The sequence below is a fragment of the Trachemys scripta genome, chromosome 7 (genome assembly GCF_013100865.1).
Source record: "Trachemys scripta elegans isolate TJP31775 chromosome 7, CAS_Tse_1.0, whole genome shotgun sequence".
Lineage (NCBI taxonomy): Eukaryota > Metazoa > Chordata > Testudines > Emydidae > Trachemys > Trachemys scripta.
Genome location: NC_048304.1, coordinates 82,901,134 through 82,973,222, shown reverse-complemented (window position 1 = coordinate 82,973,222; position 72,089 = coordinate 82,901,134). Strand labels below are relative to the sequence as shown.

Here is a 72,089-nt window from a genome sequence, read left to right as displayed (position 1 = left end):
ATTTAACTAATCTGTCAAGATAGGCCTTGTTCTCTGCCCACAGGTATTAGAGATCAAACAGATTCTATATGTGTTTTTCCTAAACCATTTCTCAAAGTTATAATTTTGAACAAAAAATACTGAAATTCATTTCTAATACATATCAAATAAAGACCACTGCTACTACCCGCTTAGCCAGTTATCTGGCTCTATTTGCTATCACCTTTCAGTCTAGCTCTACTGCAGGGGTCGGCAACCTACAGCACGTGTGCCAAACACAGCACGCGAGCAAATTTTGATTGGCACGCAGCTCCCTGCCGCGGTCCCAGCCTCTAGCCCCACTCAGCCCCCTCGCCCACCGCTCTCCCCTGCGGGGGCAGGAGGCAGAAGCTTGGTTCTGCAGCAGCCAAGCTTCCCCCCTCCTCCGCTTCTTCCCCCAGCGTGGTGCTTTCCGGCCCCTCCTCCTCTCCATCCTTGCGCCAATCAGCTGATGGCCCTAGCGAGCGGGAGGGGGAAGAGCGGCAGCGTTCACACAGCTCTGTAGAGGACGCAGAGAGAGGTAGGGACGGAGCCTGAGGGGAGGAGGTGGAACAGGGCATATCCCTTCCAGCCCCCTGCCATGAGCCACTCAGGGCAGGGGGCTGGGAGCACCCCCACGAGCCGAGCACCCCTGCCCTCTGCCCTGAACCCCCTCCACCACAACACATACCCAGCCTTCTGCCCTACACCTCCACAGCCCCAGCCCTCTGCCCTGACCCTTGAACCCCCACACACCTAGCCTTCTGCCCTGCACCTCCCACCCCCCCCAGCCCTCTGCTCTCTGCCCTGACCCTTGAACCCCCACACACCTAGCCTTCTGCCCTGAACCTCCCACACCCCCCAGCCCTCTGCCCTGAACCCCCCACACCCCAAGCCTTCTGCCCTGCAGCCCCAGCCCTGAACCCCCCCCCACACACACACTCAGCCTTCTGCCCTGCACCCCCATACCCCTAGCCCTCTGTCCAGGCTCCAGCTGCTATTCAAGGAGGAGTCTTCACACATCTCAGACTTAGGAAGGCACGATAGTTCAGGATTTCCACTTAACACTCTGTGTGGCAATAATCATGTTTTGTTTGGTTATTTATTTATTTACCAAGCCCATGCAGTCTCTTCCTGGAAAGTCTCCCCTAACCACTTAGCTTGCTATAAATTAATACCAAACAAGGTAAGATAAAGAAAGTATTTTTTCATACAACGTACAGTCAGTCTGGAACTCTTTGTCAGAGCATGTTGTGAAGACCAAGACTATAACAGGATTCAAAGAAGAACTAGATAAGTTCATGGAGAACAGGTCCATCAATGGCTATTAGCCAGGATGGGCAGGGATGGTGTCCCTACCCTCTGTTTGCCAGAAGCTGGGAATGGGTGACAGGGGATGGATCACTTGATAATTCCGTTTTGTTCGTTCCCTCTGGAGCACCTAGCATTGGTCACTGTCGGAAGACAGGATACTGAGCTAGATGGACCTTTGGTCTGACCCAGTATGGCTGCTCTTATGTTCTTATTATTTTGATATGTTTCCGACTTCCCACTGATATGTTTCACACAGACCATTTACTGTCTAAACTAACATTAGATTAGGACTACATCTAATAATCTAATGCATTATGTATCTAAAACTGTTTTCATTTAGATCCTACACTCTTTAGAGAACCAGTGTCATCTTCAGTTTTATATAGCACCAAGAGCTCAAGAAAATTGCCGTGTTTAGCAAGTCCTAAGGTTTTTATGGCATGTGTTGATAAAATAACATTGCTCCTGGGTGGAAGAGGAAAATATATTCGGAATTAATAAGTGAATGATTTAAAAAAAAAACTTTAAAAAGAAAAACTGAATTACACCTAGCATCTCAAAAAAAAGCTTTCAAGTTCCAGGGAAATATTGATCACATATTTGGGGACATGAAAAACAGAAAAGAAACAAAATGTTTGAAAGGGCACAAAGCATTTCCTATTTTGTTTTAATTTAAACTCCACATAAATTAAAAGATCATGCTAGATGACAAGAATTACAACTACTGTATATGACTTCTAAAATAAACTAGAGCAAGAGATTCTTTTCTTTTCTGCCAATGCCAGAGTTCAATATTCCATAATGCTCCTGCAACACTCAACAGCTTCAGTAGCACAGAGTGCATTAATGTGAATACAATTCCCTATAAGGGTTTAGTTGTTAATGATAAAAACAAGGAGTCCGGTGGCACCTTAAAGATTAACACATTTATTTGGGCATAAGCTATCGTGGGTAAAAAAACCTCACTTCTTCAGATGTATGATGTTAACCACTGAAACACACACAGAACCCTGCACTTATGTTCCAGCTAGAAAGTGTTTCTGCTCATCTTTAAAAATGGTCCAAAACCAAGACGACAAAATCTCAGTCTTTTACAAACAGCTATTAAAGAATATTATGGTTATCACAGATCTGATCAAGTTCCCCCTGCTGGACGCTCATCAGACTGCTGTGAGGGGAACCAAATGTTGACTCCCACATGCCCTTAGCTTCCTGGGATTGGTAAGAATTTAGGCACCATCCTGGCTTTGGCCCTCTAGGCATGCACAGACCCAGATCTGTGGGTAGGTCTACACTTACCTCCGGGTCGGCAGTAAACAATCGATCTTCTGGGATCAATTTATCGCGTCTTGTCTAGACGCGATAAATCGATCCCGGAAGTGCTCGCCGTCGACACCGGTACTCCAGCTCGGCGAGAGGAGTACGTGGCATCGATGGGGGAGCCTGCCTGCCTACGTTATTAACGTAGCTGAATTTGCGTACCTTAGTTCGAAATGGGGGGTTAGTGTGGACCAGGCCTTTGTCTCAAACTACTCTTGGCAGGGGACCCTGCAGACCAATTGTCTAGGCCCTAAAACTAGTGCCACCTCCCCAGCAGGTCTATCACATTCCCCAGAATCCCACCAAAGGTGTGAGCCTTCTGGTTTACAGGTTCTCTCTTCAAGGGTACATGACAGTGAAAGCAAACAGACAGACTTTGTACAGGATTCTAAACACAATTATTCTTTACTTAGTTAAAATGAGAAATACACAAATCTATACAAAATAATAAATACATCTATACGCATGCTTCAGATTCCTTCCTATTCTGAAGAATTCCTTTGACTTGGGCCTAGTTCTCTGCGCTGTCCAGGATCTTTCCCCTGCAGATCATGGTTTTTCTTCAGACTCCTGGAACCTTTCTATATGAGCTGATCATCTCTGACCTTGGCTGCTCACCCAGAACAGACCACCTGCCACAAAATCCTACCCATCTCTTCCTCTCTCCTGACAAAGCTTCCTATTTATCTGAGAGTCTCCTGAGTTTATCTATCCCCATACTAATACCTGGGCTCTTTGTTCTCTCCTTGGTGATTTTCCATTTCCCCCGCAGAGAAGATGGAGAAACTAGCTTCTTTGCTTAGACATCCTCCTTTGCATACCCATTGTCCCAAAATGATTCCACCTGAACAGGCGACCATTAACAATCTAATAAAGCAACAGAGGGTCCTGTGGCACCCTTGAGACTAACAGAAGTACTGGGAGCATAAGCTTTCGTGGGTCAGAACCTCAACTGCTAGCAGAGCACCTCACCCTCCCTGATTGAACTAACCTCGTTATCTCCACACTGATATATACCTGCCTCTGGAGATTTCCATTACTTGCATCTGAAGAAGTGAGGTTCTGACCCACGAAAGCTTATGCTCCCAGTACTTCTGTTAGTCTCAAAGGTGCCACAGGACCCTCTGTTGCTTTTTACAGATTCAGACTAACACGGCTACCCCTCTGATACTTAACAATCTAATAAACCACCACAGTATCTGGACTGGGATAGATGTGCTACAGTCCCTCTCAGCAAATGGTGAATTCACCATTCACAGAGGATACACTTGCCATAATACAATAATTAATAACAGCTTTGTAACACCAACCAGAATTCATATGTTGCACATAGACAGATTCCCCAAGTCATCACAATGGTGTCTGAAGATGATCCTCCAAGATACAGTGGTGTAAGTTTCTAACATAGCTGGGCATTTACTAGAAATGCTCATGAGCTGTATGTTTGATTTTGATCTGGAGAAAATTCAGACATCTGCAGCATTACCACCTGCCCATCACAAAGTGAAATTTGAGGAAACTAATATTTCAGATGCAGACTGATTAGGATTTGTGACAGTGAAGTTATGAAGCTACCACATATAAAAGTGACTGCCCACAAGATTTCAACCTAGCCAATGAAGTGCCCTCTATAGTAATACAACGTTTTCCCTAATAAGGGGCAAAGAAAACAAAATCACAGGTTCTTCCTCCAATTACAACACACCTTGTAGGCTTTTAACAAAATATGTTGCCAATCCTGACAAATTAAGATTTGTAGGTTCTTGGTTCCATTTTTCTTACCACTATGCTTAAGGAACAATCACCACATCTGAACAATTCAGAGGTCCTTGCCTCAGGTCTGTTAAAAGGAAATGAAACTGGTAAATAATTAAGTAATATACAAATAGATATGTCCTACGCTAATCATGAAGACACTGTAAAGGAGAATAGATTTCTTATACATTTCTGTTCTTGTAATACCACATTTCTCTACTGTTAAAATAAGACATTACAGTTCTCCATAAACAGATAATATTCAAAGAGCTACTTGCTACAGCATGACAGACGGACTTCTGCACCAGATAGGAGGTAAAGAGAGTTTAGCATAGACCTGAATTGTAACCATACCAAGAACCAGACTGACCCCTTCAGACACGCTGTCTTGACTATTTCCTAGTACTGTTACATTCAGGACTACGCCAAACACTGTTCACCTGCTACCTGACGCACGGTCCCTCCACGGCCCAGCACCACTTACTCTTGTTGAGCGGCTGGGTGAGCTCGGCCCCGATGTCCCCCTCCGGGCCCGGCCCCAGGGGCTGCACGTGCAGGGGCACGAACAAGGAGGTGTTCGGGGCCCTGACGCCGTTCCCCTCGGACGAGGAGGCGGCGGCCCGGCTCGGGGGCCGCAGGCCCCCCAAGCTCCGGAAGACAGGAAAAGCGGCGCCGGCATGGCGGGGCGAGGCTCCCGGGCGGGCCGGCAGCCGGGAGAGCAGCCGCACGCAGCGGTTCATAGACGCAACACGCTCCGCTCCACCGGCAACTGCGGCGCAGCCCTACTGCGTCATCACAGCGTGACACAGACCCTCGGTCAGGGCTGCCCGCCAGGTGCCTGACTGGGGAACATGTTACCAAAGCCGGCAGCAGCCCCGCCAGGCTTGCCGTGCATCCGCAGGGAGAGGACATGCTGAACCCGGCGGCGCCCCTTCGGCCGATACCCGGCCCGGCACCCTCCGTGGTCACTCACACTGGGACGGGCAGCACCGGCTGCCGCCGGCGATTAGCAATGACGAGCTTAGGGTGGAAGGGCCCAGGGCGGGGACTTGCCTGGGTGTCAACAGCGAGCCCCAGCGGCAGCGGGGCCAGACTTGCGGGCCGGGGGAGCGCGCCCAAGCAGGGGCGGCCTGGACCCCCGTAACTGCCGTGCTGGCTCGTGAGATGCCTGGTAGCTACGGGCTGGGGAGGAGGGGCCAGGAGCCGCTCCGGAGTGCCTGTGAGTCTCTAGGCACTAAATCTAGATCTCCAGGAGACTGCTGAGAAACCGGGGCCAGAACTCCTAGGGCACTCGGAAAATGAATAGTGAATGGTGAATCCGATTTATACAGTAGGCCCGCCGGGGTTTTAAATGCCATGGTAATGTGCATTTTTCTGCCCAACAGGTGCACTGTGCGTGCATTTCTTCATCTTGTGTGATTGTGTTTTGTCATGACGTAAAGTCTGTGCACCGTAACTGATATATGCACGCAGGCACGTTTGCATTGTCTGGTCTCTTTAGTCTACGCTCCACTGCCTCGCACTTTCAGAAAAAGAGAACAGAAATGGATGAGGGTGAGAGCTCCTCGAAACATAGCAGCTCTGAAGGTATCGTAAAAAAGAAAAAATACTATTGTTGTTACAATGACAACTGGTGTAAAGACCCAGACTATAAAAACTGGCTTCGCAAAGTCGATGAATTTACAGCAGAATGCATTTTGTGTCGTCAAACATTTTCCATTAAATATGAAGGGAGACGAGCTGTTAACATCCATGCAGAATGTACAAAACACAAGGAAGCTGTGAAAAATCAGAAACGAACACCTCAGATTGCATCCTTTTTCACAAAAAAGGACGCACCTCAAGTAAATCTAGTGACAGCAGCAGAAATCGGAGAAATTTACCATGGTGTGGTTCATCATTTAAGTTATGCTAGTCAGTGTGGTAACAATATGCTTCCAAGGTTTCTACCTGATTCAGAAATTGCAAGAAAAATGTCTTGTGGACGGACAAAAGCAACTAGTATTACTGAGAATGTTTTGGCACCAAAATCGCAAGAACTTTTGCTTAATGATCTTGAATTAGCAGGGTTTTTTTCAGTTGCATCGGACGCCTCTAATAAGGGAAATAGGAAGTTTTTCCCAATAACTGTTCGTTATTTTTCCAAGACAGAAGGGATTAAACATGGCTTGCTTGATTTTTACCATGATAATGACGAGACAAGTGAGGCCATTGCTGCACGCATTTCAAATATTATAGAAGAAAATGGCCTTAGTATAAACTGCGTATCATCTTATGTAGCTGATAATGCATCTGTTAATTTTGAGAAACAGAGGTCAGTTTATCAGAAGCTTAAACAATTGAATGACAGAATTATTGAGGTTGGATGCAAATGTCATGTAATTCATAACTGTATTAAAAATGGCATGAAAGCTTTGAGTTTTGACGTTGAAAGTCTTGTCCTGAAAGTATATAGCGAGTTCTCTTCCTCTGCTAAAAAGTCAGAATCTCTCAGTTCATTTTTTGAATTCGTCGAAATTGAGTATAAGGAAATTCTGCATCATGTACCAACTAGGTGGCTGTCCCTTCTGCCTGCAATAGAACAAGTCCTACAATGCTGGCCTGCGTTAAAGGCATATTTCATATCAGAGGGGGAAGAAGAATGTGTCAAGATTATATGGGAAGCATTCAGCGAGGATGAGCAGGAGTCTCTCCCTCTTTGTTATGTTTACTTTCTGCATAACCTGATGGGAGTATTTTATGAAGCGCTCAAAAAGCTAGAATGCAATAATGCCAACTGTACAGAATTAGATTGTGTCATGGAAAGTCTTCATTCTAAACTAAAGAGAAGGAAAGAGGACAACTTTTATGGAAGATCAGTTCAGGCTATTTTGTGCAATGTCTCTCCATCTAATAAGAGGAAATTTAAGGAAGAAGTGGATAAGGTGTTTTCAAGATGCATTGCATACCTTGAGAAATGGTATGATTTCAAGACATCTGTTTTCAAACAAATGTCGGTTCTCTCACTGGACAATGAAGTAAAATGGTCTGATCTTGAGAAGTTGGCTGAAGTTCTTCGCATTGAGATTGATTTTGACAAGCTGTTTGATGATTACTGCGTTTTACAGCAAATAAGAAGAGAAATCATTTCGAAGGAGCAAAAAATAGATCAAAGATGGGTAGAAGTTTTCAAACAAATTCCAGAAAGTGGAAACAGCCAAATGTTTAAACTTGTATCTTTCACACTTTCAATTCCAGTCTCAAATGCGTACTGTGAAAGGGTCTTCAGCTTAATGACTCAGCTTTGGAGCAAAGAAAGAAACAGACTGAGTGAAAATGTTGTAAAAGCAGAGTTACAGGTGCAACTGAATTATAGTATGTCGTGCGCTGACTTTTATGAATATGTCAAAAAGTCCCCAGAGTTGCTCAAAGCAGCAAAAAGCCAGCTGAAGTACAGATTTAAGAAGAAAAACTCTGAGCAAAGGCACTCTGCTACAGGAAACCCAACTTCTGTAATGTAAATACAATAATATTTGATTTTAAGTCAAATCAATTAATTTTTGCTGTATCTAATTTTCTAATGGTACAGTATTTTATTTTCTGTATTTTTAAATAATGGAATTAACTAACGCACATATACACACAAACATTTAAGCATGCATTAATAAGCAAAGTAACCTAAACCTAATCTTGCTATTTAAAAATAAGATTCACATTACAACTGGAGATTTTGTAAATTTTTTTTTATACAATATGTTTAAAATGTGAAATTGATTCATACGATGCTCCTTATTTCCACCGAAGGCAAAATGATGGCTCTGCAGTGAATGAGTTTTAGAGTACAGAAGTCAGTCGTTACTGCCATTACATCATGTGATGAAACCTTCTGGAATAGAGCCAAACAGAGCTGGCAACCCTATATCCACCCTGTGCCACATATATCCCAAGCTGGGTGTTTCTTCTCACCTTGACTTGCATCTCAGCAACTCAGGCTTTTCATTAATGAAAAACATAAGCCTGAGCCACAATAAATGCATTTTGTGGCCACAAAAATGTTTAGTTATGCCAGCTGCTGGCTATATTTCAGCCTGGACTGTTTCTAATAAACAGCCTTTCCTGCAGAAAATAACTCCATTTAAACACCACTCACTCACTGTGTAAAAAAACCGGAGGCAACCTTTTGAAACTCCTCCCTAGGTGAAAGACAAAACGTTCCTGTCCAAAGGCTGCCAATTTTATAGCCTTGTTTTCTCCTCCAGTCAGATTTCACACAACTTTCTTAACAACCATTTGCAAAAATGCAGTATCTGTGATCCACTTGGAAAAGCTTTGAGCTTGAAGGCCAACAATAGTAAAATCCATATCTCTTTTACGGGTTTTGTTATAAATAAATGGATTACACCCAAATTATAGGAGTTTTAAAATCTCAAATACTAAAGCATTTTTTGTATATGCAGCTGTAATCAACATTGTACAACATTAAGATTATCAAGTAAAAAGTGCTAATGAAAACTAGGCCTTATATCCCAGTAATTAATCAAATGCAGGCATGTGGATGATAAATTAGAGGTGAATTATAAATACAGATAGTGTGAAGTTTCTATGAGATTCTAGAATACATATTTTAATATTTCACATAAGTCAGAGTAGGAATGGAGCATGGTCAGCAAAATATTCAAGGACAAAGGATCGGGTTAGGATATGATTTAGGCTGCACTGCTAATCTGTTGGGCTTCAACTGAACTTTATTGAATGTTTATAGTTTTTTTGTTTTGTTTTGTTTGTTTTAAGCTTGCATCTACTACATGGAAGCAATTTCAGCTGACAGCTCACCACACAGCTGTTCCAAGGGGCAGACTGAATATACTAACACATGAAAGTATCAAGGCTTCTTGTATTGTTAATTCATATTTTTGACATGTAAGAGCAGTTGAGACTAGCTGTTAACAGATACAAGCTGTAGAATAAATATGAAATTAAAAAAAAATAGTTCTTAAGCTGGTTAAGGAATATGTGTTGTAAAGAAACACCCCAACTAGTAATTAGAAAGAAGGCTTTGAAAATAAGTTATAAATCCAGATGGAATAGAGATGGGAGGATAGTTGATTAAAAAAAATAATAAAGTGTCTTTAATAAGAAAAAAAGGCTTCTAAGCGATAGGGGGTGACTGGTTTTAAATACGTTAAAAAAAATCTCTTAAAAGGAGCCAACATGGATCTTCTCACCCCACATACCAGTGTTATCTTAACAGTAAACCTATGTGAACCCAGGTGCAACAGAAAAACTGTTGGTCAGCAAGAAGGAGAAAAAGAAAGGTCTTGGGGAGAAAGGAGGTTGTAAATTTTAACTGGATTAAGACTGGAAATAAGGGTGAACTGTCTTAGATTGGTTTTTAGCTGAAGTCAATAATTAGCAATGACATCACACATTTGTTAAAGGGTATATTGCTAATACCTGCTGACCAAGTTAGAGCTGACTAATATAGGTCTAAGCACTTCTGGTTTAGCCCATTTGTAAGTATCTTGGATCAAATGCTTCTAAATGTTGTGTTACAGTTTAGATGTAGTAAATTTCTTAGGCTTTTTAAGCGTGTGTAGAGCAATTGTATGAACACCAGTTGGCCTTTGGATTTAATAAAGGAATTTCTGGTTAAATTAGCATCATAGTAATACTTTGCACACACAATAATTCCAATATAAACCTTTAAAATTTAGGTTATGTTATAGGTACAAGGATTGCAGGTTTATTGGCAGTGCCCCACTTTAGGGCAACTGCACCTGTATTTCCCCAGTGTTCCAGCAAGGACACCTATGCTCAGGCTTCCAGCTCCCCAGCTGTTGCCTTTCTGGTTAGAATTTTCTCTGGCATTCTCTCCTTTCTGACTGGGATAGTCCCAGGCTGCACAGTTCCAGTCTTCATTCTGTATTTCCCAGCAAAGACAGTCGCCTAGGGGAACCTGCTTGCTTTCTCTTCAGAGACTAATAACAGAGATATTGCTATTGATACACAATTCTTTCTAAGCATGCCTACTTTATTCTTAAGGTAAAAAGCCTTATAGAGGAAATGTATTAAAAGCAATAAAAACTTGCATGCATCATCCCACCTAGAGGTGGTTTTTTTGTTGTTTTGTGGTAACAAGTTCATCAAAGCTTCAGCTTAGAATAACCAGTTTTGTGGGGCCTCAGTAGGCCAGATCCTTCCACTCCTCCCCTGAGGATTGGGGCCTATCCATTTGATGGATTAGGAAGGAGTCAGTTTAAACCCCAGGCTTTTCTCCAAAAGGCTTTTTTTTGTCTATTGGTCTCTGGAGAATCCACTTTGAAATAGCATATCTCTGCATGGGGGGTGGCTTCAGAGGCCAATAATGAAAGAAAATCATTAGCACCACCTCTCTCTATTAGGTATATTAGTTGACAAATGTGAGGAACCATCCCAGATTGAGATGGCAGTAGAGGAGGTCTGGAAACAAATTAATAAATTTAACAGTAATAAGTTACCAGGACCAGATGGTATTCATCGAGGAGTTCTGAAGGAACTCATATGAAATTGCAGAACTGCAGTATGTAACCTATCACTTCAATCAGCTTTTGTACCAGATGACTGGAGAATAGCTACTGTGATGCCAAATTTTTTAAAAAGGCTCCAGAGGCAAGCCTGGCAAGTACAGGCCAGTAAGCCTAACGCGAGTTCCAGGTAAATTTCAACTACAGTAGAACCTCAGAGCTATGACCAGACCAGTCAACCACACACCTCATTTGGAAGTACACAATCAGGCAGCAGCAGCGATTGGGGGCGGGAGGGAGGCAAATATAGTACAGTACTGTGTTAAACAAATTACTAAAAAAGGCATTTTTCTTCTGCATAGTAAAGTTTCAAAGCTGTATTACATCAATATTCAGTTGTAAACTTTTGAAAGTCATAACATTTTGTTTTGAGTTACGAACATTTCAATTATGAACTTCCATTCCTAAGATGTTCATAACGCTGAGGTTCTACTGTATAGTAAAGAATGAAATTACAGATACATATGTGAACATGATTTGTTGGGGAGGAGTCAACATGGCTTCTGTAAAGGGAAATCATGCCTCACCGATCGATTAGTATTCTTTGATGGGATCAACAAACATGTGGACAAGGGTGATCCAGTAAGATATAGTGTACTTGGATTTTCAGAAAGCCTTTGACAAGGCTCCCTCACCAAAGGCTCTTAAATAAAGTAAAGAATCATGGGACATGATGGTAGATCCTCTCATGGATCAGTAACTGGTTTAAAAAAAAAAAAAAAACACAGGAAACAAAGGAAGGAAAAAATGGTCAGTTTTCAGAAGGCAGAGAGGTAAATAGGAATGTTCCCCCAGGGATTTGTTCTGGGACCAGTGCTGTTCAACATATAAATTATCTGGAAAAAGGAGTAAACAATGAGGTGGCAAAGTTTGCAGGTGATACAAAATTATTTAAGATAGTTGAGTCCAAAGCAGATTGTGAAGAATTAAAAAAACATTTCACAAAACTGGCTGAACTAGGCAACAAGATGGCAGATGAAATTCAATGTTGATAAATGAAAAGTAGTACATTTTTGAAAACAATCCCAATTACACATACAAAATGATGGCATCTAAATTAGCTCTTACCACTCAAGAAAGAGATATTGGAGTCACTGTGGACTGTTCTCTGAAAACATCCACTCAATGTGCAATGGCAGTCAAAAAATAGCTAACAATGTTAGGAATCATTAGGAAGGGGATAGATGCTAGGACAGTAAATAGAATACCACTATATAAATCCATAGTATAACCACATCTTGAATACTGCATGCAGGTCTAGTCATCCCATCTCAATAAAAGATATATTGGAAAAGGAGGACAATAACAATGATTAAGGATATGGAACAGCTTCCATATGAGGAAAGATTAAAAAGACTGTTCACCTTAGAAAAGAGACAATTAAGGAAGAAATTATAGCAATCTATATAATCATGAACAAGGCTACATTTTAGTCACAGGTATTTTTAGTAAAAGTCATGGTTATGGGTAGTAAACAAATTCACGGCCCCGGACCTGTCCATGTCTTGTACTATATCCCTGACTAAATACTAGGAGTGCCGTGGGTGCTGGGGAGAGAGTGTAGCTCAGGGGGTGCTGTGAATGCTGGGGGTGGGCAGCAACCCAGGGGTGCCACAGGTGCACTACAGGTGCATGGGGGATGCTGGGGAGGCAGCTTGGGGGAAACGAGTGCTGGGGGGGCAGCCTGGGGGGTGCCGCAGATGCGTATGGGAAGGGTGCAAGTGCTGGAGGGGCGGTGCTGTGTGCACTCGGGGGCAGCCGGAGAGCACCATGAGTGCAGCCTGGGTCCCAAGCTGGTGCTGGGGGTAGGGGGTTTGGCAGATTCCTGGGAAGTGGACACACATCCCTCCCTTGGCTCCTAGCTCCGCTCACTGCCAACGGAGGCAGCGCATGGAGCTGAGGGAGGGACATGTTGTAGCTTCTGGGGAGCCCCCCCCAGGTAAGCATTGCCCCTCCTGTGCCCCAACCCCCAGCTCTGAGCCCCCCACCCAAGCAGCAGCCAGTGCAACTGGCCCGGGGCTATCTTAGCTGCTTGAGCAGCACCGGAGCCAGCTGCACCAGCCCCAGTATAAGTCGCAGAGGTCACAGCAAGTCATGGAATCCATGACTTCAGTGAAACTCACAGCTTGACAAACTCATGAAGCATGTGCAGAAAAAGTACTTACCCTTTCACATAAAAATTAGGGGGTCATCCAATGAAATAAATAAGCAGCTGGTTTAAAACAAACAGAAAGGAAGTACTTCTTCACACCATGCACAGTCAACCTGTGGAATTCATTGCCAGGGGATGTTGTGAAGGCCAAAAGCATAACAGCGTTCAAAAAATAATTAGATACATTCCTGGAGGATAGGTGCACCGATGGCTATTAGCCAATATGGTTAGGGATGCAACCCCATCCTCTGGATGGCCTTAAGCCTTTGCCCAATGCTGGGACCAGAGAACAGGGAATGGACCACTTGATAATTGCCTTGTTCTGTTCGTTCCCTTGGAAGCACTTGACGTAGGCCACTAGTAGAAGATAGGATATTGAGCTAGATGAACAGTTGGTCTTACCCAAAATGGCCATTCTTGTGTTATTTTCACATGTACATAATTGCATTTTTAATACAAGTACCTCAAAGATATTAACTCTCATGCAACAAGGTCTAACAATTCAGTAAAGTTTAAGTCTAATAAGGTTTGTTCAGAATATTGTCAGTTTGTCAGAGGCAGATGATGGCTGTAACCTGTTTCCCCCCCCCCCCCATTCCCTATATGGTTCCTGCTACTCCTCAGTCACTAGGCTTTGCCCAACTCAGCAAGCTAGCAGCACTTTTTGGCAACAGGCATATGCATAGCCTATAGCCAAGTACTTTAGCCAAATAAACTTTACCCCTCCCATCCTCTAAGATTTAGGAAGTTAATTCCTTTACTTTCCAAGATCAGTTGATAAACCAGTTATTGGGGTAACTTAAGTCCAAGATTTTAAAGAAAGCAATATTTAGAAACCAGATAAGTCTCGCACTCCTATTAATCAGTGTCTTGGTAACAGCCCCCCCGGGTAGCATAATCTTGTAATTACAGCACTCCAGCAAGTCTCTGCGTACGAGCACTTGTATCTGTTCCATTCCACTTTCCTAGAATATATTGCTACAAAGACACCCCTTGAACCTTGTTTGATAAAGACATACCTTTCTTACATACCACTTTATTCTAACAAAGCCTACCTGTATGCAGCTAGATATCTATGGTGGGCAACTGGGGGCAGGAGGTCCTGTCCTGATGATTAGGCAACAAATAAATTAGTTTAGTTAAAAAGTTGCTACTTATTCTAGGAAGAAAATATTGTATGTTCTCTTTTGAATGGTATCTAGTATACTTCAGAGAAATTAGTATTTAGCAAGAGTGGGTGGAAGATCAAGGCTCTACTAAATTGAACAATTTTTGTTGAGAGGTTAGAAATATAATAAATGAAACTGCTGATGTATAAAGACGGCATGTTAAGTAATAAGTTGGGCTTTGAATTATTTAGAAGAAAAGATAGGGGTTTCCAGCTTAAGAAAGGCACTGAAGACAGGATACATCAGTGATATTTATAAATCATACTAGGTACAAGGTTAAGAAGGATATGGTTACTGAGTTCTGTTCAGATTTTTAACCCTGAAAAAGCAAAGCAATCATTAAGAGTAACTAGATGGTTCTGTTATGCTAGTTTATACAGCATTCATTTGTCAAATGCCATGCAAATCTAAAGACAGGGCCCTTGCGCCAAAAAGATTTTATGATCCAAGACAAGACTTGGGACAGTAAACATTGGGAATATAGTCTGATCTAGCTTTGATTTTAACACAGGGCTCTAGCACCCTGGAACATAAGATAACTTCATGCTTCTAGACCAGTCTTGAGCTAATTTAATAAACTAAGTCTTCAACTTTAAATGTTTAAATCTTTAGTTAATCAATTTTCTTAATTTTGAACTTCATTTATTCCTTAAGCCCAAGAACTAAAAAAAAAAAAAAAAAAAAAAAAAAAAAAAAAAAAGTTTGACATCTTCATTCAGCTATTTGACTTATGCATGCACAGAATTTCTGACTGACATAAGGAAGAGTATATGTCACATACGCTTAACTCAATGTAACCAATTGTTTGGATGTATTAAGAAAAAAAACCCACCCACCCAAAAACCTGAAGTCTCAATAAAAATTGGAACCAGTACATCAGCTGTGTGAGCTTTCACATATTGCCCCAAAGTATGTCCAAAACCAGGCTGAGAAACTATTCTCGCCCCGAAGAGACCAATCATGCTGACGAAACTGTCACAATCCTTGGCTTCTCTGAAAAGCCTGCCAAAAGTAAACACACTATGAAGTGAACTTAAGCCTACTGGCTCATTTCATAAGTGACTCTGAATAAGTCTCAGGTGGGGGTGGATTTTCTCACCGACATGGAATGAATTGAGACTATTAACTATAATTACTTAAGATTCTATATACTATACAAATTTCCTAAGATATCTATTAACCCAGGTTTTTCCATCCTCAAAATACATTCATATCCATTGCAAATGTTATTTTCAGTACAATGTACATTCCAATTAAAGACAATCCACGTTTTAGTGAGAATACAGCTATTTTAATAACTCAAATAGAGGCTCAGTGCATTTCTTGTTTATTATACATGGTTGCACAATCTGAGGCTGGTTAAATACAATCTGTTTTCAAAGTCTCTTGGAATAGTTTCCAGATTACAACATGCAAGTGATCATGAAAATATTTGGCATATTTTTTAAAAAAATTCTGAACAGGCACTTACATGAGGGAGTTAAATTTGCACTCAGATATCCACATTTAAGAGAAATACCCCAGTATATAGTACATAGAATCTTTGTCTGCTTTATCAAAGTGCCGTAGTAGTAAAACATTTTACAGAAGTTTAATTCAATTATTTTGCTTACTCAAAGTAAGGTAAACCAAGGACGCCTGCACTGAAGTTTAGAAAGAGAGTGTCTTGTTTATAGTCCAAGTGAAATACAAGCGCAAGTAGCCTTTCACACAGCACAGTTCATTTTGTGTCCAATCCACACATATGTCTGATGACAGACTACATGATTAATTGTGAACAAATGGAGGCTAACTTGTTTAAGTAATTTGTTCAAAGACTCTAAACTCACACAAGAGAGGAGTAAGACAAAAGTATTCTGTTTTCCTAGACAAATTTCTCAACACTTTTCAAACTCAACTAGTTTAAAAAATATTTTTTTAAAAAAAAAGTTTGTCTCCCACCCAATTATAGGCCTAGATGGACAAGAATAAGTATGTTCTTCTGAGAGGCTGTCATTTTTCCTCCTCCCCCAGGATGGCAAGGGAGCAAGCTATAAAGAGGAGAGTAGGTTTGTGAATCCAAGAGGAGATGAGTAAATATTGTGCATGTAAAAAGTTGATTTCAAGAACAAACACTAGGTCTCAGTTTAATCATTATAGAGTCAGCTATGTTAAAACATTTCCATCCCCGTGAATCATCTCAGTTAAAGTAAAACAGCAATGGGTGGGAGAAGTGCGAGTTCTACAGTTACTAGAAAACATTAGACTTAAGTAAAAACAAATATGGTTAGAGTGAATTGTAAAGAGCCACCACACATCTAAAAGGATCATCTTGGGAACAAATTTGTTTGTGAATATTCTTGTGAAAAATACAAGATTCAAACCCTCTGAGAACCATGGTATGGTCTTAGAAGACTCCAAACAGGTACAGCAAGTTTGTGGTATGTATATGTATGTGGTTTATAAAGCGTTAAATATGCTTACACGTCTAGAATGAGACTTAATTATTCTTAAGACAAAAAGATCCACCATAAACCCTGATTTTTAGTGTATAGTATACTTATCTGTTGGTTTCAAAACCAGTGCAGATAAGCAGCACTGGAGGTATGCATGCGATAAATGACATGAAGGGGGAGAAATGCTTTAATCTACATATTATAGGTGATTAGCAAAAAAATAAATATACAAGCCTACGTGCATGGAAATATATAACTAGATTTAAGTTTTATGCATATCAAGTGCATAACATTATCAAATAAAAGTAAAATGTGCAGTATAAAATAGTAGCTTAAGAAAGTTCCAGTGTTTGAGAAAGCACTTTATTTTAAATGTATATACACACTTGAATGTTTACTTGACGAATGTTTTAGTAATATGGTAAATGCAACACTGTAAGACGAAGGAAGACAGTTGTAATGTGAGTTTTTGTCTTCTCTTTTCCTACAGGCTGCTGCCATCTTTAACCTCCTGAAGTGTCACAATACTTTTTTCACCTCCTATACTAGTTCACATTTCAGGTTGCTCAGCAGATGCTTGTGGTTCTGGAGATTCAAACCGCTGGTGAAAATTTGTTCGTGGTTTCCTCAGTTTCTCAGGAGCTTTTCTCCAAAGAATTATTTCCTATTTAGGGGAAGCAAATGCTCATTTAGTATAGTGTTATGTCTGGTCAACTATTAACCCTATAACGTCAAAATTAATCATAAGTTTCTATTGATGCAAGGTTTTCAAAATACTTTGCATGACTATTTCAGTTCTATAATAAGCTATATTTCTATAAGTCAGGTACAGATAGATTTGAGAACATGAGCAATTCAGTTTATAAATTAAAATTGTATATCCATGTGTCTTGTGCTCTCTCCTAGTTAGTCACTGCCTCTCTGGCTACTCCAATGCTCACTTTGCTCCCGTTCTGTGCTGTCAAACAAAAGAAAGATAAACAATATTTCTTGCCCAAAATCTGAATCAGGTCACTCCCTTCTTCTAATCCACCCGGCTTCCTCTTACTTTCTGCATTAAATTCAAGCTTCTTATTCATACTTTAAGGCCCTGTTTACATGTTTTCAGTTTTGTTCCTATCCATATTTCCTCTTATGGTAACAAAGTATCCACCCTGCCCTTTAGATCCTTTACATTTGTACTCTCTTATGCCAGGAACCAAATCAAATTCCTTCTGTTTCTTCATCCTGCATTAACCCACTCACGTAAAATAAAATAAAATTAAAAAAAAAAAAAACGTTCCAATAATTTCCTTTTTAGACACAGCAATTTCTATTAGTATTGTTTTGTCTGGCTCTTTAGATTTTAAGTTTCCTGGGGCATCAATCACTCCTTTCTTGCATTTTATATCACACTAATACCTCATCTTTGCTAAAATAGTGTTGATCATCCCCTTCTTCCTCCTCACTTGCAAATTAAGTTTTGTGCGCTTGCTATTCAATACAGCAAATGGGAGAAAAATAAGTCTTTCACATTTCTATTTGTAGCATAGAATTTACTTGTTCGGTTTCCAAATATGAAAAATTAAAAACAAAAAACCCACTGTTCACAACAAAAGCCATCCTGCCACAAGGCTCCAGCCTGTACAACACCATACCTGTTGTTTGAAGTACCGTCTGTCTTCTTCATCCACAAGCACTAGATTCAAAAAATATCTCACTGAAAATTTTTTGTTCACATCCCTCATTGTAGGAGTTGGATCATAGCCTGCTAAGAAAAGTCTTATAGGAATTGATTCACCTTGAAGAGGAAAGAAAAGTTAGAGTTAGTTTCATCTGAGAGAACTATAGTTAAAATACGTTCCACAAAATGGATGTCTTCTACCCAAGCACCCTTCAGATTCTAAAGGCACAGGCCCTCATCTGGGAAACACAACACAGGTCCTGTAGTTTACAAGAGCCTTTAAGTCAATGATGTGCCAGAAGATGGCATAGGTGAGAGGCTATTTCACCTAACCGGGTTCCAGACCATTCAGGGCTTTAAAGGACCAAGACCTTGAAGGCCAATTCTATAATTAAATAAGAAGTCAATGCCAAATATGAACGGTCACCTAGGATAACCCTTTCCTGGGACCTCTCATCGCTAAATTACTAAAATAATCTAAAACTTGTTGTCAGAGCTATTGTAGAAAATGCTAATACTAGCTCAAAGTCAATAAGAACACTATTTTCACTCAAAACCAGATCAGACCACTATTGATCAGTCACTGTTCTTCAGCCATGCCCAAATCAGACTGATTTGGATCTACAGGATCCAAATTCTAGTTGGAGTTTTTGCAACACAACCTTCAGATAGCTCTGTCACCAGAAAGGGTGATTTAATCTTGCTGTTCAGTCTTGTCTCAGGATACTAAAGTAGTTGCTCAAGGGAGTTCTGTCACCATTCAAATGTGACTGGAAGCTTGCATACCCGTACCTCCTCCTCACCACAAACCAGAACCCTCCCTGCCTACTTCCTTCTCTTTCTCCCACTGCTTTTTCTTAAGGAGCTTTAAGTCTTGTTATCCTTCTTTTCCTCTACCTTTATTTACCACATCCGTCCCTAAACTCTCCTCTGGAAGCAAGCTTGAGAGTCATTAGCAGCCAGCCTCTTCCTTTAGGACTGCTAATTGTTCCAGAATCTGCCCCACTGATGGGGTGAACCAAGTCTTGGAGTGCCTTCAAGGTATTTGCTACAATAGCTCAGAAGGGGAAAGGAACTTTCTAGGGGCTTGACTACACAAGCAAACTTACACCAGTTTAGTTAAATCCCTATGTGGGCACACTTCTAACCAGTTTTAAAAACAGATATATCAGCATAGCTTGCCCTTTAGGGGCAACCAGTTTTCAACAGATAAGTGTGTCCAAGTCTGTTTAACCTGACTTATTTTAGTTTGCCCAACAAAGCTGCACCAACTTTTAAACTTATTTTAGTTAAACTACACCATTACCTAAATTGGTGTAACTTTCATGTTTAGACCAGGCCTAAAGAATAATATCTTTTCCACCTAGTGAGTTATTGTAATTTAGAGGCACCCAAATATTCACAGCACAGTTGATATCCATGATCCCTTAGAGCAGTGGTTCTCAACCTTTCCAGACTACTGCATGTCTGATTTGTCTTGCGTACCCCAAGTTTCACCTCAACTAAAAGACTATTTACAAAATCAGACATTAAAATACAAAAAAATTGTCACAGCACCGTAATACTGAAAAATTACTTACTTTCTCATTTTTACTTTCTCATCTTATAAAATAAGTCAACTGGAATATAAATATAGTACTTACATTTCAGTACACAGTATATAGAGCAGTATAAACAAGTCATTGTATGAAATTTTAGTTTATACTGACTTCACTTCTGCTTATTATGTAGCCTGTTGTAAAACTAGGCTAATATCTAGGCGAGTTGATGTACCCCCCGGAAGACCTCTGTGTACCCCTGGTTGAGAACTGCTGCCTTAGAGCAGCTACGTGTCCTGACAGTAGGCACCAGATGGCTTGTGCTCAGAAGCTTGCTGAAGAGTCTGCTTCCAAAGAGGCAAATATGGTAGAGATCAGAGATGGAAGTACTTAAAAACACTAGTAAAGAAGGGGAACACATGGCAGCAAAATGAGAGAAAAGAAGGACTGTCATCCCACTTTTTAGGAAAAACATTCTTCACTTCCTCCTATATAGTGAGCTATTAATGTAGTAGAGATGGGCTTGAACTGGAATCCCAAATCAGATCACAGGTATTGGTGGGGGTGACTAGGATTAGTAAAGGATTCAACTTCAAACAAATTTCATAATTAGAACCCTATCTCTAGGTTAAGTAATCACTATTGCCACTTGCAGCTTTGGGCATTCTACCTTACTTACTTGTACCACTTTTACAACCCAAAGAAAAATTAGTGGGGTTTTTCAAGACAACCAATTCCTATCTATATAGAAGCAAACTAGTCTTAAAAAACAGTTATAATTTTTACACTAGAATGCTCTCTAAAGTTCAAGTGCAATTATTTACCTTTGACTGGTGCACCATCCATTATTTCATACTTAGCAATGGTTTCCGTCTCTGTTGTGGTACTGGGCCCTGGTTTAAAAAAAACCAAAAACAAAAGTGCAAGGTGTTGATGAATCGAGACATTTTGGAACATTTACTTGATATGCTTTTTCAGTGAAACTACAGGACTCCAAACAATAGTCTTATGGCAATTCCTGCCCAAGAACAGTGTTTTCACTTTAATTGACATAAACCCTTGAGTTTTTTTTCTTAATATACACAGTCTTTCTTAGAAGACATACAAAGGGAAACCAAACTTCCAACAGTGTTTATATTCATAAGTGACAAAAAAAATACTAGGTAGCGCTACATATAGTATGGGTAAACGCTTTGGAAGCTTTATCTGCAATCATCCACCTACTCCTGCTTCAAACCGCCTTTGAGTTAAAACTTATTGTACCAAATTGTATGCTGATTTTGTGAAATGGACATAGTACTAACAGTAATCTACTTGTTTATTTGAGGGATCGAGTAGCTCTGTAACAAGCCCATGAATCATGAGGTGTTTAGCGAAAGTGTGGCGCTTAAAGGTGTAAAGATTGACTTGTAAAGGAAAAGAAATGATTTGCACCCTCTCTGATGTATTAAAGCAGCTTAAGTTTTAAGGAAAAACTTTTCTGCTTCTTTTCCATGTTACAAATTCATGTCTTGTCTACCCTGGAAAACTGTAAGGTGACTGAAGAGCTTGTAAAATTCTGGCATCACAAAAACTGTTTTTAGTTTGCTTTTAATAACACTTATTTAATTCCAATGACTAATGGACACTCAAATATAGGATGTCTGTTAAAGATGCAGCATCACTACCTCCTCAGTTGAAGTATGAGCATTCAAACATCCCAGACCTCCAAATCATCGTTCAGCAAAAAACAGGAAAGACCAAACCTAACACTGATATTTGTAAAGTTAGGTCTTCCTTTGTTTTTATATAAAGCCTTCTAGTTCTTTTAAGACAATGTTTTCCATATATATCTCCTTTAATAAGGGGGGGGGGATGTAGATGATGGATAACATTTTCAAAAATGTCTAAGTAATGTAGGCTTGTAAGTTCCATTTTCAAGAGTTACTAGTGAACCCTAATGAAGTTAATGGGACTTAAGCATTTTTGAAATCTTTACTCTGTCTTCACAATTATCTGCTATTCAAAGAACATGACCACCCTCCTCAACTATTTAAAAATAAAAGTCCACTAATTTCAGATACTAAACTAAGTGAATAACCAAACAACTCATGCATATTTTTAGTTTGAGTATCAAGCGTTCTGTAAATAGCCTGTAAATTTAAAGTGATCTAGGATGAGCTCTCCAACCCAAAAGCAAGCTTTGAATCCTAAAGTATGAAGTAGAGGTCTACTACAAGATCTAGCTACTTTTATATTAGATATCAAATTTGATTCTGAACCCCAGATGAACAGAAACCCCCTTAAAATGTCTGATGAACCAAAATATATCTTTGACTAACTTCTTACTATTAGGTTTGCATCAACTCTATGATACACAGATTACTAGCTCATATTTGAATTCTTCCTTTTTTGCTCATCTTACCAATTCCAGTGATCTCCTTTTTGATCAGCTGCAACTCCATGTGCTGAATTTTTATTCTTACTAAGAGGAAATAAATTTTTCCAACAATCACATCCTTTAAGTGATACCTTTAGGAGAACAAACATGGCTTTCAGTTAAAGGCTTACCTAATACACATGATTTTAGCTAGAGTTTAAGAAAAAAAAAATATACAGGTACATCATTTTTATTGCTGAAACTGAACTGAACAGTGCCTTTCTGCTAAGGTGGGTTTCCCAACCACTCAAGTGAGGCTAGAACATCCCTACCATTACAGATTCCAACTGAGAATGCACTACAGTCATCCAAATAGTATGATTGCAGGAGCTAAATCAAAAAGTCACTAGCAAGTCTGCAGGAGACTGAACGTTAAGCACTGAAAATGGCACTTGGCAACTACTCTGAAAATTAAATCTTTGCCTTTATGATCAATCATTTCGTTTTCAAGCCTCTAGGATCTTTAAAAAAAGCTCATAATGCAAGAATCATTACGATAAACTCATTTTTAAGTCATCTATATTACATCAAAGGTTTCTCTCTTCTTGATCAGTCTGAGTCCTTCTATTTGTGTAGGTTTTGAGTCATACTTACTTCGACTTGTTATATTCAAATTCTATATGCAGGCAGTCTTCAATGCCTACTTCCATTTTAATAGAGTTGTTAACATCTGGGTATGTCGCAAGCTGGTGAACAATAAGATCATATTCTTTTACCAAATCTGACAGTCGTCTTACTATTGTCACTTTAAGAAAATACCTACGAAGTAAACAGTAAAGTTAACGAGACTCAGTTATGCAGATTATATTGTTTTTATGGATAAAGTTGCCAAGATAACACTAATTAAATAACTAAAAACCAAAATAATACTACAAGAGGGTAATTTTATATTCAGTAATTAGACATTTCTTTTTAAACCTAACATTCTACAGAATTTTATCCATTGTTTTACTTACTAGCTAGTCAAGTCAAAGCCTCGGCAACACATGCCTCCAGTCTCATTTCCTTTAGTCACACTGATACTAGAGTTGTCAAGCGATTAAAAAAATTAATCGCAATTAATCGCACTGCTAAACAATAACAGAATACCATTTTTTAAAATATTTTTGAATGTTTTCTACATTTTCAAATATATCAATTTCAACACAGAATACAGAGTGTACAATGCTCATTTTATATTTATTACAAATATTTTCACTGTAAAAAATAGTATATTTCAATTCACTTAATATAAATACTATAGTGCAATCTCTTTATCATGAAAGTTGAACTTAAAAATGTAGAATTATGTACAAGAAAATAACCGCATTCAAAAATAAAACAATGTAAAACTTTAGAGCCTACAAGTCCACTCAGTCCTACTTCAGCCACTCAGACAAATGAGTTTGTTTACATTTGCAGGAGATAATGCTGCCCACTTCTTGTTTACAGCGTCACCTGAAAGTGAAAACAGGTGTTTGCACAACACTGTTGTAACTGGCATTGCAAGATATTTATGTGCAAGATGCACTAAAGACTCATATGTCCTTTAATGCTTCAACCATCATTCCAGAGGACATGCTGATAACGGCTTCTGCTCGATAACAAACCTAAGCAGAGCGGACCGATGCATGTTCATTTCCATCATCTGATGGAGATGCCACCAGCAGAAGGTTGATTTTCTTTTTTTGGTGGTTTGGGTTCTGTAGTTTCCACATCAAAACGTTGCTCTTTTAAAACTACTTCTGAAAGCATGCTCCACTCCTCGTCCTTTGAAAAATCTGAAGTGCCTTCCAAAAACTGAAACCTTGGGTCGAGCGCCATAGCTATTTTTAGAAATCTCACATTGATACCTTCTTTGCATTTTGTTAAATCTGCAGTGACAGTGTTCGTAAATCAAACACCATGTGCTGGGTCATCATCCGAGACTGCTATAACATGAAATATATGGCAGAATGCGGGTGAAACAGAACAGAAGTCATACAATTCTCCCCCAAGGAGTTCAGTCACAAGTCTCATTAACACACTATTTTTTTTAAACAATCAGCAGCAGCATGGAAGCATGTCCTTGGGAATGGTGGCTGAGGCATGAAGGGGCATACGAATGTTTAGCAGATCTGGCATGTAAATACCTTGCAATGCCAGCTACAAAAGAGTGCCACGTGAACGCCTGTTCTCACTTTCAGGTGACACTGTAAACAAGAAGCAGGCAGCAGTATCTCCCGTAAGTGTAAACAAACTTGTTTCTCTTAGCGATTGCCTGAATAAGAAGTAGGACTGAGTGGACTTGTAGGCTCTAAAGTTTTACATTGTTACATAACTGCATTCAAAAACAAAAAAAAGCTACATTTGTAAATTACACTTTCACAATAGAGATTGCACTAAAGTACTGGTATGAGGTGAATTGAAAAATACTATCTTTTTACAGTGTAAATATTTGTAATAAAAACTACTAAGTCAGTACTGTACACTTTGTGTTGAGTTGTAATAGAAATCAATATATTTGAAAAATGTAGAAAAACATTCAAAAATATTTAATAAAATTTCAATTGGTAATCTATTATTTATCAGTGTAATTAATAGTGATTAATTTTTTAATTGCAGTTAATTGAATGAGTTAACTGCGATTAATCACCACCCTTAGTTGATACATATCAAGAATCAGAGTGCCATAAACAAAAATCCTCCTTGTTCTCAAATACAAGATTTCTTCATGGACATCAAGTCTACTATCTATCTTGGTGTTCTTCAAAGTAGCATGTCAAATGTTATTTTCTTACCTTATGCTCTTTGTTAACACGAAATAATCAAAACACTGTGCTTGAGGAAAGTGTATTTTATTCATAAGTTAACTTTCAATTTTAAAAAGGGGACATACAGCATCTTGACAGCCCCTCCAACAGAGAACTGGGTTTATATGACAAAACTGAAGATATTTTTGAATTCACAGGAAGCTTTGGTATCAGAGACTTGGGAGACCAGCACATGTCTTGAGTGGTCTTTGGGATAAACCTCCATGTGATCCTGATGCTTCCAAAGAGATAAGAGCCAGCTACCAGAATTATCCCCTTAAGTCCTCTGAAAAAGCATATCACTTCCTGTGTTCTACTGGAATCAGTCAGCACTTGAGAAAATGTCACCTTACAGAAGGGCTGGCCTTCACAAACAGATGAAATGAATGAAATACCAACCCATTTTCTAGGTGGGAGTCTCACTGTCCATCTAGAAAAGAGTGCCATTGTGAGTGTGAGCACAGTAATATCCTTAAATTCCATGTACAGAGTTTTGGAGAAAGATACAAATTTTAGTTCTGCAATACAGTGTTAATTTTATGTTTACAATTTAATGGGAAACAGACTTGACAGAATTACTATTTTGTTGAATGCACATTCAGCCTGTTTTACATATAACCTAACAGGATATCTGATTCTAGTATCAAATTTCATAGGATCTGCCCATTTAAATGCATATTTTCATACCTCAATCTGACATTGGCACCAATGTAGGATTCGTATGGCTTCTCAACTTGCATAAACTCAAAGTCATAACTTCTGCTTTGTGTCAGTTCTCCTGGTAAGGCTAGTTCTTTCACTAGGTTTACAAATTCATGAGTATTGCTCTTATCATTGAAGAGTTCTGAAATTGAGAAGCAAAAAGTCAGAGTTCATTAAAAATAAAAAAAAAATAAAAAAAATAAAAAAATACAAATGTTGAAGCAAACATCATTTGAAACTTCTTTTTCTAGTTCTACTGACTGGTGGGAGTGAGGCGTGTGAAGGGGAGAAGACAGTAATTCAATTCACCTCCAGATCAGTGGAATTTAAAACGCCTTCAGCAAACAACTAGACCAGAAAGGTAAATGATGAGAAGAAAATGCCTCAATTATCAGAGATCGTTAAAAACAAGAAAGAATTGTGTGTGTTGAACCAGTAATGACCCAAACCCGTTTTTAGCTAAGTTGGCAACAGGCAATGACATCACTGGTTTGTTAAAGGGTATAAAAAGACAAGCTCTTAGATGGTTCACTGCTAATACCTGCCTGAAGTTGGAGCCAACCAATATGGATCTAAGCACTCCTGAATTTACCCTGTACATATTTTGATCAAATGTTGTTATTGTTCAGATGCAGTAGACTAATTATTTAGAGCAATTGTACAAAGACCATTAGGCCTCTGGATTTAATAAAGAAATTTCTGGTTAAATGAGTTACATAAATAAACTAACTCCAACATTCTGTAATAAAAAGTCTCCATGTCCACTTAGTCTCTGGTAGTTACAGTAGAAAGGCTAAAAGAAGACAATTAGCAACATCTGGAACAGGACTGCCACGACCAATTAATCTACAAGTTACAAAAAAATTGTTAGAAGGTACATCGTCATTACTACCAACTTAAGTAAGTTCAAACCAGTCACTTAGGTCCAAGTTCTGTCATGCTGTAAACAGGCACACACGGACTAATGGAGTTGCATGCATTTACATCAGGGCTCACTGTGACCCTTTGTGTTTAAACATTATTACTATATCTTTGAGCCACGCAGTCTTCACATAACACATTTTTAACTTTGCAAAACCTATCAGGAAAACCATTTCTACGTGTAAGTTGTTCTTTATGATTCAGAATTGTAAAGAAATATGGTCAGCTAGTAACTATCACGAGGAGTTAAAATATTTGACAATTTATTCAAATTTAATTAATTCTCCCTAGCAGAGAATTAAAAATTAACTCATTACGCTAAGCAGGCTCACATTTAAATATACCACAACCCAAGTAATAATGCATTATGAAAGCAGCTTGTTAGAAATACAAAAGAACAGTATTTAAGTGACAGACACGTTAGTTACAGTTTTTTGCAGGTTTAAAATTGAACAGTTGTCAAATGAACAAAATACACTTTGCAACATTCTTTTAATTAATTATACTACTTCATGATTTACTAGTAAATTTACTGTGGCAGCGAGAATATTTTTTGTATAAGTCAGAGAGGCTCTATTGTAAACAGAAGATACAGAATTTCATAATAAATCTAAGGTGTACAGAGAGGCTATTTCAAGTATTTTTGGGAGAAGCTACTGATAGACCTTTGAACCTAACCAAATGATGCAGGTTCTTCACAATTTTAGTTTCTAAATCTGAATAAAAAAATGAAGTTCAGTTTAATGCAATGTTATAGGATCTCTGCACTTTGAGATATTTAAAACACCTTACTTTATGTTCAGTAACAGTACACAACTACACTTTAGAAGACTGGAAGGGCCAGAAATTTATTTCTAGAAAGAGGTAATTATAGGCCATTACCATCCTTCTTTTCCTATACCTCCTTTCCTTCTAAATCAAGGATTAAAGACTAAAAAAAAAGTAATACAGGCCTGTACAGCAGGCACATGCTTGGTATTTTCGTTTGATACACTAAATATGACATGAGAAATAAGCAAGAGATTAATCTTTGGGTGCTATTTTTCATGCAATTGTCACCTGTGGTTTAAAAAAAGTCTAAATTTCCCTAGGTTTTCATTTTGAGTATGCAGATTAAGATTGTGAACACAGTTCTGCAGTGATCGTGTGTGGCAAGAAGTTGGGTAAATGCCAAGCACACTCTCTGGTTGGCCATAAAATGTTTCTCCACGTTTCCCATAAATCAACTCTTAAATAGACTGGTGAAAGGGGAAAGAAGAATACTGCTGCTTTTTCCAATTTCTGACCAGCAAAACTAGCACATTACTTCAGAGTTAAAATGACTCAGACATTGTCTTACTTCAGCACTTGTTAACCACTATCCTGATGTAGTCATGGGGACTGAGCCAGAGTGCTGACAGTCATGAATGTAAAGTTCCATAAATCACATCTACCCACACCCCATTGGCAGCTTCAAAACTCACCAATTTGTCCTACAAATTCAATTCTAATTCCTTGGTGCTCTAACCTCTTTCCAGGTTGTTTAAAGGCTATGTTCACCTGAAAAAGAGAAGAATAGTAGTTGGAGACTTTTATACTTTTTCCCACTGTAGCATAGCTAGTGTTCACTTTCATTTCTGGACAAAGATCTTTCTGGGCACACCCAAATAACTGATATCTCCTTCCCTCCCCTGACTTTTTCCACTCCATGATTTCTAAGGGTTTAAGCTTGTGTATTGCCTTTAAGGGTTATAGGAAAGAGGATGCATTAAGGATAGATAAAGACTGTCCAAGGGAGTGTAAAATTTCCATCAAATTAGCAATGCTCCACTACAGGATCAGAAATTTACTTTATTTCTAGCAGTTCAACTCTCTTATTTAGAGTAGTCATCTGACTAGACAACTTTTCCTTCCTCCTTGTACAACGTTCTTGAGGACTAAAATCATTCCAGGAGAAAACAGCTGCGAGGAAAAGATCTTTACTGACTTACTTCTCAAAATGGAAAGCATTCATACAAGTGTTTAAACTACTGAAGTATCATTGTTTTAGACAAGAGCTGTCTTCTCATTAAACCAGTACAATTTTACCCAGATTTCTACAATGGTGTTTTCACCCTTATTGATTAAATGTGAGTTATTCAACTGTATGGTTGGAGACGTGAGTGATGGAGGTTCTACTTTCACATTGCAGAATTCAGTTACAACATTATTCACTGCCACCACCAGCTGGGGTCCTTCAACTTGACATCCTGACACCCCTTCAGGACTTGCATGGGAGATAAAGATAAGCCGGTTCACTCAGTCTTGCAGGTAGGGTGCTAAAGTTTGCCAACCTACCCAGTATTAATATAAAAGACCAACACCAATCTCCAACCCCTCCATCTCACCCCAAATCCCAGTTGTTACCCTAACACAAAAGGGTTCAAGAGGAGCAAGAAAAGTATAAGCTAGACTTATCAAGATACTGCTTGTGGGCCATGCTGGGGCTCCTTCCGAGCCCCCTATATTTGATATTTGTCTTAAGTTCAGTTATCAGGGATCTATTTTAAGACTTGACTTCACCCTCCACAATCCCTTCCTCTTCCCTCCCTCAGGCACAAATATGCAATGAATTTGTTATAAGCATCAACTATTTCAAGTCAGTTGTGGGAACAATGCTTAACTCATGCTCCCCCTGCTGGGGATTTATACTCTGCTTTCTGGAGTGCAGTTGATAGACCTGGACAAACACATTTGGACTTTTGGGGGCGGGGGGGTGGAGGGGGAGGAGCGGCAGTGTGCGCAAAAAAAATGCATATTTGGATCACCAAAAACATTTAGCAAGTTTGCGTTGAATTGTTTTAGTTAAAAAACATGAACAAAATTCAGATATTTTATTTTGGACATTTTTATTTTTGTCATACAAAGCAGTGTTTTCTTTCAAAATTTACTTCAATTTAATTAAGAGTCAAATGAAATAAAATGTTTGTTTCAGGTCCAAGATGCATCATCCAACGCAAAAGGGGTTTTTTTTGCCCTGCAAACTGGAAAAAAAAATTCAGTTGTTTGCACAACTCTAACAATTGTTCTTCCCTCCTCCCTGACCCATACTTTTTGCACAAATGGAGGGTCACTAAATTAGACCAATGTCAGTCTACTTTTAAAACGCTGAGTTATCAACAAGGAATGGTAGAGAATGTAACTCTTACAGTACCCATTTACTATCTGCAACTCTTTGGAGGTAAAGGAAGCATTTATGGCCAAAGACATTAACTAACCAATGGATCCAGTGGCTTGGGATGAGCATCTCTGGCCCTCCTTTCCAAGCAGGGCTAAAGAAAGCTGGAGCATTTCACTTGATCATTGTTTCCCCCAAGTGTGGTGCATGGCCCCTGAGAGCACAAAGGGCTGGGGGTGTGTGGAGGATGCAGCATGCTTCTCAGCTGTCCTCCAGTCTCACCTTTCATTTTAAAAAGAGCAAATCTCTAGCTGTTAGGGTGAAGAAAACTTCAAAATATAACCCCAGTGTAGCTGATGCTGTGTCTGCCTGAGCTTTTAGAGAGCCTTATCCAATAGCTCAGATGTGATCTACCCTAGTCATCTCCAAGGGCACAAACTCAGATGCAATATGAGGCCTTTAAGTGTCAACACTTAACTATTTCACTACTCATTAAAGCATCTAAGAAAGGAAAAAGATATACCAAAGTGAGCAGTCACTCAAGAGTAGGTGTCACAAGTAGGTACACTTGGGAGATACCACTATTTATTCTCTGTCGTAATAACTGAGCCCAAAAATTTACCTTAAATGTAAGCTCAAATGTAAAAAGCATCTGAAAGTTCATAAGATGTTACATTAACCTATAAACAAATGTTGATGGGGAAAAAGGTACAAAAAGGAGACAGACTGAATTAGTCTAAACAAAAAGGCCTTCTGATATAATTCAGGGTATGTGTTGAAATCATGGTTGGTAGAAAGAAAAGATGCAGAACCAGAAATTAATGAAGCAAAATTGGTATGTCACATATTAGGATTATTAGTGGACAAAATAATGAGGTGATGAACTATGCAACCAACTTTCCCTCTCCCACCATCTTTTTGGGGTTCTTAAAAGGAGACTTTGAAAAGAACATCTCATTTCAGTGCATCTTAGCTTCTCAGGTCTTGTCTCTTCCCAACTCATGGTCTCCTCCTCCCTGATCCCAGGAGAGAAGGAGCTGATGAAAGGATTTTCTTCCCAAGAGGAAGGCCATCAAGCCTTGAAAATCATGACATCCAGTCCTTGGCCAATCAGCAAGGATACCTAATTGCCCACAGCACAGTCACACAAGATCCTGTCTCCCATTCCCTTTGTGTTACTTTCTGCCCCACTATTTCCTTCCTCCTATCGTTTCTCTCTCTCTCAGCTTTTCATCAAATCCTGAAATCAACTGCACTGCATCAGCACAGTGAGATGAATCAGCCACAACCCATCCCATCAAAGGAAAAAGGACCCAACCAGATGATGTCCCTTGATCAGAATGCAAACCATGGTCCATGCAACAGGTGTCATGGTGTCCTTGCCTACCAAAGCATCCATTCGTAACTAGCCAGCCATCCAGGGTTCCAAATCAACAAAAGACGTATTTCCCCCGACCTTTCCTAGCTTGTATCTCCTCTAGCTTGTGCCTGTTAAAAATAGGAGAAGTGAATACCTTTTACACATCAGCACTGAGAATAAAATTACAACCTTCCTTTTCATCAAAAAGGTTAATGAAACAGACTGATTTTTGCCTCCAAAAGGAGAGAGAGACTTCAACAGGTTAAGGTTTTTGGTTTTTTTGCATAATTACTCAATTTCAGTTTCAATAGAAATGCTTTTTATTTCTTATGTTTGATCAGTAAGCTTTCAACTCTAGAATGAATGCTTTTGGGTATTTGCCAAGAAACCGAGTGAACCACGGCCCCTATAGAAACAACCCTAAACTTTGTATCACTGTTTTAATGTTGGACAGTAAAAGTTCATAATACCTTTAACTCTTTTGACCCTTGGTATTAATACCATCTCTCTTTCCCTGCTCCCTCTCTCCCTCACAACCGAGAAGAAGCCAAGCCTGAGGATCGCAGAACTCCTGGGCAGAATATTTCTCTAACAAACATGTTGCCAACTATAAAAAAATTAATATATTACAGTAAACTTTAAAAGTACTGTTCTAGTTCAGTGTTTAAATAAATTTTTGAATACAAGTTATTTTATTAACAAACTTCTGTTTTAAGGAATGATGTAAGGGCAAGCTTATGAGTTGTTTCATTAAAACTCTAAAATATGACAACTCATGACAGTGTTAGAGTGGAGAGGCATTTGATTTCATTTTCCTGAAGAGAGCTCAGCATTAAAGAGTTTGGAAAACAATGTACTATATTATGTTGGTCCACCTGAGTGCTGAGCTCTCTACCCTTTCCTGATTCCCCTGCAAAGCCCCAGGCAAGTCTGGCCTCCTGCCAGTCCAGATGCCTCACTGCTGTCCCTAGAATAAAAAGAGAAGAAACTAGAGTTTGAGCAGCCCCCAAATCCTCTCACCAGCTCTTCTCAATACAGGTGATTTAGAGCATAATGCCTTGAGCAGGGTTGGGGGGGCGGAAAACATTAGAAGAACTGGTGAGAAGAACTCTTTTGCTAACAAATTCATATTACACAGCCGCAATAGAATTTTGAACTGAAGGGCAAGCATATGTATTGGTGGAAACAGATCAAGTTAGATACGAAATTCTCGTGCCCCAGGTAGCACTGCCCCAGCAAATTCAAGGACAAAGCAAGCAAGACTAGACCAGCTGTGCTTGGTACCTAGATCTATACCTTTTGTTCGTTTCTCTGGCTAAGGCAAAGGTACCCATCAAAACCCAAAGGGCACTTCAAAGATGGGAGCACGACACCATGATCTGTGGTACTACAGCTTGGCAGATTTGTTGGCCAAATGCCACATCCATCATGACTAAGATTTTTTTTTTTTTTTTAAATGCACCTTAAGAGACTCATGGCAGCCCTATATACCTCCAAACTGAAATATCACTTTGCGCTTTAAAAGAAACATATGATCTGTTTTCCTGTTCACAAAAAGACTATGTTCCAAGTTCCCAATGTGTATGACAGCTATTAAAGCTTGTCTAAATGAACATTTAGTTTTGCAACAAACTAGGGTGCAAGTCTAGCCCACGCTAGCATGTCTGTGTGGACACTACTGCTGCAAACTAGCAGCTCCCTAATGCACTTTAATCTACTCCGGTTTTATTAAAGTACACTAAGGCCTGATCTACACTAGTCGGTTATTTCGGAATTAGCAGAGTTAATTTGAAAAAAAATGATTCCGTCCACACGACCGAAACGTTTTTTTCTATTTAAAAGGCTCTTTATCTTTAATACAATTTCTGTACTCCACCTCAGCAAGTGGAGTAGCGCTAAAAATCGAGATCACAATCCCAGGTTAAAGGTATTATGGATGCAATTCGACATTATTGGCCTCCGGGAGCTATTCCAGAATGCTCCCTTGTGACTGCTCTGGACAACACTCAACTCCGATGCACTAGCCAGGAGGGCAGGAAAAACCCCAGGAACTTTTGAATTTCATTTCGTTTGGTCACCATCAGCACAGTCCACCATCACAGGCGACCATGCAGAGTCCACCATCACAAGATATCACGCAGTCCCAGATTCGCAGACGAGCTCCAGCATGGTCCAAACGAGAAGTACTGGATCTCATTGCATGTTGGGGAGATGAATCTGTTACGGCAGAACTACGTTCCAAAAAAAGAAACGCAAATACATATGCTAAAATCTCCAGGGCCATGACGGAAAGAGCCTACTCCGGGGACACAAAGCAGCGTCGTACAAAAATCAAGGAGCTCAGACAAGCATACCAAAAAGCCAGGGAGGTGAACAGGCGCTCTGGGTCACAGCCCCATGCATTCTGCTTCTACCCGTGAGCTGCATGCAATTATAGGGGGTGATGCCAACACTACCCCATCACTGTCCGTGCACACCTGCAAGGGGGAGTTGCATGGAGCGAGGAGGATGTTATTGAATGACAACGATGAGGAGGACAACAGTGCACAGGCATTAAGTGGGGAAATCGGTTTTCCCCCCTAGCCAGGAACTATTCTTAACGCTGGAGACAATAGGCTCCCCCCACTCCCAAGGTGGGCTCCCGGACCATGACCCTGGAAAAGTTACTTCTGGTGAGGGAGAGCCTGATCGGAGCCTCGCAGTGGGGGGGAAAACCCAGCTGTGCTGGGCTGTTCGTGTTTAAAGGGCTCATCCCTGATCAGAGCCACGCAGTGGGTGTGGGGTGGGTGTGGGGTGGGGGGGAGTGTTGTGTGAAGCAATCATCCCAGAGAGCCCGCAGGCCCTCCTTTTATATGGAAATCCCACCAGGCATTGCTTGCTATGAGAAAGGGCGCCCGGCAGTTTGAAAGCATTGAAATGAATGCAGAAGAAGCAGAACTCTGCGTGCCACTAGGGCTTACCATGGCTGCCTGCAAGCTGAATTCTGTTGCCCGGCCATGTGTGATGGCTTACTCACACCAAAGTGGCAGGCACTTCAGTATAAGAGGCAAAATGCGAACTTGTACAGAAAGAACATGTGCTGTGTACTATGAATTGCCTGTTTCACTGAGAAAGTGTGTCCCCTTTGTTCTCTGACATGTATCTTTAAAAATACTACACTCCCTTTTTCTCCTCCCGCAGGTGCAAATGTTTCAACGCGGCCCCTAACTACTCCATCCCAAAGGCCAGATTAGAAGGCGGAAAAAACAAACTCGGGATGACATGTTTGCCAAGCTCATGCAGTCCTCCCGCACTGATAGGGCCCAGCTGAATGCATGGAGGCAAACAACTGCGGAGTCCCATAAAGCATTACATGAACACAAAGAGAGGAGGGATGTGCGTGATGAGAGCAGGTAGCACCCTATGGTCAAGCTCATGGGGGAGCAAACTGACATGCTGCGCTGTATGGTGGATCTAATGCAGGAAAGGCAGCAAGACCCCAGACTGCCACTGCAGCGCCTGTATAACCGCCCTCCCTCCTCCCGAAGTTCCATAGCCTCCTCACCCAGATGCCCAAGAACACGAGGGGGGAGGCTACGGGGACCCACACACTCAACCCCAGAGGATCGCACAAGCAGCAGACAACTGGCATATGCGAATTTTTGATTTGGTTTCCGGACTTGTCCTTCCCTCCTCCCCCCCCCCCCCCCATCCACCTTCTGATTTCTCTCAATGTGTTGTGCAACAAATAAAGAACTTTTTAAAACAATTGTGACATTATATTATATATATATAAAAATAATATAGGGGGCAGGTAACTTCAAGAGAAAAAACAACTGTCACACCGTACCCTGGCCAGTCATGAAACTGGCTTTCAAACTTTCTCTGATGCACAGCGCGCCCTGCTGCGCTCTTCTGATCGCCCTGTTGTCTGGCTGTGCGAAACTGGCCGCCAGGCAAGTTGCCTCAACCTCCCACCCCGCCATAAACGTCTTCCCCTTACTCTCACAGATATTGTGGAGCACACAACAAGCATCAATTACAATTGGAATATTGGTTGTGCTGAGATCTAACAGAGTCAATAAATTGCACCAGCGCGCTTTCAAATGTCCAAAAGCGCATTCTACCACCATTCTGCGCTTGCTCAGCCTATAGTTGAACTGCTCCTTACTACTATCCAGGGTGCCTGTGTACAGCTTCATGAGCCATTGCATTAAGGGGTAGGCTGGGTCTCTGAGGATAACTATAGGCATTTCAAGATCCCCAACAGTAATTTTCTGGTCTGGGAAGTAAGTCCCTTCCTGCAGCTGTTCAAACAGACCAGAGTTCCTGAAGATGCAAGCGTCATGCACCTTTCCCGGCCATCCCACGTTGATGTCAGTGAAATTTCCCTTGTGATCCACCAGTGCTTGCAGCACCATGGAAAAATACCCCTTGCGCGTTATGTACTGTCCGCCCCGGTGTTCTGGGGCCAAGATAGGGATGTGTGTTCCATTTATCACCCTGCCGCAGTTAGGGAACCCCAGCACATTAAAGCCATCCACAATGGTCTGCACATTTCCCAAAGTCACTACCCTTGATAGCAACTGGTCAACGATTGCGTTGGCTAATTTGCAGCATAGCAGCCCTCACAGTAGATTTGCCCACTCCAAACTGATTCCCGACTGATCGGTAGCTGTTGGGTGTTGCGAGTGGCCACAGCACTGTGGAAGCTTGCTTCTCAACTGTGAGGGCTGCTCTCATTTTGGTGTCTTTGCGCTTCAGGGCAGGGGACAGCAAGTCACAAAGTTCCATGAAAGTGGCCCTACGCATACGAAAGTTTCACAGCCACTGAGAATCATCCCAGACCTGCACCACTACAAGATCCCACCAGTCTGTGCTTGTTTCCTGGGCCCAGAATCGGTGTTCCATGGCATGAACCTGGCCCAACACCACCATGCTCTCCCAATCGCCACATGCCGTGCTTCTAGGAAGATCTGTGTCCATGTCCTCATCAGTATAGTAATCACGCTGTCATCGCTTCCTCGCCCAGTTTTGCAGGTACTTCACATAATGCTGAATAATGTGTGAGGTATTTACAATGGTCAAAACTGCAGCGGAGATCTGAGCGGGCTCCATGCTTGCCACACTACGGCGCCTGCACGGGTAATCCTGGAAAAAGGGACGCAAAACGTAGGAGAGCTGTTCGGTTCACAATGGCCGAAAAAAGGCGGGAAATGGTTGTCTTTTGTAGCTTCCATGGGAGCCCAGGACCGACAACATGGAGAAGCTCACTAGCGCTGCAAGAGCCGGAAAGCAGAGTTTGCAGCGGAAGCTGTGCTGCTCAGTTCACAGTGGCCGAAAAAAGGCCGGAAATGGTTGTTTTATGTAGCTTTCACGGGTGAGGAAGAGAGAGAGTAGATCCTTCGAGATATTACATAGAAAGACAAGAGGACATGCGAAGTGAATTCATAGTATCAGGAGACAGGTGGTGCACCGTACTGCACCGTCTGCTGGCAGTATGGCGTCTGCCATAGCTTTCATGGAGGGAGGAGCAAGTGACAAGAACACCCCCAGAAACACCCGCAAGAATGTTTTCGCCCCATCATGCACTGGGAGCTTAACCCAGAATTCCAATGGGTGGTGGGGACTGTGGGATAGCTACCCACAGTGCACTGCACCGACATTCGATGCTAGCCTCGGTACTGTGAACGCACTCCGCCGAATTCACACACTTGGGGGGGGGGGGGGGGGAGGGGGGAGTGGAGAGAGACAAGACCAAATGTATAAAAATCACTTCCCAAAATTCAAATAGAATAATTTCTAAATAATTTTGTACTGTAGACGTACCCTAAGGAACTGTTCATATGGACACTTACTGTGGGCACATTAGCAGAGGGTAGATTTACATCTCAGCTTGCTGTAAACTAAAGTGTTCATTTAGACAAGCCCTTAGACCAGTGGTCCCCAAATTTTTGAGAGTCATGCCTCCCATTCCTCCATCCGCACCACCCTGGAGCCAGGGGGAGTAATAGGGCCGCAGTGACAGATAGGGATAAAGGGGCTGAGGCTGGGGCCATACCAGGGCTGGGGCCGGAGCTGTGGCCACAGCCAGGCCACAAGCCTGGCCTCCAGCCACATGCAGAGCCACACCGAGGCTGGGTACGGAGTCAGGCACGGGGCCAAAGCAGAGTTTGGGTCAGGGTGGGGCTCCCTTCCCACCCCATCAGGGCTGGCCCAGCCCACTGCACCCCCCAAATGTTCCTCCATGTCCTCCTCCCCCAGGAGGCATGCCCCACAGTTTGGGGACCTCTGCCTTAGACTTAGATAAGGGTTTATCATGGCACTTGAAGTTAGCCAACTAGATGACAGTTCCACAGCCCAAAAAAGACTCTTTACTTTGACCATCATTGTGTGGAATTAAAGATTACCAAGGAAGGTGGCAGAGATTCCTTCCTTTATGTCATCTGGCAGAGTCATTGAGATTCCCCTTAAATGCTTAAATTTAGAAACATTCCACTCACAAGCCAGAGAAGCCCGGCTACTGCTCAGTTTAAGATGTGAATCCTGTTAGGTTAACTGTTTCCCCACAACTGAATCTAGATGCATCTCCTATGGATGTTAGCTTCTAAAGCACACTGTGCTGAGATTTATTTTGTCCAACTCTAGTAAACATAGGTCCCTCCTAGTGGGGAAAGGAGCTTGCAGTGCTTGATGCCAATTTAAGAGAATCCTGGACCAAAAAAAAAAAAAAAAAAAAAAAAATCACTGAAAGCCCAATCTGTCAATTTTAATTATTTAAGCCATCTCATCTCCCTGGGACTAGAAGATCTTCTCTATGGAAACACTGGCAATATGAAGTGCACAATATTTTCTAACTCAGAGCTGTGAGCTCACAAATTCCTGTACCTTGCAGTCCAGTAAGTCACTAGTGATCTGTTAGTGTCTGGGGTAGAGGGTGCAAGAGATTATGCAAGCAGTTATCTTGGGGTGGAAGAGAAAAAAAAAAAAAAAAAAAAAGGGGAAGCTGCCTGAGAAGCCAACAGTTTTCCAATCCAGTTGCAACTGCTTTAGTCAAAACTCCTCAAAGGCCTTCCCAGACGGTTATCCTTTTTTAAAAGTATCAGTGAGTATATGAAAGCTAGTACCTTCCTCTTTTTAAATAAACATGCTAACTCTTGAGTTTTAGACATCTCATGAGAAAGTTTCAGTCCTCTAGAAAGACATTCTAGGGATTCATGCTGTATTTCTAAGGAGTCCACAGGTGGGTGTGGGTATAAAGAAGTAGGTCTGAAGAGTGGGAGCATTTCCTGATAGCGAATAGGTCCCTTGAGAAACAGGCTAAGGTGCCATCTAACTCAGTTTTTTTTAGGGAAGGAACAGATTTGGGCTTCCTAATCCTTTCCCAATTTGTTGTCAACACACTATCCCCTACTGAACTGTTCGTCAGCTGAACTGAAGATCCTCTGATGTACTACCAGATGCCAGGGCATGAGGCATAACTTCAGGATGTACAGAACAAGCAGGTAATTGATGTCCAAAGACTACTGCTATAAATGGTGCCTTCTTGGCCTTCCCCTCTCTCGGGTTCCAAAGATTACCGCTTCCAACAAGAAAAATCATTCCGAAGTGACAGGGATGCCTTTGGTTGCACTGGCCTCTTCAGAGGAAGAAGACAAGAGATGAAAGGAAGCAGCAATAGGCTAATGAACATATAAAACAGAGGTTCCCATTAACTGCCACAGTAACTAATATGAACAGCCCTACTAGATCAGACCAAAGGGCCATCTAGCCCAGTATCCTGTCTTCCAACAGTGGCCAGTGCCAGGTGCCCCAGAGGGAATGAACAGAACAGGTAATCATCAAGTGATCCATCCCCTGTTGCTCATTCCCAGCTTCTGGCAAACAGAGGCTAGGGACACCATTCCTGCCCATCCTGGCTAATAGCCATTGGAAGAACTAAAGTTTACATTAGTCACAAATAGGTATAGAACAGAATTTTCTGACCTTTAAGAACAAATGCAGGCCAGAGAATTAAGCTGGTGTTCAAACCAGTTTACCTAGCCAAGGGAAAAAAAAAAAAAAAAAAAAAAAAAAAAAGAGTCTCATGTTTGATATCTAGTTTCCATTTATGTGCTACAAAAAGTAAAAAGAATTTTTATTAGAAGCACACAAGTCTTACCTTTCCTGAAACAGATTCACCATCATAGAAGAGGAAGTGTTTTTCTATTTTGCCATCTTCAGTTTTAATTTCTGCTGTTTTTCGTGTTTCTGCATCATTAAGAATAATGTCAATCTCACAAATAGGACCAAAAAAGCCTCCAAGAAAACTCTGGAATAAAAAATAATTTTTCAGATTATCACAGGGGTAAAGATGACTTTATACTTTATGAAATACATATTTTTTTTATTTTTTGTTTGTGGCAGTGATGCTAATTAAAGCCTGGGGGATGAAAGTATGTTCCCAATTACACAAATTCCCCATGTACTGAAGGACAGATCTCAGTTTGCAGATGTACAACTCAAATTTTTAGAATATGCAAATAATTTCATTGGGATGTCTAAAAAGTTATACACAAGTAGTTTCATAATAGCCACATGGGACATATTCAGCAAATAATTAAAAGATAAGATCAGTAGCAAGCTGAAGAATGAGCAATTCACAACAGGAATAAGTAGATAGTTCTAGTACCCAATTATGATCACCATTAAAATTACATATGCCATTTGCTTCTTCCATCTTCAAAAACAAAAAAATTTCAGTCCCTCCTAATTATTAGTACTGCAACTTTCCACTGAAATTTGATAGTTTTAAATCAAACTTGAGAAACCCAGATTCAAAAACAAACTTTTGGATTCCTTACAATTAGTGTGTCCCAGTTTCCTATGTGTGACATTGTAACAAACTGTTTATTGGAGTAAGTGCAAATAGGTCACAAACTGAAAGACCTGGGAGAAGATCTACAGGAAACACAGCAGAACGGGAAAAAGATGTTTTTTGGTCCAAGACTATGCACCAAATTCTGGCTTGAGGAGGAAGGAAAGGAACATTTCAAATTATCTGTGACTGCCCCGAACAGAACTTTTTGGATGCAAATCACAAACACAAAACTAGATGTAGTCCCTCACTGTCTTCTACTGGGTAAATTTGGTATTCTTTAAAGACTATACGTTCTCATTCTGTGTAAGGTCTTTAATTGTAGTGTGGTGAAATAAAACTTGTAGAGTTGGGACAAAGTCAAAAGAAGAGGAGAGGTATTTAGCTAAAATCTTAAATGAAATGTAGAACTAATGATGCAAGAAAGCTGTTCCAAACAATAGGCCCTGCTGAGAAGAAAACCTCTCATATCAGCAAGAGTGACACTATGTGGGGAAAACAGAAAAGACACAGGACTGCAAGACAGGCTGAAGCAAGGACACAAAAAGGCATTTTTAATCTCATGAAATGTTAAGATACACAAGGCTAAATAAAAGAAGTCTCTGTACTTTGTTTCTACTTACGCTTGTTACTCTGGCAAACTGCCCCAAAACTCTTTACACAGAGAGTTGTGCACAATTCCGTAAAAGAAACCTAAAAGCTAGCCAGTACTGAGTGGAAGTCTCAGGATATGTACACGCTACAGCTTACACCGGTACAAGCTGTGTCGCTCAGGGGCGAGAATAAGCCACCCCCCTGAACTACATAAATTACATTGACCTAAACGCCGGTGTGGACAGTGCAAGGTCAGTGGCATAGCTTCTCCTATCGACATAATTACTCCAGCCTCCCCGAGCGGCGGTAGGTAAGTTGGGAGAACTCTCCCCCTGTTGGCTTAGAACATCTGTAAACTCTGTAGCTTAGACATAGCCTAGACTCCTAAAGCTCAAAAAGCAGCTTAAGGAGGGGCTCACCACATCTAACAGGGAAGTCTTTCAAGTCTCTGCTGAGTAGATATTTACATTCACAGGTGGAACATCAAAGAAGCTTGCTTTGTGACTACATCTGTTTTCTGATATTCAATTTCCAGTTAAATTAGTTATTTAGGAAAAATTCCCAAATCATTAGTATACAAGAAATATATGTTTAAGTTATAACACTTTATTGCCTTTTCCAGGAACATGCTCATGTTAATTCTTAAACATGCAGTACTACTTTCAAAGTGTAGACAGCGATTACATCTATCAAATTGAAAGAGTGCCTATTGAGTTTTATGCACATTTACCTCCAAACCAAAAAGATTACATTCACAGCACAAATCTAAAAGGATCCCATAGCACAGGGGTTCTTAAACTTCATTGCACCGTGACCCCCTTCGGACAATAAAAGTTACTATATGACCCCAGGAGAGGAGAACGAAGCCTGAGCCTAACCAATCCCTGCCACCCAAGGGCAGGGGAGAGCTGAAGCCCAAGGCCTTAAACTCCAGGCAGCGGATCTGTAATCTCAGCTCCAGTGCCCAAAGCTGAAGCCCCCAGGCTTTGGCTTCAGCCCCAGGAAGTCTAAGCCAGCCCTGGCGACCCCACTTTGAGAACTGCTGCAGTATAGCATTTCACAAATTATAGACAGAGACGCTAAAATACAGTCACAATAGGTTCACAGAGTACTCATAAGACACTGCACATCGATACTTATTTTAAGATGTTCCCCATATGGGCTGGCCTATGCTTCAATTTGAAGGAGAATAAAGCCTTTACATAAAAGCACTATCACCTCCCTCAATTTGTGTCAAAATAGTTTATATGTAAACATAGCAATCAACAAATAACTTCATATGCAAGATATAGCAGTCTAAGACTGCTGACCTTACAAATTCTTGAAACTGTCTTGCAGTCTCATGAGTTCATCGAGTAACTTCTGAATTAGCCAGTCTCCTTCCCAAAAACTAGTTCTCATCTAGCATGGATAAACAAATATGGAGTTTCAAGGCGAAGCCATTTTTAAAAAACAAGCCGTTCCAAAAAACAGGTTTTCTAAAAATGAAAATCTTAATTTTTCAAACTGATCTCCTAGTTATGTTGTCCAACTGATCTCTAGCTTTCCCCCCAAAAGAGAGATTTCTCCTAAGGAAGTGGGACTACTTTAAAAAGAAAAATTGGAAAAAAAAAAAAAGTGTCTGGTGTACTGGTTTCTTCATATCTAATCTCCTTGCTAAACACCTTGTAATGGCAAAACAGTTACAATCTTACTGTCTTAAGTGTCTTAGTGTAGACATACCCTTACAATATGAAATGGTCCTAAATCTTTCTGTACTATTGCTGTGCACTTTCAACTACAGAAGCAAGTGCATTTCAGTAACCCCTGTACAGAATTTGTAAGGCATTTTGGGATACTACATATACACAAGTAATCTTAAACCAAAAAGTTCACACTTTCAAGGTGATATATTGTCTTCTGGATGACACAACATGTACTTAGTATACTATGTGTGTCAGAACTGTTTAGACTACTTCAGTGCAGGCTATAAACTCCTCGAGTAAGAACCAAGCTGTCAAGTTTTGATAGGCAAGAACACTAGCAGGACTCAAATACAGTAGGAATAATAAAAAAATTAAAAAATAGTGTTACTATTGGAGAACAAGAAATATTATTAGGGGCACAAGAGCAAACTACCCCACTAGGAAAAAGTAGGGGTAGGAAAAAGATCTTCAATGATCTGAAACTCAAAGTCCTACAAAAAGGAGAAACTACGTCAAGTTACAAAGGATGAATATAAACAAGTAACACAGATATGTAGGCAAAAAATTAGAAAGGCCAAGTCACAAACAAGATTCAACTAGCTAGAGACAAAGGGTAACAAGAAAACATTCTACAAATACATCAGAAGCAAAAGAAAGACCAAGGAGAGGGTAGGTAGCCCCTTTACTCAATGAGGGGAGGGAAACAGGAACAGAAAATGTGGAAATGGCTGAAGTGCTAAATGACTTTTTTGTTTCAGTTTTTACTAAAGTTTAAATTAAATTTAAATTAATGGAGATATCCCATCTCCTAGAACTGGAAGGGACCTTGAAAGGTCATCGAGTCCAGCCCCCTGCCTTCACTAGCAGGACTAAGTACTGATTTTGCCCCAGATCCCTAAGTGGCCCCCTCAAGGATTGAACTCACAACCCTGGGTTTAGCAGGCCAATGCTCAAACCACTGAGCTATCCCTCCCCCCATAGTACCAATTGGACATCTAACATTGTGAATGCCAGTGAAAATGAGATAGGATCAGAGGCTAAAATAGACAAAGAACAAGTTAAAAATTACTTAGTCAAGTTAGATGTCTTCAAGTTACCATGGCCTGATGAAATACATCCTAGAATACTCAAGGAGCTGACTGAGGAGATATCTGAGACATTAATGATCACCTTTGAAAAGCCATAAAAGACGGGAGAGATTCCAGATGACTGGAATAGGGCAAATATAGTGCCAATCTATAAAAATAAAAGGAAATAAGGACAACCCAAGGAATTACAGACCAGTCATCTTAATTTCACTACCCAAAAAGTGAATGAGCAAAAAATTAAGCAGTTTGCAAACACCTAGAAGATAATAAGGTGATAAGTAACAGTCAGCATTGATTTGTCAAGAACAAATCGTGTCAAACCAACCTAATAGCTTTCTTTGACAGGGTAACAAGCCTTGTGTATAGGGGGAAGCAGTAGAGGAGATATATCTTGACTTCAGTAAGGCTTTTGATACGGTCTCACAGGACCTTCTCATTAACAGACTAGGGAAACGCAACCATGATGTAGCTACTACAACGTGAGTCCATAACTGTTTGGCAAACCATTCCCAGAGAGTAATCATCAGTGGTTCACAGCCAAGCTGAAAGGGCGCATCAAGCGGGATCCCACAGGGATCAGTTCTGTTCAGTATCTCCATCAATGATTTAGATAATGGCATAGAGAGAACACTTATAAAGTTTGTGGATGTTACCAAGCTGGGAGGGGTTGCAAGTGCATCGGAGGATAGGATTAAAATTCAAAATGATCTGAACAAACTGGAGAAATGGTCTAAAGTAAACAGGATGAAATACAATACAGACAAATGCAAAGTATTCCATTTAGGAAGGAACAATCAGTTACACACATACAAAATGGGAAATGACTGCCTACAAAGGAGTACTGTGGAAAGGAATCTGGGGATCAAAGTGGACCACAAGCTAAAATATGAGTTAGCAGTATAACACTGTTGCAAAAAAAGGCAAGCATCATTCTGGGATGTATTAAGAGGAGTGTTGTAAGCAAGACACGAGATGTAATTCTGCTCTACTCTGCACTGATTAGGCCTCAACTGGAGTAGTGTCTAGTTCTGGGCACCATATTTCAGGAAAGATGTGGACAAATTGGAGAAAATCCAGAGAAGAGCAACAAATATGATTAAAGGTCTAGAAAACATGACCTATGAGGGAAGATTGAAGAAAATGGGTTTAGTCTGGAGATGAGAAGACTGAGGGGGGCATAAAAGTTTTCAAATACATAAAAGGTTGTTACTAGGGCTGTCAAGCAATTAAAAAATTTAAATATTTTTGGATGTTTTCTACATTTTCAAATATACTGATTTCAATTACAAAGTGTATAATGCTCACTTAATATTTATTTTGATTACAAGTATTTGCACTGTAAAAAAACCAAATAGTATTTTTCAATTCACCTAATACGAGTACTGTAGTACAATCTCTATCATGAAAGTTGAACTTACAAATGTAGAATTATGTACAAAAAACCTTGCGTTCAAAAATAAAACGTAAGATTGTAGAGCCTATAAGTCCACTCAGTCCTACTTCTTGTTCAGCCAATCGCTCAAACAAGTTTGTTTACATTTGCAGGAGATAATGCTGCCCGCTTCTTGTTTACGTCACCTGAAAGTGAGAAAGTGGCACTGCAGTAGCCGGCGGCGCAAGATATTTACGTGCCGGATGTGCTACAGATTCACATGTTCATGCTTCAACCACCATTCCAGAAGACATGCATCCAGGCTGATGACAGGTTCTGCTCGATAACAATCCAAAGCAGTGCAGACTGACAGGTTTATTTTCAGATACCACCAGCAGAAGGTTGATTTTCTTTTTTGGTGGTTTGGGTCCTGTAGTTTCCTCATCGGAGTGTTGCTGTTTTAAGACTTCTGAAAGCAAGCTTCACACCTCGTCCCTCTCAGATTTTGGAAGGCACTTCAGATTCTTAAACCTTGAGTCAAGGGCTGTAGCTATCTTTAGAAATCTCACATTGGTACCTTCTTTGCGTTTTGTGAGATCTGCAGTGAAAGTGTTCTTAAAATGAATAGCATGTGCTGGGTCATCATCAGAGACTGCTACAACAGGAAATATATGGCAGAATGCAGGTAAAAACAGAACAGGAGACATACAATTCTCCTCAAAGGTGTTCAATCACTAATTTAATTAACACTTATTTTTAAATGAGCATCATCAGCATGGAAGCATGTCCTCTGGAATGGTAGCCGAAGGGGCATATGAATGTTTAGCATAACTGGCACGTAAATACTTCGCAATGCCGGCTACAAAAGTGCCATGCAAATACCTGTTCTCACTTTCTGGTGACACCGTAAATAAGAAGCAGGCAGCATTATCTCCCTTAAATGTAAACAAACTCGTCTGTCTTAGCGATTGGCTGAACAAGAAGTAGGACTGAGTGCACTTGTAGGCTCTAAAGTTTTACACTTTTGGGTTTTTTTTTTTTTTTTTTTTTTTTTTTTGGAGTGCATGTAAAAAAAAAAATCTACATTTAGAGGTTGTGCTTTCAGGTCAAAAATTGCACTACAGTACTTGAAGGAGGTGAACTGAAAAATACTATTTCTTTTGTTTATAATTTTTACAGTGCAAATACTTGTAAGCAAAAATAATATACTTTGATTTCAATTACAACACAGAATACAATATATATGAAAATGTAGTAAAACATCCAAAATATTTAATAAATTTCAATTGGTATTCTATTATTTAACAGTGCAATTAATACTGCAATTAACGTTTTTAATCACGATTATTTTTTTGAGTTAATCTCGTGAGTTAACTGCGATTAATCGACAGCCCTAGTTGTTACAAAAAATTATTCTCCTTGACTTCTGAGGATAGGACAAGAAACAATAGGCTTAAATTGCAACAAGGATAGTTTAGGTTGGACATTAGGAAAAACTTCCTAATTGTCAGAATGGTTAAGCACTAAAATAAGTTGCCTAGAGAGGCTGTAGAATCATCATCCTTGGAAAATTTTAAGACCAGGTTAGACAAACACCTGTCAGGGATGGTTAGATCAGCAGTTCCCAAACTGTGGGTTGGGACCCCAAAGTGGGTCATGACCCCATTTTAATGCGGTTGCCAGGGCTGGCTTAGACTTGCTGGGGCTGAAGCCAAAGCTTGAGCCCCACTGTCTGGGGCCGAAGCCAGAGGGCTTCAGCCTTGGGCAGTGGGGCTGAGATTACAGACCCCCTGCCTGCGGGCTGAAGCCCTTGGGCTTTAGCTTCCCCTCTCGCCAGAGGCAGCAGGTATCAGGCAGGCTCAGGCTTCAGTTTCCCCCACCTGGGGTCGTATAGTAATTTTTGCTGTCAGAAGGGGATTGTGGTTCAATGAAGTTTGAGAACCCCGATCTAGAAAATACTTAGTCCTGCCATGAGTGCAGGTGGACTGGAACAGATGACCTCTTGAGGTCCCTTCCAGTCCTATGATGTGTTTACTCTGAGAAGTGACTCCACCCACGTGGCATTAAATCCACTTTTTGTTGCTCCATTTCCAAATCAAACATGCCCAGGGTGTAAGCAAACGGACCGCCCCAGGCTCGGACAATCGAGCAGTTCTCCCCAGCCTGCCTACCCACAGGCACCGCAGCCCCAGCTGTGCCGCTCTCCGGACCCGCCCTGCAGCCCCGCCGCCGACAGTGACTTGGCAGGAGAGGGAGGGGTTATCGACCCCGCGGGACAGCGGTGCAGAAGTGCCCCAGCCCAGCCTCTACCAACTCTGCGGGGCCCACCGGGGCGAGGAGCGACCCTAACATGCCGCAGGCCGAACGCCACGGGCCAACGCAGCGCCGGCCGGGAGGAGAGGCCGGTGCAGTCACTTGCAGGATCAGAGGTCGAATGTCACCGCCTGAGGGGAGCCGGGCCCAGCGCCCTGTGGAGCAGCCGAGGGCGGGCGGGCGCCTCTCAGCGACACGCGGACAACGGAGGGCGCCCGCGAGCCAGCCCCCGCCGGCCACAGGTGGGAATCCGCGTCCCTAGGCGCGTCCCCAACGGGAGCGAGCCGCCGCCACGGGCCCTACCGCACCAAAACCCTTCCTCAGCCCACGGGCCTGCGCCGCACGCGGGCAGGGGAACGGGGCAGGCCGCGCCGACGTCCCAAAACGGGAGAGGTGCCACACGCTCAGCCCAGGGGCTGCCGAGATGCCAACTCGCGCTCACTCACCATGGTCACTTCGCCTCCAACGGACCCCGACCAGCAACAGCTCCGGCCCGCGCCCCTGTCATGTGACCCTGGAGGCGGTCACGCCCCGCCCCTCCGCCACGTGACCGCCCCTCCCTAGTCCCTACGGAGAGGGGAAAGGAGAGGAGGTGGGGGCGGAGCGCGCGCTGTCTGCAGGAAACCCCGCAGGGACAGTAGAGGGCGCTGCCCTCCTGCTTCCTGCGTAAGGAGCAGTCCCCTAGCAACCCGAGTGATCTGCGGGGCAGGGGTCGCCCGCCTAGGACATCTACCTACCTCCCAGTGCCCTGTCAGGCAGCCCCAGGCCTGGTGCTAACCCCCAGCCTCTCTCCTCTTGCTGCCCCAGCCACCTAGGCCCAATCACCCACTGCCTGTGTCACCCTACGGCCTGTGGCCACCAGTCCCTTCTCCATCTGCTGCATCACCTCATGGGCCTGAGCCCCTAGAACTCTTGCCCACTTAACAGCAATTGGCAGTCTGGGGCCCCCACACTCATATACCCACAGAGTCCTGGGATTGGCCCCCACCCATACCTTCTCACCCTGCTCACTTAGGCCCCTGTCTCTATTAATAGCAACTTTGGGTTTGGTTCAGGATCTTCTTGAAGCAAGGCCCTTTGGTTTTGGTTTTTACTTTGTTTAACATTTCCCAGGAATTAATTGGTATTTATTAGAAACATTGAAAGAAGGGTGAAAATTGGTGCAAAAATCAGCTTCACAGTTTCCTGGGTTAATATTCGGGGATGGGAGGACAGGAAAAAAAGCAACACGGAAAAGTAACAGAATTGAAAGTAAAAGCAGCTTAATGCTGTGGTTTAGTTCATTAGCTGTATATTGAAGGTCTGTACACATATGCATGCTTTCCATGTTCCACTACATTGCCTTATTTTAACAGACAGCCTCACATTTACCCTAATTTATTATTAACACATCTATCTAATGTAATGTATTCAATTTTCTTAATATAATCACTATTTTCATGTACCTGAGTGGTCTAGAATTCAGGTGTAAATAAATAAAAAAATAATAATAGCTTTTGTAAAACCTGGGGAAATTTGGGTAAAAATCAGTAAAAACTGAAAATGAAGGGCCTTATACTTAAGTCACCAGAATTTGAAGTGGAGAAGATGGGGGTGTCCAGAATGTACATTATAGTGGGCACTCCCAATCTTTCTAATTGTATGGACCGTATCTGAATACAGAGATTGGCCTCTAGACACTTCCTTGCCCATTCATGGTTGCCTGCCTAACATCCCTCTGGCAACTATAGCAGCTGATTACATAGGCAATTAATGATAGGAAAGTTTTCAATTTATTCATCAGTTGTCTTTTAATGTGATTTAACAAGTGGACATGAGGAGGAGCCAGCACCATGTAACCAGACCACAATTTGAGAACCTCTATTATAATAGTTTACATTTTTTGTGATTGAAGGTTCTATTCTATATGAGGTTAAATCATTAGCTTCCTAAGACTACTGCCTGCTAGAAAAACTTGCTGTGTGTGTCAGTGCTGCAATAAAATTGGCATGATATAATTCTAGTATCACTGTGTTGTCCTGCTGGATTCAAGCAATGCAAAAAATTACAACAGGTATATATAGTGCCTTTCATCCTTAAGAATCCTCAAACCACTATACAAACATTACACATAGAGATTGCTTCCTCCACCACTGAAATGCAACACCTCTAAGGTAAAATATAGTAGTTGTTTGAAAGGGTACAGCAACAATACACAACAGTTAAGGGTAGAGATAGTTTAGGTAAATAAAATGGAATTACCCAGATTGGAATTTTCCTGGGACATGGGTTAACACTTATTGTAGAATTGAGATGATGTGCTAGATAAAAGCTTAACCCCTTTTAGTGCCACGGTATACATCCTCAAAAGCGACACTTTTTCATATGGTATCTGTTACACCACAACTTTCACAAACCATAAGTATAGTGGACATTCAGTGTCTTTGCAGGGGTGTACCATTTTTAAGTACAAGCAAAACACTTGTTATGAGGATGTGAAAAGTTATGATAGTGTATAAGGGACAACTGCAATAACAAGGACTCTGGTAAAAAGGCTGGGCCTTAGCTTGCTTAACCAAGCATGGCTTAAAATTCAGGTAGAATGACATGAGATCAAGTCATTGATTGAAATTCCATTAAACACTAGTGCAGGACTAGATGCTGTTCTTTTAGTGTTAGTTTGCAATTAAATAGAGATTGTGAAAAATATTAATGTAAGATTGACCACTGAGAATTGCAGTCAGCCTAAATGATGAAAGCTACAGCCTCTTCCACATGCAATGCATCAGAGCAGATGCTAAACTAGAAAACCTGGTAGAGGAATCACTAGGTACACCAGTTGTGCCCATTGTTTTAAATTGTTGGACAAGTACAAATCAGTGGAGATTTTAAAGTAACTATAAATCCTTCTCTGTATATCAACCTGTACCTTGGGTTAAGGACTTTCTTGCACCTGCAGAATGCAAAATGAATCAAAACAATTTATTCAAAGGGACTGTTCTGTTGTAATTGTTTATCCTTTGGCATTGCATCTCCTTCTGCCATGTATCAGTGCAATGGAACAAATTCTTCAACATCTGTCAGGAAAAGAGTGCTATCTGGATGAATTCCTGGTTATTGAACATATGGCCCACAACATTTAAGGAAGTTGGATGAGCTTCTTTAGCAACTGGAAGACTAAGATCTCCACATGCAGAAAAATAAACGTGAATTCTTCCAGCTCTTTATAATTTGTTTATGTCATTGGATTTAGTCAACTGTGCTGTAGTCTGATGCAAAGGTAGATAATGTTGTTAATGCACCAAATCCCACAAAAATGTGGTTCAGCTGCGTTCATTTATTTGACAACTGAAGTGCTATGGGAGGTTTTTTCCTAGCCTAGTGACTATAGTCTGTCTTTTAAAATCATTGGCCACATGCCAAATGAAGGAAGTTTGGAAAGCAAAGCGTGATCATGTTTCTTAGCAAGTGCTATTACAATACAAATAAAAAATAAACAAGCCTTCAATATTGTCTTCAGCAACAATTTTTATGCAAATGTGTGTGTATATGGTACAGGGGCAGTGAGCTCCAATGTTACTCTCTGAGGATGAAAGACTCATTGTGTTTGCTTAGGAAGCATCTAAAATATGTGAACAGGATTATGATAAGATTGATCAAGAACTAATCTGAGAGTTTCTCTGAGCAAAGAAATGTCATCACCATTACTATTTATACTGAAGTATTGTCTAGAGATCCGCATAAGGATCAGGGCCAATTTTGTACACATATATAATAAAAAGAGCATAATATCTAAGGGCATGGCTACACTTGAAGATGTAGAGCGCTGTGAGTTAAACCCGCCTTCGTAGAGCGCAGTAGGGAAAGTGCTGCAGTCTGTCCACACTGACAGCTTCAAACGCACTGGCGTGGCCACATTTGCGGCACTTGCAGCGGCATTGGGAGCTGTGCAATATGGGCAGCTATCCCAGCATGCAAGTGACTGCAACATGCTTTTCAAATGGGGGGGGGAGTGGAGTGTGACAGGGAGTGTGTTGTGTGTATGTGGGGGGAGAGAGAGTGGGTTTTTGGGGTTCTGAGACTGTGTCAGCATGCTGTCTTGTAAGTTCAGATCCCCCCGCCTCTCTCTCACTCACTAGTAGTTGATAAGCAGCCAGCTTCTCTGAAATGGAGCTTTGAAAGGGCATTTCCAGATTCCTGCAGCCGATTTCACAACAATGATAAGAGTCGCCACTTGACTTAAGGAGATTATGGGATGTTTCCGGAGGCTGATCACAGCACAGTGACGCAACACCTCATTCACACTGGTGCCGCAGTGCTCCAGCGGGGGCGCAGCAAACATTATTCCACTCACCAAGGTGGAGTACCAGCAGTACTGTAGCTGCAGAGTCAGTGCACTCTATGTGCCTTGCCAGTGTGGACAGGGAGTGAGCTAGGGCACTCGGGGCTGCTTTATTGCGCTGTAACTCGCAAGTGTAGCCAAAGCCTAAGTCAAGTTCAGGGTCTCATTCCTTATCTTCAAGGTGCTCAATGGCCTGGGTCCAGGATATCTAAAAGACCACATAGATTTCTGGGATGAGGACTGTGATCAACAACTCCGATCCTCAGGCACAATGGAAGTTTCTACCACAAGGGTAAGGGTTTTGTGTGTAGGAGACAGAGCTTTCTCAGGGGTCAATGCTACTTTGTGGAATGAGTTTCCACAGGAACAAAAGACCATCACAAACCTCACTCCTCTCATCCAAGTGCTAGGCATATTTCTATGTTCTTCCCTTCACTAATGTAAACACAGAGCAGCATGTACATAAACATATATATTAAACAACAAATCCCTATCAAAACAATATACTGCACATGTAATTCTTCCCCTGGTAAGAGGATGAGAGAAAGAATGATCTATACATGACATATCGCTTAATGTGCTACAGAAAGATGTTCAAATACCATGGTGATGAGGGTGGTATAAGAACCTATATAGAATAGCACTATGAGACTAGAGACAACAGGTGTATACAACAGAAAGGGGGAACACCAGTATCATTGAAATGACATAATACCTGATGGTTATACATTTAACATAAATTATAAACCTCTCACCATGCTTCTAGGACTTAAAGAAGGCATTTAGTTTACAGAAACAACAGTCTGCATCAGTGGGCACTGTTCTGTGTATATCTATTCTCAAAACTAAGCAAAAAACAATGCTGATATCTTTTCTTGACTGCCACTTAAACTTCAAATCACTAAAATACATTTGATGTGTTTCACTTGTTATAAATGAAAGAAGTTTACGATAGCTTACAAATGAAATCCTACACTATTCATATTGGAACGAGAAAATAAGCTTTCTCATCCCAAGTATTGAAGTAAACAATACACACACACACACACATATGGGTGCCAGTGAATGGGGTATTTAGAGTGTGTTCAGACAGACACAGGGACCCAAATAACTTCATGACCACTAGCTAAAAGCAATTAAATTAAGTTATTGACCTGCAGCTATGTTTGGTGTGCAAAAACTCATTGCTGGAAAGAATCAACAGCAAAAAATCCAGCAATTGTCTAGAATGCTTCAAGTGATTATCTATAGATCATTTTTAAATCAAAGATTTTCTCTTGAAATGGAAATAGCTTCAACAGACCAACAAAGATCATTTTGAAATTTACACCTTCTGCCTAATGATTGAAAATACTTATTTGTTGGATATGAAATTCTAAAAAAACTAGTGTGTAATAATCAGAATTAATTGTGGCCAAATTTTGTCAGCTCAGTTGAAGTGAAGTTCATGTGCACTGCCCCATATCATCCACCCTTGTTAGTGACCTTGTTAAAAGTTGCATACAGCAAGTACTTCTAAGCAAGTACTACTTCGGGATTTAAAACAGGAATGTTACATGCAGCAACACCCTTTGCTAAGGTTTGGGGGGCAGAGGGAGGTGATAATTGTTTTGCTCCAACAGTGTACACTTAAAGAAAGCTGTAACTGCATTACTGATGAGTCAAAAGTTTACACTCACACCTGGACCTCATAAAACCAGGGATGGGTCAACAGATCTGGAAAAAACAAGCAGTTTTTGTGAGAACCCATCAGAAAACAGCTGTCAAATAACATTTTTAAACAGCAATTTTGTACATCAGCAGTGAGTTGAACCTCAAGAAGAGAAGTGATTACCAGATAAATTATCAAAAGCAGGTCCACTGTCCTACATTGTTTAATCTGAACCAGGGACAATGGCACCAATTTAAGAGTAAGTTTGATTGAGAAGAGCTAGCAAGTCCTAAATCCTAATAAAACGTTTTGCTTGCAGTCAATCTATCATTCAGATCTCAGTCAATGCTTCCTTCAAAAGCCTATAGAAAAATGATAAAGATTACAACAACAGCACCAGAGAAAAATCCAACAGTACTACTGAAACTTCAGAAGCATATGAAGAAACCTAATGTAATGTACTAACTGCAAAGGTCAAGTCATCTTTAATTGTTGAGAAACATTAAGTTTCTATAAAAAGTACATTTGGAATTATGAACACTGTTATACAAAGAAGTGAATGTGCCATTTATTTAGATATAGTACTCATCTATTTTCTATTCCATGTTTTGGAACAAATACTTTAGATGAGGAATATGTTGGGTATTTGAAAGTTTAGCTTGTTAAAATGTAGGCTTGTCATTTCAGCACTAGATGGCAATGTTACTTGATATACACAGTTATCTTCTGCATGTTTTGCTGTCATTGGGCTCAATCCTGCAAGGTGCTGAGCAGTCTGGCCACAATCCAGCAAAGCACTTAAACACATGCTCACCTCCAAGCATATGAGTAGATCTACTGTCTTGGGCTATTCACCCAGTTAAGTTGTTTGCTGGACTGGGTCCTTTGAATAAAGCAATTACCTCAGTAAACACAGCAGATATTACCTTTATATTACTGTCCATAGAACAATACTGGCTTTGTATTTAAAAACAGAATATCATGTACCTCTAATGTTATTTCTGGGGTAGAGAGGTTGTTTTAGTTTTTTACATTTTATTTAAAAGGCAGGTGTCATCATGGGAGACACTTAAAAAGACTGGTGACACTTGTTCTATAAACCTTCATCCAACCTGTTAAAATTGTATTAATAATTTAAGCAGTTGTCAGTGATACCAAGTATGTTGTTCTTCCTTGTAGACTACAAGATTTTATCTCCTTCTTCTGGATAAGTCTAGGACTCTACTGATTTTTCTGAGGATGGGCTGAAAACTTAGCATGTGAAAGGGGTGGGGAAAGTGAGTGTGATGGGGAGGAGGGTTATTTCATATGAAATACAAAAAAGATTCTCTTTCTATCAGAGTAGCAAAATCAAACATAAAAGCATTTGGCCTGGCTTCAGGGCAAACAGTTCCAGGTCTTTCCTGGTCAGCCGAGATAATGTCTCTGGCACCTTCTAAAACTAATACTGCTTCCTATAAAGTCAGTGGCAAAATTCACTCTGAGTTCATTGTGAGTTGTGGGTAATCAGCAACTGGAGGAGCTAGAAATTATTATATTTTAAAAGATAGCTTAAAATCTGGCAAAAGCTGTGGAAAGATCTTAAATCCTCAAAATTGGTGTATTTTCTGCAGCCATGGATTTATTGTGCCTCAGATTATAACCTTTTCACAGCTAGTGTATTTTAGATACTTTTTTCATGAAGGCTACTAGAAAACAAAATTGTTTATTGTTCATTTCCACCCATATTTTTGAGCGCTCACTCCAGCATTTAAGAAAAAAAATCAGTATTTGGTTACATTAAAATTTTAATAGTATTACAACTGAGTAGATGCAAATATAAGGAAAAATATTCAGCCAGAAATTTAAAATATAACAAGTGCAGTTGTTCTTTAGCCACTTTTAATAATAGTCACACAGAAAGAATGTAGAAGGGGTCATGATTCTTGGACCTACATGACCATGTCATTTATACTAACAGGAACAGCCAAAATTATATTATATATTGTATTGAGGCCCACTGGGGGTTATAAAAAGTCTAATAATTAAAGTAACATTGTATTAGTTATTGTGTAATATGGAATACATTTTATAATAGCAAACAATTAATTTCACAAATAAGGTTACTGGTACTTTATACAGAAAATTATCTAGGGGGGGGCAAAAAAAAAGTTTGGGAAAGTTTACTTTTAGTTACATTACTTTGTATGTCTGAGACTCCTGGATTGCTGCTTGAATACACATACCTAATATTTTCCAGTCATTTTCTTTTCTATACTAGTATTTGTCTCAAGCAAGACTATCATGGATCTTTTAGATTCCATCTTCCCATGATTTCAGAAATATCCGAAGCTTAGATATAAAATGCACATATAAATGTAGGTAAGGTCACATTTAACAAAGATTTTTTTAGCAAAGAAAAGCAATAAAGATTATAAGGCACTTTTGTTGGATTATAATTTTTATAAAACTGTTTGTCCTAAGACTAATCACTTAGTTATACAACATAGAAGAAGTGCTGTAAATAATCATCATGACAGAGATAAAGTCTTCTTTCTTACAGCATTAAATCTTCATTTGTTAGTTCCTGCTTTAACTCCTCTTTTTGCACCAAGCCAGAAGATGACAAGTTAGGATACTCAACATTGTAATTAATTCCTGACCCAGATTCTGATTCTGTTTCAGGTATGTCGTCAGCCCCAGATCCAGATTCCTCACCAGAAAGTGAGAAAATATCAGGTTGCTCCTGAAAGCTCTTCATCCTGAAATATACGAGAAAAATCACAATACAATTTACTCATAAGGACAAATGTGATTGTCCCATTCTGCTTAACACCCATCAGCTGATACTGAACTGTGCCTTTTCTCAATGAGAGACCAGGTGTGTGAAGTAATATCTTCTATTGGACCAACTTCTGTTGGTGAGAGACAGGGCCGGCTCCAGCATTTCTGCTGCCCCAAGCAAAAAAAAAAAAAAAAAAAAAATGCTGCGATCGCAATCGCGACCGATGGCAATTGGGGGGGGGGGAAAAAAAGCCGCGATCGGCGGCGGCAGTTCGGCGGCAGGTCCTTCGCTCCTAGAGGGAGTGAGAGACCTGCGGCCCCCAAATTGCCGCACATGCTGCCCCTCTCCGTTGGCCGCCCCAAGCACCTATTTGTTAAGCTGGTTCCTGGAGCTGGCCCTGGTGAGAGAGACAAGCTTTTGAGCTACACAGAAGTTTTCTTCAGGTCTGGGAAATGTACTCAAAGTGTCACAGCTAAATACATGGTCAAACAGATAGAATATGTGTGAACTATGTATGCTAAAATAAGAGACCATTCAAGGTGAAGTAGCCCATTAACACCCCTAGTCATAGGATAAAAAGAAGGGTTAGTGGGTAACAGATTGTTGTAATAAGCCATGAATCCAGTGTCTTTATTAAGATCATGATTTTTAGTGTCTAGCAAAGTTATGATTTTAAGCTCCAAAGCTTGTCTTTTGAAAGTACTATGCAGGTTTTCTCAATATGAGGCAGTGGTAGGATCAGCAGCACCCAAGAGAGGTAGCGAGGCTTAAAAGCAGCCCAGGAGAAAAAAGGAGTGGCTCTCAGCAGAGAATAGGCAGGAGAGACTTTGACCACGTCTACACTTACCGGGGATCGATGCAGAGGGGGTCGATTTGGCAGGTCTAATGAAAACCTGCAAAATCGACCGCAGTGCAATCTCTGGTCAATTCTGGTACTCCATCAGAACGAGAGGATTAAAGTAAGTCAAAGGGAGAGCATCTCCTGTCAACACAGCATGGTGTAAACACCACAGTAAGTCGACCAAAGCTACGTCGACTCCAGCTACATTATTCACGTAGCTGGAGTAGCGTAACTTAGGTCGACTTACCCGGTAGTGTAGACAAGGCCTATGTCTCGGAAGGCCAACACAGCCACTCCTCCCTGGGATCACAGACCTTTCTTTCCTGGTAAAGTGCCCTTTTGGGCCAAAAATCCTTATATCCATTGCTTAAGGAGTTTACATTCCTCAGGATTAGCAAGAGTCCTACCCCTTAATGGCAGGTGAATTTAGATCAATAGAAGGAAATGCTTTACACAGCATGCAGTCAAATTGAGAATTGACTGCTAAGGAGGTCAAATACCATCAATAGATTTATTTAAAGGGAAATTTTATGACCAACCACTTTTATGATCATACAAGCTAAAATAATGGAATTCAAGCCTCAGGTTTAAGAACATATGCTGATCATCAAAGATATCAGGAAACAGTATTTCCGTTCCAGATCGCCGTATATAATATTGCACAAGTGGCTAGGTGTATTGCTGAAAACGGGGGCTGGATTGTACCCTCATTAGAAATACTGAGGATTTGTCACTGCATGAGGTGGGATACCAAATTTAATGGGCATTGATCTGTTTGGCTATGACAAATCCTACACAATATACCAGTTTGTCTCCTTAGACTTTAATGAAATATGATCATCCACACCAGTCTATTGTAAATGTCAAAATCTTAGCCATGTTTGTACTATCACTTTTAAAAATTAATGCTCTTTCAACATGCAAAGGAAAATCAAATGCATAACAGTAGATAGATAGATAGATAGATAGATAGATAGATTAGATAGATAGCCAAAATTATAACAGGGTTCAAAAAAGAACTAGATAAATTCATGGAGGATAGGTCCATCAATGGCTATTAGCCAGGATGGTAAGAGATGAAACCCCATGTTCTGAATATCCCTAGTCTCTGTTTGCCAGAAGCTGGAAGTGGATGTGGCAGGGGATGGATCACTCAATGGTTCCCTGTTCTGTTCATTCCCTCTGAAGCACCTGCCATTGGCCACTGTTGGAAGACAGACATTGGGCTACATGGACCATTGGTCTGACCAGTGTGGTGGTTCTTATGTACATTAAAAGTCAAAGATGTAAGCGCCTTAGCTAAGAATACTGAAAGCTTATTGATGCCAACCATAAATACTGAAGGGACAATTCATTTACTTACAGAAATGGATCAGCCTTGGGAGGGAGGATTCTGTTAGCTCCACCTTCAGAAATTTCAAACAACGGTCCTTTTTCTTCAATGCAGTTAGCAGACAAGATGTCAGGTCTGCATTTTACCCTCTGGAATCTTGCTTTCTGCACTGGAACACCTGATCAAATTATTCGTACATTATTAGTATGAATTACTGTAGTCAATATTAGGGATTATTTTACTTTATGAACTCCTGATCAGGAAGCTGGTAGTTATAATGATATGTATATATTTAGTGATTACCCAACCATAAACAATTCTGACAAGACATTTTTAAATTAACCAGTACTATCACTAAATAATATTCCTGTATCTCATATTATATCCATATGGACACATCTTCCAAACACTGAAGAAATTCCATATGAAACAGCTAGATGAACTTCCATGTCTCTTATGACAACACAAAGGAGTAGATTTCAGAATTAAATGGACATGTATGAAAAGAACACATACAGCATGGAAAGGCACATAACAATGTGGAAAGCATGGGTCCTGTCTTGTGAGATGCCAACCACACTCTGGCTGCCAGGTGCCAGAGTTGGTGTGGAGGCACGGAGCCTTCCTGTGGATTGTCCTAGCCTCCAGCAGATCCCCCAGAATCTGCCAAAGGTAACCTACCTCCTCAACAGAACAATTCTGAGGTAATCTCCATTAAAGAATCCTCACAGAGATTTCCTCCCCAACCCTCCCTGTGGGATCTGCCCATTAATAATAAGGCCTTATAGAGTAGACTGAAGTGCGTATTTACTGACTTCTTGGAAAGTAGCTGCTGCAGATGTTCACTAAACACTCTTTAGATGCTCTTTCACTTCCTCTCCTCCCACAATGTCTAACCTACATTCACATCTAAGGTTCGGCTGCAAAAGCTTTCTTAAAAACATTTCAGAGGAGCAAAATAAAAAATAAACCAACAAACAAAACACTTGAAACCATCAAAAATACATTTAGGATTAAATTTTTCATCCTTCTTTTGGTATCATTAACTAATTGCATCTGAAGCCTCATGTTATATTCTCCTTCTTTTGGTATTTTAGTCTAATTTCATTTTGTTCTTTGGGAATGTCTCTTCTCTGTAATTACAGTTCCTTTTAACATGGTCTGTTACCATACTGTACTGAATCATTCTTCCAATCTTCTCATGCACACATTTCGTCTACAGGAGAAAGAATGTGTTTGTAGAGATACGTATAGCCATTATTCCACATCTCTCTCATAGTACCTTTTCCTTTTCATTGTTATTTCTTCTGTTTGTATATTATTAAAAGTAAAGTCTGTTTTTAATAAATGTAAAAAGTAACATGTACCACACCCCGAGTAATTTGTGTGCAAAAAGTTCAGGTAATAGTCATCCAAAGAAAACAATATTTAGGATGAAAACACCAGTAGGTATCTAATTAATGCATATCGCTGTGATAATATCTCTACAGGAAATTATACATACGTGGCTTGAAAACTAGATGCCTCTTGTAAGAAATAAATACAGAATGTCTGTGTCATTGTGAATCAACATTTCCTTTTAACTGTTCTATTCCACAGTGTTGTAATTTTTGCTGTATTGAATCAAACCCTTAACTTCCCCATACTTACACAAATTTCCTATTTCCCCATGAAACAAGTGAAGCTATAATATAGGAAATACGCATCTTCTCAAATATTTGCTTAACTGTTAAGACCTTGCATTCAACAATCAGATAGACGTGCAAACAAACCCACTAAAGTCAATGCATTTCCAGGGTGCAAAATTGGGCACCACAGTTGCTTTTACAAAGTAACATTTTGTAATTTTACATATTATCTGCAGGTGATTTATTAGCCTCACTGTTGATTGAAACAACTCCAATGAAGTCCTTACTTCCTGAAATTTAGATCCATTTTAGATTGCTGTATTTCAGACTCAGTTGATTGAAAAATCTGTAGATTACTATGATCATAGCGTGATGCTGATATATTCCAGCCACTACAAAAACAGTCGGCTAAGACATTTATATAGAACTTCTGTAACTTGCCATGTCCGTCATTTAAATAATGTTTTTTATAAAATAAATACTAATACTAATACATATATCATCTATGTAAGGAGGACAGAAAAGATCAACTTGCCAAAAACAATTTTATCATTGGCATTATACAAAAACTTATCTTGATGGAAAGTTTAACAAAAAAAATATTTAATTTTAGAAAAAGTAGGTTTTATTATTCCTGCTTCAAGGCCAATTACAAGTATTCGTTAAAAATCAATAGTATACTTACTTGGCCTATGCTACACAGTTTAGAAAGAGGATTATAGAAATAACAACCATTCACAGTTTTACCTTGTGCTGTGTATCCCATAAAGAGGATTATACAAACAGCCAGGAAAATCCTCCCGTTACATCTGACACGAGTCTGCATTTTGGCTTGCATTCCTCCACACTCCACCACTCTTCACCACGGCTTCACACTTAGGAAATAAAACGAGGCAATGAGATCGACTCTTAGAAAAGGATTCCAAAACCTCAAACCCAACCCATAACCTGCGTCACAACTTCCTGACTGATTTAAGTGAGACATCTACAATAAAAGCCTAGAGTCTAATTACGTGGTTCTTCCTCAGACAAAAATCATCACTGACTTCAAGAGAAGTTTTGCCTGAGCAAAGACAGTGGGATTGGGTTCCCAGTAAGCCCCATAATAAAAATGTTATTTCAGCTATTAGAAATGAGGGTCCAGAAGTATGTGACACAATCCTGCCTGCCCACAAGCTTTCCCCTAAACATACATTACCTGCAGACATGTCAGCTGTCAGAGGTCAAGTGTACATTTGCCACTCCTAGTAAAATAAATAAATAAATAAATAAAGTAGCAGTTTGTTGATATCCCAAACTTTCAGGCAACTGTAGTGTTGCATTGGCAACACAAGTATATTTCCCCTTTCTAAAGCAAGCTTTGATAAGCTTATTGTTTGTAGCAGGATCAGTGTGAAATGTGAAGCTTACACAGTCTGCGAAACTCTCACTTTGGAAAAACTCTTAAATTCAGGATAAATTCAGGATTTGTATTCCAACAGCTTTTTTATTTCTTGGAGGGTGGAAGCCTGGACCTTCATAATAGCAGTGAGGAGATTTTTTTCAGTATTTTTATAAAGTAAATCTTAGTAGAAATTCCACTTGAAAATTTCCAGTTGGTTCCCCAGATGCCAGCTAGGTTTTAGAACATGTCACAATTCCCAAAGTAACTGCACCTCTGACCCATGCATGACCTCTTGGAGGGCACCCTGTTTAGGTCTCAGCCTCTAGCCATCACCTTTCAGGGAAGGATCCCACAATGCACTCTCTCCAGACTGGGGACTTGGGATGCAGATTCCTGCAATTCATTGTGTTTCTCTTAGCCTGTCTCACTATAGTTAAGCACCTGCAGTCCTGTTCTCTCAGTAGCAATAACAGAGTTAACCAGTGACTAGCCAGCTTTCATAAATCAAGGTACTATTTATTCAGAACAAAAGCATTACAGAGAAAACATATAATAATAAAAACAATAAATAGTTTATTTGCAGATCTAATTTACCAGGCAGTCAGCCATCTTCCACATAGGGACGCTGATAAAATTAAGGACTTCAGGCACTTCTCACATGGCCTGCCACTGTTGATCACAGTTTCATGTCAGTTCCCAGATCAGGACAGTCTCCTTATATAGTTTACAGTTCTTTGTTTGCCATGCCTTATGAACCAGGACAAATTGGTATAGTATATGCGCTATCTTCCCTGGGTATGAAACTTCCACAGATTTGTTACCTGCACTAAAAATTTGCATTCATTACTCCCCAGTGATTTGAGTTGGTGAATTTAGTTTAGAACCATTTCGCTCACCCATTGACCTACGAATACAAACACTAGTCAGCCCATAAAGATACATATAACATATAAAGGTGATGCAATAGTCTTTGAATATTCCATGTGTCAATAGCACCTGTCACATCTCAATATAATAATCTTTGAATATTCGGTGTTTCCAGTGTATTGCATCTGTCACACAGAATTTGGTCTAGTAGTTCCTGCCTGCCAATCTTCCAGCAGAAATCTGCAGAAGTCACTACAAAACCAATTGAGACCATGTAAAGGATTCTAACTACTAGAATTTCTATTAGGAAGCCCCACTTGAATTCCATAAGTTAAAGAAAAAGCATTTCTTTTTGTGGTACTAGCACTCCAACAGGTGGGAAGGAAATGTGTGTGTTGATCAAACCTGGCCAAGATCTGCACTGATTGCACCCATAAAGGAAAAGCAAGAAAAGCAGCTAGGGAGAAAGAAAACAAATGGAATTGGGACTTGAAATGGGGAGAGAGAGAGAGAAAGAGAGAGGCTAGGGCCCAGCCCTGGAAGTACTCACAGCAAGTGAGATCTTTGATCAAACAGCATTATGAGGATGTCCTGCCTACTCAAGTAACTGAGCTGTTTCTGATATCCAGAGTTAAACACGGCTCTTCCTGAGGCCTCTCCTCCCTGAACCATGGTTAGGACTGGTGTGGACAGGACCAAACAGTTTTAACACTGGATTCAGACAGCATGATTAACTCATATTAGAACTAGGTTAATCAGGCTCTCTGTACCAAGTGTTGAATACATTTTGGTCCTGTTCACACCACCACCCAAGCAGTGTTCCACCACAGTTGTGGGGATCTGAGGAGTACTGGGAAGGGATAGAATTCACTCCCCTAACTTGCAGGCAGGCCATGGTGCTTCAGTGTAGTACTATTTACAGCTGCCGTTCCACCCTAAAGGCTGGAGTAACTGTGGAGGCTGCACTGCACCCCCACATGAGGTTTGAGCCATTGTATATATTTGGGCTTTTAAAAAAAATCAGATTTAGTCAAGATCCAAGTTTTGCAACTTGGGACCATCCTTTTAACATCCTCTGGTAATTTTGTGGCTAAATTCAAAGATGAACATATTTTACATTACATTCTGGATTCCTTACAAATGGGACCATTTTAATAAAGTTTTCTTTTCTACAAACACTTTGATTCACAAGGGAAGTAGCTTAAGCTGGCATAAACAAAGAAGTGTTGGACACATTCTTTCACTGTACCCATATACAGGGGCATGCACAAGGGGAGGCAAGCAGGGGCCTGCCCCCCCCCCCCCAATAATTGGCGGGCAGAGAACTCTTCTGGCCCCAGTGCCATGGCTTGGAAAGCAAGCTGCTCCATCCTCAGGGCAGTGAGAGCAAGCTCATGTGGCCCTAGGGCCCCGGCAAGGAGAGAGAGCACCTCCAGCCCCTGGGCCATGGCAGGAGCTGACAGCTCCTCCAGCTCTGGGGCCACTGTGGGGGCACAGAACATGTCCCTCCAAAAAGAATGATATTTAAATTTCTGTGCACGCCCCTGCTAGCATAGTTATAGTAGAAAAATCTATACTGAAAAACCTTCCCATGTGGATAAGGCCTTAGTTCTTTCCAAAGGAAGGAGTCTCTTTCCCTTATCTGATTGAGATTTAGGGCACGGCTATACTACAAAGTTTACAGCGGTTGCTGTAAGCTCTCTAATGCAGCCGCTCTAAGCCAGCGGAAGAGAGCTCTCCCATCGGCTTAACTACTCCAGCCCCTGTGAGCACCGCGGTTATGTTTGTATAACTTATGTCGCTCAGGGGAGTGATTTATTCACATAAGCTGTAGTGTAGACATAGCCTTAGTTTTCCTACGGTATTTCCTGCTGAAGACATGCCTCAGAATCCTGCTACAAGGACAATTAATTGGAGCTAGAGACTTGACAGTATCTTTTCAAAAAGAGGGCAAACCTTGAAAGAGTTTCAGTACAGTTTAGCTCTCAGCCTTTTATACTACAGCACTACCAGAGATGCTGTTGAAGAATTCAGAACCTGGGTGACTCTCAGGGTGTCAGATATGTTCACTTTATGCACACAAAACTGACTTCCCCAATGTCGGTCCTTATTTTATCAATTGCTTTTGACTTTTTAGGATTAAAGTTATATTCCCAAAGATCTTTCAGACCATAGTGTTTATTTTGACAGATTGCTGCTTTCAAAAGTGAACAGCCATGAAAACACAAAAGAATTCTATGGGAGAGAAGTGCAGAAATCCTATTAATAATCACAATTTTATTTCTTGCATGAAGTTCAGTGTGATCTTCACCTGAATGCCAGAAGCCTATTTAAGTCCTACAGTAACAATAAAAAACCTGCATGCCCTTGCATTTCCTGGAAGACAACAGATTTCAGGTGCCCCCTTACTCTTTGGAGATTTTGAATAAGGTTCAGAAGTCACAAGCCATAAAAGATGGTAGCTACCTAAAAAGAGAAAAGAATGAGTAAGAGAAGACGCCTCAGTGATAATTAAGAACAAACAATTTAAAGAACTCTGATTTAGCATGAAGGATCAACAACAACAACATGGAAGAAACTGTAAAGAAAAACTCACAACTATAACAGTGCATGTTTGCAGGAGTGGAAGCTAAATTCACAAGTTGAGGAGCCTTGCTAGAGTTCTGTTGCAATTCTCCCTGTCCATACTCTCTAAATATCTACTAAGTGGTTTGTCTGGATAAATGCAGGCTGTACCCTCTTAGACTTGATCCCTGATAATAGATGCTAAAAGAGTTCATTGTATTTGAAAAAATATATTATTAATTCACTACATAAATAAATTATAGTTTTCCTAGAACATGGGAATCACTAAAAGGTGCTGATCAGGACATTACTGACAATGAAAGCAATGATTAGGACAGAAGCACTAAAATGCTTAAGCACTTATATACAGTACCCACTTCCATTTTCACGGCACTAAAACCACCATAACATTAGTAGTTTCTCACGCAGACAGAGTTGTTTCTCGCTACAACCTATGTAACCCATACTGGCATAACATATTTTGACCTAGTATTATTTCCTGCAATTGAATTACTTGATGAGCTTTCTAATGAGGTAGTAAATTTAGGACACAATTCCACATTGTTAAAGCTTGTCTACACATGAAGCTGCACTAGTTTAATTAAACTGCTGAAACCCCTCGTGTGGATATACTTACAGAAGTTTAAAACTGGTTTATCCATTTAGCTTGCCCAGTACAGAAAAACAGATAAACATTTAAAATGTTTTAAATCTAATTATGAGCATCCACACATCGAGTTGCACCACTTTAGCTACCATGCTGAAGAATCAAGCCCAAGCTTTCAGTTCCTTTTAATTGTACCAGTTTCAGGTTGCAAAGATATTTGTCAGTTGCCACATCATTTTAATGACTCCATGAGTAAAAGAGAGCTTAAATAACTTACTTTCCCTCTCCACCCCGCACAGTAAACCTCTGCATATAGGCAAAAACTGTGTGTGTCAGGTTTGAGATTCATGATTTATCACTGAATTACAAACTTCAGAACATGTTTTTCTGTAGTGGAAAAAACCAGACCCAAAGTTATTCCAGTACTACAGTATAATAACCCTTCTAGAGACTGCAAAGGTAAGGCTGTGAGAGTATCCCATTTAATATGGAATTCCTGTTGCACTCAAACCTCTTTCAATAATAAGGGAAAATTATTCTCAGAGTTAAACTCATTTTATTTATTTCTTACTCCAAATTCTTTCCTACCTATCATACAAAGATGTCAACCACAAAATGCGTAGGGAAATAATGTCACTACAGTTCCATTTGTTTTAGTTTGCATCCTACTCCTCTGTCAGTGAACCTCTGAAAATGTATAAAGCCTGTTGATGTGAATCTCACCTCAAGAAGCTGACCACATTTGGCCGTTATTCTTACTACGGTATGTGCTACTTCCTATTTTTAGCATGAACTTTTTTTTTTTAAGTTGTGATCGTCAGTAGGAAACAAAGAAAATATACACTGAAATTTTATCAGCTTTAATCACCTTTAGGTCATAGAAATTGTTCCTACAGTAACATCAACTTTCCACTGATCATGGGCAAATATCGTAAGGTGTGAAACTCTACAGGAAGCTTGCACATTGTTACATCCTATAGCTCACACTAGCTCAGTGCCTTTCCCACCTTTGTGCTGAAAACTCCTCAAACTCCAAGCACCACCAAGATTCAGGGGAGTTGTTGTCTGAAACCACATAGTCACCCACAAAATGAATTCACTGCTCCTCCTCCTCTCATTCTCTTTAGACTTGTTTTGGTTTTCTGAGTAAGCCATAGGGAGAAGGGAGTACGAACTAAATCGTTTAATGGTGGGTGGAACCCATGAAAAAATAATTCTAGAGAAGGATCAGCTAGGTGGAGATTAATAAGAATCCAGTCATCCATTCATTCCAGCAGCACAAAGTAGCTGTAAAGCTAGCAGTTCTGGCCACTTGGGAACATTTGAATGTTTTGCTTTTTCCCCCCATATCAGCTGAGAACGAGAGGAACTGAGCATATGTGTTTAACAACTATTAACATAAAAGGGAATCACTTGCATTACATTTCCCATACCGTGGGCCAATTCTCCACTGTCTTGCACCTCCTGTAGTAATTTATACCTGCATAAAGTAGGCCAGACTCTCTGGTGAGGAGTGGCATCCTTGCATCATGACAATCTATAACTGTGTTTTCCGCCCCTTGTAGCTAGAGTACCCCTCACCTAGCTCTAACTCAGCACATGGGGAATGGCCTTTCACAGAGCTGCAGCACAGTATGGGGACTGAAAAGCTGAGTTTTAAGCCACTCTTGCACCATCCCTCACGTGTGCTCTGTGGAGTTGCACTGCACCCCAGGATCTAGCCTAGTAAATGCCAAGAGTAAAACTGATATGGTGGCAATTTACATTCACTTTGCCCAGGTGTAAATGACGAGACAAGGTATAAGGCAAATGCCTAGTGATGGCATAATAGCCCCTAACAGCCTTGTCTCTACTAGAGAAATTTGGCATGCTAGTTGCCATGTGGTCCCCTAAACATAGCTGTAACACACCTCACATCCACACACAAAATGCTCCCAACACGCACGATAAGCAATGTTTGGATTAGACCTCCTTTGAGCATGGCTCACCACTATGATCTCCTCCACCTACACCAGTGGTGGCAGAGATTGCGGGCACGATAGCTAATGGTACAAATAGACCTCCAGGACCATCCCACCTCCACCAATCATTTCTTATTAGGTCACCTGTCCAGTCTACTTTCTGCACTCCACACACATGAGTCCAGTTGGCTGGAAGATGGATTCCTGTGCAAACAGTGTTTATTCCATATAGTGAAGCTGAATTGCATACTATTTTCACAGCGATCAACTTCTTCTTTGACTTGTTCAACTTATTCTGACTCTGTCACTGGCTTGTCTCAAAGGAGACCTTCATATGAAAGTGCTGCCAACTGGTCTGAAGCCAATGTGCAAGTGCTGGTAGCCATCAGGGGAGAAGAGGGGATCTAGGGCCAAATGAACTCTGTCATTCATGACAGATATTCTATGACCAGGTGGTTGAGTGACTGGTCAAGATGGGGTGTAACTCAAAGCAGAACACAGTGCCCTGAAAAGAAAATGGGAATGAAGGTCCTATATAATAAAACAAGGGACAGCAATAGTAGGTCTAGGTCTTGGTAAAAAATATGCCCCTTTTACAGTGAGCTGGACTGAATGCTTCCATGCAGGGATACTTCTGAACAGCACCACAGGACTGTGCAGTGCAGTGGTTAGGGCCAACTCTGTGAACCATGCAGACCATCAGAATGAGGAAGTAGACCAGGAATTGCTGGAGATATTGCCAGGATATCAGGATCTGTTTAGGGAGACCAAAAATCCAGGGATGAGAGTAGAGATGGTTGAGGAGAAGGATGCATCAGTTGACAAGGAGCCGAGTACAGCAGGTATGCAGGTTTTTATTGTCAAATGTACCAAAAAAGCCTGATTTTGCAAGCAAAGGGCTGGGCAGTTTTCAAGGTTCCTACAAAGATTTTTGTTAAATGAAATGATACAAGATACCAATGACTGAGTTCTCATTAACCTTGAGATCTCTCTCATTTCAAACTTTCAGATAAAAAAAGTCTTATGTCAGATAAGAAAAAACAAAAACTCATGTGATTAAAATATTAAAACTGCTAATCAGCAAAAAGAAAGCCTGTTTCCTGTTTATGATATGAGCCATCACACAAAACCTACATGCAGTACATTTCAAACTCAACACTATCTAATGAGGAAAGGTCCCATGCTACTGTGTGGCCATTTATTCCATCCTCTAAGCAAGGTATGGAAGCCCCATTGCTTGTAATTTTTAAAACTACAGTGGCCAAAATATTGGAAAATGTGTTATAGGAAACAAAATGTGGCGTAGAAAATACTCTTGCATTTTCAGGGAGATAGAAACTGGGAGATGTAAAAGACCTATTAGAATGGATGGTCTTGGTCTATGTTATAGTAATGACATGGGGCCAGACACAGGAGTTGTACAACAGGTGGAAACCACTACTTAAAAGAAACTAAAATATTTTATTATAATAAAATATCATTGCTTACTTAGAGCAAAGACTTCAGATGCACCAGTGACATCAGTGACAATGCATGACACAAGGGTTTTGACAGCTCTATGATTGCCCTGATATCATTTGTGAGAGAAAAATACTTGGGGGGAGAGGGAGGGGAAGGGAGCCTTTCCTAATTAGTAAATAATAAAAATCATTATCCACAAAATAAAAAGGTCTCAAAATCACTGAAGAAAATTAAACAAGCAAAGCTAGTTTTGAAAACACACAGAGGACCTTGCTGTGGGTGGTTAGGTTATACGTGATAGTCATTTATTTAAGTTATCTTAAGAACAGAGAGTGGAATTTATAAAAGTGTTCTGCATTAGTCTATCTATCCCCATTGAACTCAGTGGTAAAACTCCCACTGACTTCAATGACCAGAGCTAAGATAAGAATGAGTGCTTTTGAAAGTCCCACTCAAAGTGTTTACAAATTATTATAGTTCTGATAATACTCTTAGAACAGAAATAACATTTTCATAGTCTTTGTTATTTAACACATTACCTGAGCACAGGGACAGAAGAAATCTCAAAAGCTGAATGGAGTGTTGTTGCCATGTTGCTGCCAGGATATTAGAGAGACAAAATGGGTGAAGTAATATCATTTATTGGACCAACTTCTGTTAGTGAAAAGGACAAGTTTTCAAGCTACACAGAGCTCTTCCTCAGGTCCTGGGACTACTTCAGCTAGAACAACGCTACATACGGGTATTTCGGGTGTTCTTTTCATATGTGGCTTTTTATATGTTAGAAACATCAAATCCTGCAACCTAAAAGATCTGAGGGAGGAAAAAAGGTGAATCAGGAGTCAGTTATTTGAGAATACAACCCTTTCAGGGCACTTTTAATGAGATAAACTTCAGAGAGGGCATTTCAAACCTTTTATCAAAGCTTTAAAAAAATCACCCTTTATTAATGTATTGGATATTCTTTTGCAAAAATATGTTTTTCCCACTAATTCATCATACTTCCCCATTACTACTTCTTACTGCTGCTGGACCGAAGAACTAACCTTATTTTCAAATCGCGTGTAAAGCAGATTAAGAGCTTTGCATTTTTCTGTGGCATTAGTTTAGACTGGGGAGGGAGGGTTGCTTTTCTTGTATATTTCTGACCCTTCAAGCAGACACATGAGGCTCATTTTTTCATGTCTGGGGTTATTACTGAAAATCCAGAAATAACTATTAAGTAGTGAACAAACATTTTGAATACTAAAATGATTAACTATGAAACACCTCCCTGGGCCTAATACTCAAGTCTATTTATCTCCCAATTCATTAAGAGACCATATAAATAATTTAGTATTATTCACTGGGATCAGATTGTAAAAATGCCTAATATAAATCCAGAGAGACAAGGTGGGTGAGGTAATATAATTTATTGGACCAACTTCTGTTGGTGAGAGAGACAAGCTTTTGAGCTTGCACAGAGCTCTTCTTCAGATCTGGGAAACATACTAAGCCCTGGTCTATACTACAAACTTTTGTCAGTATAACTGCATCACTTAGGGATATGGAAAATCCACACCCCTGAGCAATGCAGTTATACTGACCTCAGAGGCGGTGGTGCTGGCTCACTGGAGGTCCTAAGCAGGAATATTTTGGGGGTCCCACACACAACACATTCTAAAAAAGTGAATAGGGCGGCCCCTTGAGCTGCTCGGGGCCCTAATTGTTTAGTCTGCTTATGCCTAGAGCTGGCTCAGGTCTAGACACCACTATGTCAATGGGAGACCTTCTCTTGTTGACATAGCTACCACCTCTCAGGGAAGTGGAATACCTACACTGATGGCTCTCCTGTTGGAGTACGTAGTGTCTTCACTACAGCCATGTCTATCCTAGCACTTATGTCAGCAAAACTTTTGTCACTCAGAGGTGTGAAAAAAACCATCCCCGAGTGACCTAAGTTTTGCCGGCATAAGCACTTGTGTACATAGTGCTATATTGACAGGAGACACTTGATGATTACCTGCTCATTCCCTCTGGAGCACCTGGCATTGGCCACTGTCAAAAGGCAGGATACTGGGCTAGATGGACCTTAGGTCTGTCCCAGTAGGGCTGTTCTTATGTTCTTCTGACTTTAAAGTTGATGAGTCTGTGTGTCTATTTTTGGTGCAAATTACATTGGCAAATTTTGGCTCTCCTTCCAATATATATTGAGATGTTTAAACCACTTTCAGAAAATAGCTTCTGAAGTTATTCTGTGTATGTCACTGGTTGCACCAAACCCAAACCCCCTGTGGAGTTAAATTGTATTCCTGTTGACTTTGGTATATCCCTTTTGCACACAACAGAACTGGTGTTTTTATTCTCTTTTCTCTTCCATCCCTACCTGTCTAAACACGCAAATAGCTGAAAATTCTTTTACAAGTGTGCACACACTTCTCAAATGACTATGTAGTTAGGATTTAGTTTCAAGGGGAGGATATTTGCCTACAAGTTGTTAGGTGCCTGCTTTGCTGGTGGCCTGAAGGTCTTGTGATATAAAACTGGCAGACATGCAGGACTTTGCTCCAGGTGTCATGCAACAACAGTAATGAAGTGGGAACCAGGATACTGAAGGGAGTAGGGACTGGAGAGGGGGAGAAGAGAGAGAGAATATGGAACAGGGATTGTTGGAAAAGGGAGAGAGCCTAAGAAGTTATTAGGAGTCTGGGAAAACCTGGGGTAGCCTCCACCTTTCTGGCCCTGTCTCCATTAGCATCGCCAATTTGCCCATTTCCAGACCTTAGCCTCCATTCTCTCTCCTTCTGTCCCCAGTCAGTGTCCTCTGTCCTTCCCCACCACCTATTAAATTCTCTTTGCCCCCACCCTTTGCTCCCTACACTCCCTACCAACAGTAACTGCCACCACCAGTGCTACCTCTTCCCTGCAAAGTCCATGCTGGTTTGGCATCAACAGGAGGAACAGAGACAAGAGTAATCAGAGGCCACCTGAAGCTGGGTGTCATAATAGCCCCCACTCCAACCACAAGCACGAATAGATAGCAGATGCTTAACTGCAGCTGAGCCAGATGTGTGACATAGCTGCTAGGGTGCGGGAAGCGATATGTTTCAGTGTCACACACGATGCATGACATTTAGCAACCCTAATAAATGTACATGATCAGGAATATAGAGAAAGTACCCTTTATCAATAGACCCAGGAGCTCTAGAAGTTTATGATAAAAGAGAATCTTCTCATTAGTAACCGTTAAGAAGTAAGATAAACACTAACTATTACTTCAGTACAGATATGTTATCAGAAGTCAGTATTTCCCTTTCATGAAGTGATGGCAGTTGGTTCTTTGCAATTGCGGTAAGTGACCTGGTTTCTGCTTCTCGTTCTATTTGATTATCAGCAAAATTTTGCTTCCATCTAGGAAAATGTCCATACTAACACTTCTGAACTGACAGCTTGTTGAAGATGTAATTTGTGTTTGTAGTTTAAGTAACGTGGTTATTAAATTGTTAATGTATGTCCTGCTGGTAGTTTCATTGGAAGTTAGTTATAATGTTGAGATTTTACACACACACATACACACACACACAAACACACACACACACACCCCTCAGTAATGTTACCAGATTTTACACAGAACTGTAGTAATTA

General features: G+C 40.6%; 3 protein-coding genes and 1 long non-coding RNA gene across 5 annotated transcripts in view; 1 reads left to right on the top strand and 3 right to left on the bottom strand.

Moving 5' to 3' along the window:
* SUPV3L1 (Suv3 like RNA helicase) overlaps nucleotides 1-5,175 on the bottom strand; it is a 43,040-nt gene extending 37,865 nt beyond the window's left edge. The window contains exon 1 of the mRNA XM_034776268.1: nucleotides 4,871-5,175. Coding sequence (XP_034632159.1) covers nucleotides 4,871-5,126 — 256 coding nt within the window. The 5' untranslated portion in view covers nucleotides 5,127-5,175. The remainder of the gene's footprint in view (nucleotides 1-4,870) is intronic.
* Nucleotides 5,176-15,518: 10,343 nt separating this feature from the next.
* Nucleotides 15,519-47,647, bottom strand: VPS26A (VPS26, retromer complex component A). Of its 2 annotated transcripts, none has more exons than XM_034775838.1 (9): nucleotides 47,529-47,647; nucleotides 39,335-39,484; nucleotides 28,162-28,237; nucleotides 25,763-25,919; nucleotides 22,899-23,063; nucleotides 22,290-22,396; nucleotides 20,710-20,778; nucleotides 18,322-18,464; nucleotides 15,519-17,348 (listed from the first exon to the last, which is right to left on the bottom strand). In XM_034775838.1, exons 1-9 carry the CDS (start codon nucleotides 47,529-47,531, stop codon nucleotides 17,235-17,237), a joined length of 984 nt encoding a protein of 327 aa, XP_034631729.1. In that variant the 5' UTR covers nucleotides 47,532-47,647; the 3' UTR covers nucleotides 15,519-17,234. The 2 variants fall into 2 exon arrangements, with proteins under 2 accessions (XP_034631729.1, XP_034631730.1); XM_034775839.1 differs by having other exon boundaries at nucleotides 39,335-39,423; nucleotides 47,529-47,547.
* Nucleotides 25,994-34,670, top strand: LOC117880104. Its single transcript, XR_004646476.1, has 3 exons — nucleotides 25,994-26,138; nucleotides 28,869-28,987; nucleotides 34,375-34,670. It is a non-coding gene; the product is annotated as an uncharacterized LOC117880104 (long non-coding RNA).
* A 7,176-nt stretch (nucleotides 47,648-54,823) lies between the features above and the next one.
* On the bottom strand, nucleotides 54,824-60,575 carry SRGN (serglycin). Its single transcript, XM_034776994.1, has 3 exons — nucleotides 60,368-60,575; nucleotides 58,023-58,170; nucleotides 54,824-55,795 (listed from the first exon to the last, which is right to left on the bottom strand). The coding sequence occupies exons 1-3, from the start codon at nucleotides 60,456-60,458 to the stop codon at nucleotides 55,591-55,593; spliced, it is 444 nt and encodes a 147-aa protein (XP_034632885.1). The 5' UTR covers nucleotides 60,459-60,575; the 3' UTR covers nucleotides 54,824-55,590.
* Nucleotides 60,576-72,089: the final 11,514 nt, after the last annotated feature.

Coding starts and splice junctions, on each gene's coding strand:
- VPS26A (XM_034775838.1), bottom strand. Junction 28,238..39,334: donor GTGAATCTGTTTCAGGAAAG/GTAAGACTTGTG, acceptor TCTCTTTTTCAG/GTGAACATAGCCTTTAAACA. Junction 23,064..25,762: donor GGTGCCAATGTCAGATTGAG/GTATGAAAATAT, acceptor TTTACTTCGTAG/GTATTTTCTTAAAGTGACAA.
- SRGN (XM_034776994.1), bottom strand. CDS start 60,458: ATGCAAGCCAAAATGCAGACTCGTGTCAGATGTAACGGGAGGATTTTC. Junction 58,171..60,367: donor TATGGGATACACAGCACAAG/GTAAAACTGTGA, acceptor TAATTTGATCAG/GTGTTCCAGTGCAGAAAGCA. Junction 55,796..58,022: donor CCCAAGGCTGATCCATTTCT/GTAAGTAAATGA, acceptor CGTATATTTCAG/GATGAAGAGCTTTCAGGAGC.